Source organism: Pyrus communis, chromosome 10 (assembly GCF_041283825.1).
Source record: "Pyrus communis isolate YQ-2024b chromosome 10, ASM4128382v1, whole genome shotgun sequence".
NCBI lineage: Eukaryota > Viridiplantae > Streptophyta > Magnoliopsida > Rosales > Rosaceae > Pyrus > Pyrus communis.
In genome coordinates, this window is record NC_142574.1 from 29,360,189 (window position 1) to 29,429,861 (window position 69,673).

General features: G+C 36.9%; 9 protein-coding genes across 19 annotated transcripts in view; 4 read left to right on the forward strand and 5 right to left on the reverse strand.

Moving 5' to 3' along the window:
• Positions 1-387: 387 nt before the first annotated feature.
• On the reverse strand, positions 388-4,273 carry LOC137729573 (shaggy-related protein kinase eta). Of its 2 annotated transcripts, none has more exons than XM_068468548.2 (11): positions 3,794-4,273; positions 3,228-3,317; positions 2,983-3,042; positions 2,624-2,896; positions 2,416-2,547; positions 2,186-2,326; positions 2,029-2,079; positions 1,857-1,952; positions 1,548-1,631; positions 1,159-1,260; positions 388-1,004 (listed from the first exon to the last, which is right to left on the reverse strand). In XM_068468548.2, exons 1-11 carry the CDS (start codon positions 3,806-3,808, stop codon positions 909-911), a joined length of 1,140 nt encoding a protein of 379 aa, XP_068324649.1. In that variant the 5' UTR covers positions 3,809-4,273; the 3' UTR covers positions 388-908. The 2 variants fall into 2 exon arrangements, with proteins under 2 accessions (XP_068324649.1, XP_088533630.1); XM_088677504.1 differs by having other exon boundaries at positions 3,655-4,054.
• A 7,973-nt stretch (positions 4,274-12,246) lies between these two features.
• On the forward strand, positions 12,247-13,573 carry LOC137729575 (uncharacterized). Of its 2 annotated transcripts, XM_088677506.1 has the most exons (5): positions 12,247-12,509; positions 12,609-12,680; positions 12,780-12,851; positions 12,949-13,001; positions 13,102-13,236. In XM_088677506.1, the coding sequence occupies exons 1-5, from the start codon at positions 12,260-12,262 to the stop codon at positions 13,138-13,140; spliced, it is 486 nt and encodes a 161-aa protein (XP_088533632.1). In that variant the 5' UTR covers positions 12,247-12,259; the 3' UTR covers positions 13,141-13,236. The 2 variants fall into 2 exon arrangements, with proteins under 2 accessions (XP_088533632.1, XP_088533631.1); XM_088677505.1 differs by having other exon boundaries at positions 12,949-13,573.
• Positions 13,574-14,764: 1,191 nt separating this feature from the next.
• On the forward strand, positions 14,765-16,956 carry LOC137728526 (receptor kinase-like protein Xa21; the record flags this gene model as incomplete). The annotated part of the gene is made up of 3 exons (XM_088678126.1): positions 14,765-16,373; positions 16,465-16,697; positions 16,825-16,956. Coding segments are annotated over 3 exons (1,881 nt in total), but the record flags the coding sequence as incomplete, so codon positions are not given.
• Positions 16,957-19,632: 2,676 nt separating this feature from the next.
• On the forward strand, positions 19,633-22,708 carry LOC137729574 (O-fucosyltransferase 8). Of its 5 annotated transcripts, none has more exons than XM_068468550.2 (10): positions 19,633-20,272; positions 20,367-20,456; positions 20,551-20,650; positions 20,741-20,811; positions 20,917-21,005; positions 21,143-21,263; positions 21,338-21,481; positions 21,562-21,896; positions 21,999-22,239; positions 22,311-22,708. In XM_068468550.2, the coding sequence occupies exons 1-10, from the start codon at positions 19,883-19,885 to the stop codon at positions 22,614-22,616; spliced, it is 1,887 nt and encodes a 628-aa protein (XP_068324651.2). In that variant the 5' UTR covers positions 19,633-19,882; the 3' UTR covers positions 22,617-22,708. The 5 variants fall into 5 exon arrangements, with proteins under 5 accessions (XP_068324651.2, XP_088533633.1, XP_088533634.1 ...); XM_088677507.1 differs by having other exon boundaries at positions 19,673-20,272; positions 20,370-20,456; XM_088677508.1 differs by having other exon boundaries at positions 19,734-20,272; positions 20,367-20,442; positions 20,555-20,650.
• A 148-nt stretch (positions 22,709-22,856) lies between these two features.
• LOC137729567 (nucleobase-ascorbate transporter 2) lies at positions 22,857-26,857 on the reverse strand. Its single transcript, XM_068468542.2, has 13 exons — positions 26,385-26,857; positions 26,185-26,282; positions 25,767-25,943; positions 25,290-25,390; positions 25,125-25,200; positions 24,941-25,000; positions 24,585-24,769; positions 24,233-24,329; positions 24,013-24,158; positions 23,852-23,943; positions 23,682-23,759; positions 23,420-23,580; positions 22,857-23,269 (listed from the first exon to the last, which is right to left on the reverse strand). The coding sequence occupies exons 1-13, from the start codon at positions 26,473-26,475 to the stop codon at positions 23,057-23,059; spliced, it is 1,575 nt and encodes a 524-aa protein (XP_068324643.1). The 5' UTR covers positions 26,476-26,857; the 3' UTR covers positions 22,857-23,056.
• Positions 26,858-34,778: 7,921 nt separating this feature from the next.
• On the reverse strand, positions 34,779-38,684 carry LOC137729570 (uncharacterized). 4 transcript variants are annotated; one of them, XM_068468545.2, is made up of 7 exons: positions 38,046-38,684; positions 37,456-37,695; positions 36,399-36,600; positions 35,832-35,963; positions 35,509-35,609; positions 35,301-35,419; positions 34,779-35,089 (listed from the first exon to the last, which is right to left on the reverse strand). In XM_068468545.2, exons 1-7 carry the CDS (start codon positions 38,415-38,417, stop codon positions 35,023-35,025), a joined length of 1,233 nt encoding a protein of 410 aa, XP_068324646.2. In that variant the 5' UTR covers positions 38,418-38,684; the 3' UTR covers positions 34,779-35,022. The 4 variants fall into 4 exon arrangements, with proteins under 4 accessions (XP_068324646.2, XP_088534629.1, XP_088534628.1 ...); XM_088678503.1 differs by having other exon boundaries at positions 35,301-35,415; positions 38,046-38,647; XM_088678502.1 differs by having other exon boundaries at positions 34,779-35,175; positions 35,301-35,415; positions 38,046-38,647.
• A 3,475-nt stretch (positions 38,685-42,159) lies between these two features.
• Positions 42,160-45,075, reverse strand: LOC137729572 (calmodulin-binding receptor kinase CaMRLK-like). Its single transcript, XM_068468547.2, has 2 exons — positions 43,537-45,075; positions 42,160-43,075 (listed from the first exon to the last, which is right to left on the reverse strand). Exons 1-2 carry the CDS (start codon positions 44,960-44,962, stop codon positions 42,420-42,422), a joined length of 2,082 nt encoding a protein of 693 aa, XP_068324648.2. The 5' UTR covers positions 44,963-45,075; the 3' UTR covers positions 42,160-42,419.
• A 17,677-nt stretch (positions 45,076-62,752) lies between these two features.
• LOC137729568 (CBL-interacting serine/threonine-protein kinase 12) lies at positions 62,753-66,646 on the forward strand. Its single transcript, XM_068468543.2, has 2 exons — positions 62,753-64,482; positions 66,107-66,646. Exon 1 carries the CDS (start codon positions 62,972-62,974, stop codon positions 64,460-64,462), a length of 1,491 nt encoding a protein of 496 aa, XP_068324644.2. The 5' UTR covers positions 62,753-62,971; the 3' UTR covers positions 64,463-64,482; positions 66,107-66,646.
• Positions 66,647-68,652: 2,006 nt separating this feature from the next.
• LOC137729569 (CBL-interacting protein kinase 5-like) overlaps positions 68,653-69,673 on the reverse strand; it is a 2,240-nt gene continuing 1,219 nt past the window's right edge. For both annotated transcript variants that reach the window (XM_068468544.2, XM_088677541.1), the window contains exon 2: positions 68,653-69,673. This exon is cut by the window's right edge and continues 769 nt beyond it. In XM_068468544.2, coding sequence (XP_068324645.2) covers positions 68,996-69,673 — 678 coding nt within the window. In that variant the 3' untranslated portion in view covers positions 68,653-68,995.

The window sequence follows — 69,673 nt, forward strand, 5'->3', positions numbered from 1 at the left end:
AGAGAACAGAATGTCATTGTAACGGTAAACCGGAACCAATTGAAGTTGAAGACTCAAACTCCACGAGCCGAACTGATGGAAAATGTGATCCCTCGAGTTTGAATCTTAGGAAGTAATACATGAAGCAAGGCCGCCAAAATGACGAAATCAAAACCTAATCTACGAATCCACGTGAGAAAAGTTACGAATCCACAAAGTTAAAGCACTTGACGACGCATTATAAGTTTCTTTCATGCAAGTCTCCCTAGCGCTTTCTTGATCCTCCCTGTAACAATATGTTGTGTCCCAACCATGGAGGGTGAATACACAACTCGTTAAATGATGGAAATGCAACATAACAAGGGGCATAAACCACGAAAGCGAGGGGTGGGGGAGGAGACGAAGCAGTACATTAACGAGACAATGCATTACACTAGAAAGTTTGAACAAACAGTAGCCAAGTAACAATATTTGTTCGGAATTTCAAGTCAGCGAGCCACCACAAACCACCGCAGGACTAAATACGAAACAACATTTAAGTAGAGGAAACCCATCCAGCAGCAACCAACAACATTCTCTATTATGAGAGCCCTTCTTCCTAGCTATATAAATACACGTTTCCAGGTTTTCGGGTTTCCTAGCTTTTCCTCGTCTAGCAGCAGCTTCCTTACCAGTCCGACTCCGGCTATCTTTTACTATGAAACATGTACATGAACAAAAAGGAATTTCGGGAAAAGGGAGGAAATCATAGAGGAGAGACCACATTACATGAAGCCATCCATCCCGCCGTAGTTTGTACTCTTCTTGGTAGAGCAACAAAATGACAATCGTCAGGCTTCAATCTGTCGTGATTTACCCACAAAGAAAGTAAAACCTTTGTGTCACACATCAACTAGAAGATAGCAACTTGGATTTTAACTTCTCCACACTTATGTGCCAGCCGGATGCGAGAAGTTCAGACCCATCTGGCGTTTCACATGATCAGGTATCAACCTATTGATAAGTTCTGGGGTGGTGCCGGACAACTGCAAGGAGGAATTAAGTATTTGTATTTAGGTAAATGATTATAAAGACCTTGAAATACAATTCATGCTTTTTTTTTCCTTTTTTTTTCTTTTTTTCTAGCTACCGACAGGCATGTTAGGGCTCCATAACCAGATTAAGAAGAAAACAACATACCTCCTGCTTGAAATTAAAGAGAGGTGGAAATGGGCGACCGTTTGGAAGACGAGCATTGGGCTCACGAAGGTCATCAAAGAAAGAATGTGCACATGCTTCTAGCTGCAAATACAAAAAGGGACGTGCAACAATAATGAAAAAGAGAACCTCATATATTGAAACAGAATTCCAAAGGTAAAATTGTTGAGCCAGGAAACTCATTTTTCACCAGTGAACAAAACTTAACTCATGAGCACCGAGAATCACACTCTCTCACAAATAGATAGAGAAAACAAATGCTTCACACCCTAATCTTAACTCACGAGTATTGATAAGCGACTATCAAACAAAATTGGATCCTCAAACAATAAATAATGACATCAGTATTAAATTAATTGCATTGAACTTACAGCTGTGCAGCGAAGACTTGGTGAGTATTGCAGCAGTCTTGAAGCCAGATCTATTGCTTCTGGAGGCATCCGTTTGTGGAAAACCTAAATTAAGGAGCCCGGGTTAATACGACCTACCACTACCACGTTAAAGAAACAGAGGAACTGAACTTTATAAATCCTACCAAGTGTCTTTTATTTATCAATATTATTTCGACAAAAGAGAAAATATGCTTACATTGCAAACACCTACAGAAAATGCCTAGCGTACCCAATAGATTATACATTAATGTGATCAGTGCAATATTGCAAGGAAGCAAATCCAAATACCTTGTGCCAAGGGTGAGCTTTTATCTGTGGAAACCGAAAATCAGTATAATTTGGATTCATGCAACGAATTTCTTCACGTGTTGGCGTGCCAAGAACCTGCAAGATATATTGTAAGATGCTGACTCATGATTACAAGAACTCCATAATTTAAGAATTGACTATCACTACTCACCTTGATGATCTCCACAAGCTGGTCAACTGCATTTTCTCCCGGGAACAATGTCTTCAAAAAACAGTTGACTATATATGAGTACATCTATAGTAGGAACTAAATCAATTGTGGAAACAGAATCAACTAACATCTTAGAACGTTATAAAGAACTGCTAACCTGGCCCAAAAGAAGCTCTGCTAGGACACAACCTGCTGACCAGATATCGATTGAAGTTGTATAATCCGTGGCACCAAATATAAGTTCAGGAGCCCGATAGAAACGTGAACATATGTATGATATGTTTCCTTCTCCTTTCACCTACACAAGAAAATTTACGATAAGTGAATGAAACCCTACATCGAGAGCCTGAAATACAAAAAAATATTTAAAGCCTGAAGGTAACATACCAGCACTTTTGCACTTCCAAAATCACAAAGCTTAACTTGGTGAGTAAGAGGATCAACCAGAAGATTTGGAGGCTTCAAATCCCTATGGCAAACTCCAGGAACGCTGTGTATGTAAGCCAGCCCTCTAAAAATCTGGAATGCATCGCCAAATTAGTGCCACAGAACATAAAACACGAAGCCAACATCCGGAAGGTTCATCATGTATTACCTGGTACATGTAAAGCTTGACATAGATCAGTGGCATTCTCTGGTTTGCATTGCTGTAATGCTTCAAAACGCGGTACATAGTCTCCGGGACATATTCCATAACCAGATTGAGAAAGAGTTCATTTTTACTGGTAGTGGAAAAGAAACAGTGCTTCAAAGAAACCACATTTGGATGGTCCATCACACGCATCAATTGAAGTTCCCGATTCTTGTATCTTCTGTCCTGCAAAACCTTCTTTATAGCCACAGTCTCGCCACTTTCCAAGCATTTCGCCTGATCGAAAAGAATTATCAGCTTCAATCACAACAAATGAACTGGTACCAGGTCACAAAACCTACAAAGATGATATCTTGACATACCTGGAAGACAATTCCAAATGAACCGGTTCCCACAACGCGCTCCGCCATGTAACTAATGGTCTGCAAAAAAAGCATAACACCCAAACAAATCAACTTCCGAAGAGAGGATAACCAACCCGATCAGCGATAAAAACATCTAGATATCAAAAATTGGATTGACAATCATATTTTAACCATTCAAATCAATCAAGAAGCAAATTTAAACAACGACACGCAGGTAATAGAGCAAATTCCAAGGATGGTACCTGTTTTGGTTCTCCATTTTTGCCTCCAATGGTTGTGGATATGATGTGACCGGTCGGATCGCTACCGTCTACAACGGGAGCAGAAATTTCCTGCACAACACGTAAAGTTACGACTTTGAAGTAAACAAATTTACCACAAAATATATGGAATTCACCATTAGAGCCACCAGAAACACGCAAAACACAACCGCGGATCACCAAAAAAAACCCAAAAGCTTCATGAAACGAAATCCTTAAAAGATCACCGAAAACATAAACAAATATTTTGTTATTTTTTCACAGATCGGTAGCAAGTGATGCAAGTGCGATGCAGATTGAAAACTTCCAAATTTAACCCAAATTACATAAAACCTTCCGACTTTAATCGAACCCAATTGATTCACATCACTGTGATCTGAACTAATACTGGAAGTACCCCAATAAAAACCTTGAATTTGAAGAACCCAAGCTCAAGCCAAAATCCAGATCAGAGAAAAAGAAACAGAACTGCTCAGCTGAGAAAGTTTCTACCTTCCGCAACCAAACATCAAAAAATTAGGGAAAGTAATGAGGGACTGAGAGAGTACCTTATCCTCAGCCATGCTCAGATGGGAAGGAAGAGGAGAGAGAAAGAGCGAAAGAGAGAAAGAGGAAGAGGGGAGAGAGAGAGAGAATCAGACTGTAAATTTTGTGGGGAGGAAGGAGAAGACCATGGCGGTGGCGGTAGTAGTGGTGGCGGTGGTGGATGAGAGAGAAGAGGAAGAGGAAGCGAGAGAGAGAGAGAGGGGGATGAAGAGGAAGAAGAAGAAGAAGAAGAAGAAGAGAGAAGAATTAGAGGTGTCCGGTACAAACAACTCCCATGTGACTCCAGCTCTTCCTTTTCAGTTTTTGCTTCTCTCTCTCCTCTCTTTCTCTCTCTACCCAATGGAGTGGGCCCCCTGGTCTATTCCTTGCCTCCAATTACGACTTTGCCCCGCCTTTTCCTTTCTCTCGTCCGCCGACGTCGTCAATTGCCCGATTTCTCACAACCTTTGTGTTTCTTTCACTTTTTCTAATTTCCTCCCCCTACAATTATGCAATTTCCTTTTCGATTATTTAATTTCATCTTTTTGCGGGTTTTTTTTTCAACGGTTAGACTAGTGATCTGTCTTTGTATCTATATCGTGAGAAATAGTAGTGTTTTTGTAACAACGTCACGTAATGTTGTTATTATATATTCATAGGTAAATGTAAAGAGAAATGTTACAGAGATTCTTTTAAAAATACGTTTCTTTGTAAATTATTTGTCACTTTAAGTTTTTTACACAATATTTTATGATGTTAGTACTGAAATTGACCGTAAACTGTGAGGTATCAGAAAATCCATAGAAAGTTTCAATTTGAAAGTCTCATTAGCATTTCTCTAACGTAAATTAGGGTGTACACTTTAGCTAGTTTACTGACCAACCCATTCAAAATTGATTGGATTGAGTTTGGTTATAAACTTTAGAGATTTACATTTGAAAAAATCTAATTGCTTGTCCACTAGGTGGGTTGAGTTGGATTTGAAGTATTATTAATCAGATTGAAATCGCCCAATCTGAATATCAACAATCTTAGACATACATGTATATTACCTATAATGTAATAGTTGTTAAGCACACTTGTCTATTTATACTTGATTTCAGTAATTAAATTTAAATATGACATATATTTTAAATTAGTTGTCACTTACATTACATGCACTTAACAAATAAGAAACATAGTAAATAATCACAATCTGTGAAATCGTCCAACTCAACCCGCCTTAGAATAGTTTGGATGGCTTAGTTTGCCCAATTTCTTAAGTGAAGGTGAGTTTAAATAAGGGGTGTGACTACTATCCATATACCCTTTTTACTTCTCACACATCTTTATCAATTTATATCATTTAATTTTCTTCAATTCATTCAATCCGATGATCAAAAATTGAAAGGGGTGCACACCCCTTAAATAATGTCAATCCAAACATATTGAGTTATTAAACGAGTTAAAGTCCAACCCGACTAACACACTCAATATTCACGTCCAATATAAATATACCGTTGTATAAGAATTTTAATGGATCGGAAAATCACCCTTTGTCCTGTCTTTTGTTTCTCTTTTGCCTAGGTTTTTTTCCCAGCCACAGAGAATCATCATCAAGATATTAATTGAATTGCCTACAATTTCCCCAACACACCATTAGCAACGAAAATTGAAAAGACATGGCATGGGGCTTTCACTTATCACAGTCAGATTTAGATATCCCCGATTGTACGTACCGAATGTTATTCCCATCTCACGTCATGTGACTAAATAATTAGTTATGATGAGTTTTTCAATTAGTTTTGAGGAGTTTTTTGTTTTCCTGTTGGACGTCGGAGAACACTTCAATACTTCGGTTATATTCACCAACATATACAATTGCTAGACATGATAGGATACGTTCACTCGTCGCTGCCAAACTTAGATAGCTCAACTGTACGTATTGTTGTCTTTCTCGTCACGTGATTAGACAATTGGTTATAATCTTCTATTAAAAATTAATTTGGTTATATTATGTACTTATGTATACAACAACTACATTGAGTTTTCTCCTGCAATTAGAGATATGTGAACGTGGTTTCCTTACCTATATAATTGTTCTAAAAATCTCTGCCTAGCGTTGCCTAGGTGCTAGGCAGTTGGTCACCGTCCTGATTAATGCCTAGACGTTTGAAAATTAAGAAATGACACCTAAACTTACTGAGGCACCTGCCTAACCCGCCCAGACCCACCCAGACACCCGCCTAGGCTGTGACTCATTTAGACAGAAAATAGATAACTTTCATTTTGCATTCTATTTTTTCAATAAATTGTAAAAGACTTGTTGAATACTTAAAGGAACACACATTATATACTTGTCCTCCAGGTTTTCATTATGTTCCAATAGCTCATAATATATATGTCATTCCATTTTGTATTTTATGATGAAATCATTTATATTTTAAGTATCAATAGATATTTATTTACATAAAATATAATAGATTTAATTAAATCTGTTTAATCCGCCTAGGCGTCTAGACGTTAGGCCCCAACCAGTAACCCAACTAGCATCTAGCGTTTTTTAGAACCGATATTTTTGTTTAATCGAAACAAAGAAACGGTATTATCTCTTCCTCTAATATCTTGCCATAATATTCTAGATTGGGTGAAGTTTAGTAAGTTTTATAGGTCTACTCTTGGAGTGTACTCCAAGCCTTTCTGAAACCCTAGTCGATCCTCCTGTCTCCTCCTGTCTCCCCCTGTCTCTAGTCTTTCTCATGGCCACCGATTCTTCCTCCTCTATTTCTTCTTCCTCTTCCTCTTCATCCGTCACCCCCACCCACTTCTCTAACCCTAGCACTGCAAGCTTCCTCAAACTCGATGAAGAAAGCTCAATGGCTTCGACAGATGAAGCCGTTTCTCATTGGCCAAAGTCTATACAAATTTGTTGATGGGTTTCACTCTGCTCCTCCTGCCACCATTCTCATCGTGCCGCCGACCGATCCCAAGTCTTCCAACAGCCACGATCAAAACATCCAATCATGTGATGACGGCTTGAATCCAACATGATATTTTACTTTAAACTAATTAAATTGCGGAAAGAGCGAAAGATCCAAACTTCGGTTTAGAAGAACAAACACATTTTGTTTTAGCTAATTTAGCTACACCCATGTATGCATGATAATCAAACACTTTAAATGTTTGCTTCATCCATGAAATTATAAAGTAGCTAAGTTTATGTTTGATCAGACAATAAAAATTGCAGGATTGCTCACTCCTAGTACTGCAAGCCTTGTGGTCCAATGGCCACAAAGGAGTAGGGTTTATGAAGTTGAGTTGAATTGCATTTATGCCCTTGATCAACTCTGTTACATGGATTAGGCAGTTGATGGTTTAATGAATGAGGATTTCCCAGATCCTCTTTGTGAGAATCTCGGGAATTCTCAAATCGTGTCCGTTCATCATATATCGTGCGATCAGCTTTCGTCATGTTTTGTTCATGTTTAATTTTAAATAAAATTATTTAAAATAATTTCTGATCGCACAATGTACGATGAACATATGAGAATCACAAGGAGGATCCGGAGAGATCCTCATTCTGGTTTAATTAGTTTTACTAATATAAAACTTCAACCAAATATAAAATTAAGGAACGAATAATTAAACGAGAAGAGTGAGTCAGAAAGTGGAAACCTCAATAATACATGTCTTAATATTTTGAAGGTTAGATTGTCTTTTTCGCAGTCTTCAAAGACTTTGTAAACCTCCATATTTTATTATTCTTTGACCCATCGATCAACCTACTCTATCTCTATCCCAATTCAACACCACTAAAGCATTACACAATCATACAAATATTTACTTCTTGATTAGCCGAAAGAAAAAGCTCTAAAGTTAATATAAAATATCACTTCATATTAATTAATTGCTCATGGAACCATTAGATTTATTTTATTTTATTTTGTCAATAAAAATATAGAAAGAGATTGGTTACTCTCACCATCAACGTCAGATATAAGCACAATCTGGAGCCGAAAGGACTTATGCGTTACACCTAACTGCAGTTGTCACCTATGAATTTATATAAGAATTTACAGATCGCATATTAATGAGGATTGCTGGAAAAGATATTCAAACCTAACTTACTACCGCCACTTATATAGTCGGTGAATTTTTACTCACTGCCATTATACTTTGAAATAGCGATGAGCATTAGCACTATTTGATTGTCATTAAATACATGCAATTGAATCCATCTATTACATAAATCTCAAAGTTTAAACTCATATAATAACTATCATGATTTTAGAGCATGCATTATTAGAGCCAGATGCACAAGGGGATGTAGGTGGTACCAGGACCACATGAGATTCAGAAAATATACATGTGAAAGTTTTCTGGATCCTTAGAATGTTTTGAATGGGTTCCTTTGTACCTACTAAATGTTTGATGTAATACATGCTAGGCATATATCGACAGGTTGCGTGGACAACACTCGACAAATTCTTCAATATCACTCATCAAGTCTTCGACGAAATACCCCAATGAATAAACTAAAACCATTTGTGCACACTTCGCATTTTATTTCTATCTAAAAAAACTTAAACTTTTAAGATCATCCAAAATTCATCCAGTAGCCTAGTCATTAGCCACAGTGTGAAAAGGGTGTGCCTAATCATTTTGTCTGAAGACTGCCCTTGGTCTAATGTCTTTCTATTAAAAGCACTGTTTGTTTTGACCACTATTACATGTGATAATTATTTTCTACTGCTCAATGCATAATTTCTTTTTGGAAAGCTATTAATTTTTTATGTTGATTTCATCATAAATTACTGAAATTATCATGAGAATTACCTAAAGCCTACAAACTTTGCATATACACGTCGGATTAATTAGTTGGAGTAATTTAGCACTCAAACATGTTCTTTGTTCTTACATATTAACGGATACCTCATTCCTACTTTACAAAATTTCTCTAATTTTTTCCGACTCATTTATTGTAAATGAAAATTTGCTATAGATGGTTATGCATCATTAAGACGTGCTCATAATCAGGCTTAAGTTTTAGAAATTCTTTCCATTCTTTTATTCAAAAATTTTATTTTGATACGTATTTTTTTAAGATTTGATGTGAATCGTATTGGTAAAATTTTATTTTCCAACTTTTCTTTGGTTCAATTGTACTGATGAGAAATTACTGAAATTTATCTATGCTTGTTTTGTTATGTGTACAGGCATGGCGAATCAAGGGTTGAACTAGCCACACCAGAACAAGAATTGTACAAGGAAAGTGTGAACAAACTCTCCCAAGCTTCTAATGTGTTATGCTGCAAAAGTCTAATGACCCCAAAAGGCTGCCTTTAGGGCTTCATCCTTTAGGCATTTAGAAAACGTCTATAAACTAGTAATGTTATTTATACTATATTTTTATACCATCTTAGGTGATATTTGATATGAACAGCCACATCATTTGAAAAATTTGCAAAACTTAAGGAAATGAAGAAGAAAGACTTATCGTATACTACAATTATAATTTAATTAACTATTGTTTTAATTATTAATTTATTAAATAATAAATTAATTTTAAAAATATAATTAATTCAAATAATGTGATTGTCCGATGATGAGGTTACTCGTTTCATCAAAATGGACGGCTGACTGATCACCGGGCTTGGTATCTATTACTATTACTAGGACAAAAGTTACTACTATAAATTTGTAGCTTCGGTGGTCAGTGGAGGACAATTAATTGGATTTTGGTCAAACTTGAATAAGATATAACTCGTTTGGATGTGATTTTAAAATAAAAGTGTTTTTGATGAAAATATTTTTAGAAACAATCCTTAGTAAAAATGTTAATAAATTCTGAAAAAATACTTAAGGTGCTTCTTGTAAAAAGCACTTAAAGTGCTTTTGAAACCTAAAAACATTTTTTCTAAAAGCACTTTCAATTATTTTAAAAACACATTTAAACGAGTTCATAGATGCGATGGTCGAAGCCTGGTTCGTCGTCGTCGTCTGAATTCTGCAGCCTCCGCTGCTGCTAATGCTATTGCTACTGGGGAACCCACTGCAGTGCCCGTAAGGTGGACTCATCTCACGGTCTAGACAGCACCGCGTCTTGCGATAGGGAGATGGCTGGACGTTGGGCTTTGGTAATACTCAAAGAAATGGAGAAACACTTATCCCCTTAAGGGTGACAGCATTTTTTGGGCTCTATGTAAAAATGATGGGTTGGAAGGCTTGTCGAGGATAAAACATTGATTGGGCCAACGTGGGCTTTTGTGTCTGAGGTTGTTAACTTGTAGGAAGAAGTGTTAATTTGGTGTAGGGATTACAGTATTTTCTTGAGGCTTGTTTTGCCCAGGCAAAGGGCAAAAATTCTCTCCCCCTTGATGAGAAAATGGCCTCCACTGGTGTAAGCTTGCTAGGCAAGTGGTGGGCCAATTTAAGAACGACAACAGCTCGAGAAGGTTAGTCTGAGTAGCTCTTAAGAGTTCTAAGGGCAACACCATTGTCACGCGAGCAAAACCTTAGGGCTACCGCCCTCATGTCGGATTTGGTCATTTCGCTACTCCAATCCAATGGTTGTGACTACCATTAAAATTATAATAAAAAATCTAAATTAAAAAAATGAAAGCTAAAATCTTGAAAATATTTATTTATTTTTCCTATAAATACCTAATCATCGTGTTCACTCTCCGCGCTAAAACTCTATACAATTTATTTCTTTCAAATCTTTATTTGCTTAAAAAAATGAATTGTGAATAGTAAATTCCCTTGGAAATGGATAAGAAGAGGTATAAAAAATTGTTAATTAATATGAACAGTAATTGCCCAAGCCTTCTTATCCGCTTTGCCAAGACAATATGGGTGGACTTGCTCTAATAGTGCGAGGGTGGAATAACTTTGAAGAACTTTTGTCGGAAAATTGAAATACTAAGCAATATTCGACACCAAATTTTTATCAAGGTCATTAGCTAAGTAGCCAAATTGATTTCAAAGCATTGGTATTGAACTACATGCCTAATGGGAGCCTTGAGAAATACTTGTGTTCTCAAAACTTTTCATTAAAAAGAAAAATTTACTTGAAGTTTCCCTGGAAATTAAACTATTACACTTCAGAACTTTTGTTTTTACGCTGGCTTCTCCTCCAAGTTCAACTTTCCTATATATATTCAACAGTTCTAACTTCATTCCGATTGATGACCTCAATATTGAAGTTTATTATTCACGCATCGAGCTTCTAGAAATTTGTACTCAGTCTATGAATACATAGAATATTGGCTCGTCTGAAAGTGTATTTAAAAGGATTCAAAGCGCTTTTAAAATGACCTCAATACTCTCTTTTTATTTGTGCATGATAGATTGCTTATATCCATTATGAAATTAGCTCTATAACTGTTCTGCATAATCACCAGAGGTCGAGGATTAACATGCAGGATGTTGTCGTCACACTCAACAAAACAAAGGTTAGGTTTTTAAAGTTTACGGCAATGTCTTATAGTCTTCTTAGCATTACCTTTAAATTAATATTTCTTAAGTCGTTGTTTACTTTTTAAACGATTTCTTCCAACAGATTAAATTAATATTCCTTAAGTCGTTGTTTACTTTTTTTAAACGATTTCTTCCAACAAATTAAAATAATATTCCTTAAGTTGTGGTTTACTTATTTTAAACTATTTCTTCCAATTTCTTCATACCATGCTCAAATCATAAGAACAAGCAGTAACAATTAATTATTACTATTATCAATTCGAATAGTCCGACTTGCCTAATTCTTTATCATCATGTACTTTCGATTTTTCTTTTAAACAACACAATTTGCGAAAGCCTCTTTCAACTTTTTACAATTATCGATTTCCTTGTGATCTATCCTCCAAAAAAACATAATTTATTACTCAATAATGTTAGGGTTTTGGGTTAATAGGGAAGGATAGGGTTTTGGTTCTTAGGGAAAGGTAGGGGTTTGGTTCTCCAGAGCTTCTTTTGTGCTTCTCCGGTCAAAGACAACTATATGTTGTCACCCCTATAAAGGTCCGGTATCTCTTCAGAATGGTGTTTACACCACCTAACCTTTTTTGTTACTGCTTGCATCTGGGCATTTAGTTGCCCATTGTATGCTTGGTATCGGCTGAGGACCAGAAACATGGCGATCGATATTGATGTGGTTTCATTGGATATGCAGATTTGGCACTTTTTCCCCGACATTGTGACTATGATGGGTTTGAGTTGTGCTCCATGTGGTGGTTTTTCTTGGATTTTTGTCCACTGGTCGTCTTCACCGATTCGGCTGCGTACAAGGTTGGTGAAGCTTTGTTTAGGGTTATTAGGTTTTTTGGTGTGGTCACTTTCGGGCCTCTACAATTGGGCTTAGTTTTTGGACTCCTATGTAATTTTTGCTTTAGGCATGGATAGGAAACTTTACTCATGCATTATGTGCATATGTGGCGTCTTGTCTGTACCGACCTTTCTTTTAGGGCTGTTTTTATTTCTTGCTTTCACCTACGGAATCTTTGTAATTTGTTATGCTGGAATTTAGAAACAACAGTTTTGGTGGTACGTTGCCCTCGGAATTGTCTCATCTTCGCAAGTTGAAGTTGATTAGCTTCAGATTCAACAACTTTGCAGGAACCATTCCATCATGGTTCGGGTCCTTATCTGAACTTCAAACCTTCGATTTGTATGGTAATCAATTTTCAGGTTCCATACCCAATAATGATATATTCAACTTATCTGCACTGCAAGTACTTGATCTAAGAAACAACCAGCTATCCGGTACGTACATACTTACCAATTACCAAACTGGTGATCATTACTTAACTTTTAGTTATCTATCTGGTCTTTTAATTTTATACAATTCCAAAATTTTTATAGGTAGCATACCAAAAGAAATCGAGAAGTTAACAATGCTGAAAGAGATATTACTTGGACAAAACAATTTCAAAGGTATGATTCAATCCGCTGAACTTGTTGCACTGAATATTTATCTTAATTACTCTATTGGTTCCTAACTACGGGGATGCACATATTTTATTTAATTAACAGGTATCATACCAAGAGAAATCGGGAACCTAACTATGCTCAAGATGGTATACCTTGACTATAACATGTTCGAAGGTAGGACAAACTCGGGTTTATCCTTCCTCTACGTTAACAAAATCCCTTTCAGAGTGGCCAGATGATGATTTTAACACGTATTTTGTTGATTTTTCAGAAATCCCAAACTTGATTGGCAGTAAAGATCAGGTGGAGAAGTTGTATGTGCAGGTTAATGCCCTAAAAGGGCCTCTTCCGTTGTCTGTCTTCAATATGTCGTCTTTGAAAATTTTGGCTCTAACAGCTAACAACATGACTGGTAGTATTCCAGACAATTTATGTCAACATTTTCCAAGTATTCAGATCTTGAGTTTGATAAGCAACAAATTTGATGGTCCACTTCCATCCAAATTATGGCAATGCAAGGAGCTTCTTGAGTTCTTATTAGACTATAACAACTTCGGTGGAAACATACCGAAAAGTATCGGGGACTCGACCCAGTTAATAGAGATCAGTATAAGAGGCAACAACTTGACAGGTACCTGCCAACTCATTCCAACTCTACTTATATATTACCTTGTATTTGAGAAGAGGTTCATAACTCTTTTCAATTTATTTTAGTTCTAGTTTGGCTTCAGGCTTAGCCTCAGTTGTTGCCAATGACAGAAGTAGAGAGCGAGCCTTGTTTTTTTACTCACTTTTATCAGAACTCAACCCCCTTTTTATTGACTCGAGAATTGCTATTGGCACTTCAAATATCTCATTTTGCATTCAAAACTTTTTATAATTAGAAAAAAAAAAAATACACTTGTAAGAAGTGTAAAATGAAAATTTTAAAGTGCTAATAACATTTCTTATATATTATGTTGTTCCTGTCATGATTATTTCTTAATTTAAATGTGGGTTGACAGGTAAATGAATCGTTCAAAATATTAACATGCTATAATTAACGGATAAAACTAAGTACTTAATTTTGAAGTCTCACCAATCTTTTGTTAAAAATAGAAATTGCTGACATAACTTGAGGAGATTATTGTAAAGCTTTCTATATATTGAAGTCAACATGTTCAATAAGGATCCGTTCTATAATCGTTCGCTTTTTGTTTTTTATTTTTTGTGCTTGAGATAAGAGAAAAATATGAGGGAGATGACAAATGAAGGTTGGTGGGAGAGTAGAAATATAATAAAAGAATAAATGAAAAGAAAATCTTGAATAGTCTTGTGCACCTCTCATACCATCCACTCTTCTTTATATCTCATTTCTCACATGTATATATATTTTTCTATACTCTGACATATATAAAAATAAAACAAAAAAAATATGAAATGATTATCAAATGGGCTATAGTCTAAAGAACAAATTGATATCTTAGTTAGAAAATTAAAAGATATTCTCACAGCAACTAAATAATACAAACGAAATGTTTTGCTTAGCTTACTGGCCGTATCCTTCCATCTTTGCAGCCCATTTCCTCAAAAGTTTTCAATCCTCTTTTAATTTTTATTTTCTCTTTAACAATTCAGTGAAACTATTGAATAATATGAAGCATTTAAGAATGCTAAGGCCATTAAACTAACTTGGGTGGTAACGTTAATTATGGCAGGTACGATACCAGATGAGACTGGTGATTTTTAAAATTTACAGATTTTAACACTCGATTTTAATAATCTTAATGGTCCCATTCCACGCAAAATCTTCAATATGTCCATGTTGAGACAAATTTCACTAGTTGATAATCAACTCTCAGGAAGTCTTCCAACAGACATAGGCATTGGAGTTCCAAACCTAGAATTCATGTTTGTTGCAATGAATAATCTCAGTGGACTAATCCCCAACTTTATCTCCAATGGCTCTAAGCTCACGAGGCTAGACATGTCTTCAAACTCATTTTCTGGGTTTATTCCTAACAATTTATGTGCCTTAACAAACCTTGAGTACCTTAACTTACACACAAACAATTTAACGATTGATACTTCAAGCCCTGAAGTAAACATCCTTTCTTGTATGGGTTTGGGAACTCTACTTGTCTAACAATCCATTAAATGCCACTCTTCCAGCTTCCCTTGGAAATTTGTCTACGTCGCTTGAATATCTTCATTTAGTCTTTTGCAATTTGAGGGGTAGCATTCCCAATGATATTGGAAACTTCAGTAGCTTGATATCCTTAGGGATTGTATCCAATCTATTGAGTGGGTCAATTCCAACTTCTGTGGGAAGACTAAGGAATCTCCAGGGTCTCTATTTGTATGATAACAAGTTGCAAGGATACATCCCAGATGAACTTTGTCTACTGGACAACCTAGTTGAATTGAATATCAGGGGTAATCAACTCTCTGGTTCCGTACCTTCCTGCCTAGGTAATTTAACTGCAAAACTTAGAAAGATATCATTAGAGTCCAATTTGTTAACTTCCACAATACCATCTACCTTATGGAAGGTTACATATATATTGATCCTAGACTTGTCATCCAATTTACTCGTTGGTCCTCTCTCAGAAGATGTTGGAAAACTGAAAGTTGTGATAGAAGTGAATTTATCAAATAACCATTTATATGGTGCTATACCAAGCAGTATGAGTGGACTCCAGGATTTGGTTAGTCTGTCCTTGGAAAATAATAATTTAGAAGGTCATATCCCCAGTTCATTTGGAAACTTGCTAAGCCTGGAACTCTTGGATCTATCCAAAAACAATCTTTCCGGAGTAGTTCCAAAGTCTCTTGAAGCACTCATTCATCTCAAGTATCTGAATTTGTCTTTCAACACCCTCCAAGGTGAAATTCCTACAAGTGGACCTTTTCAAAACCTCTCAGCTCAATCATTTGTCCCGAATGGTGCACTCTGTGGTGAATCCCGACTACGTGTTCCACCCTGCAAAAATAGTACAGCGTCTCAACCACATTCAAGGAAAGCTAGAATATCCACCCTGAAATATATAATTCCAGGGATCACATCAGCAATACTCCTATTGGCCTTTATATCGATGTTGATACTACGGAGGAAAAGGGGGAATGCTATAGTTGCAACAAATACTGCGTTGGTACCTCTACTTCTCTGCAGAAGAGTTTCATACCTAGAACTTCTAAGGGCGACAAATGGATTTAGTGCAAACAACTTACTTGGTACAGGGGGTTTTAGCACAGTATATAGAGGGGCACTTTCAGATGGGATAGATGTTGCTGTAAAGGTCTTCAATTTACAAGTAGAAGGGGGTTTCAAGAGTTTTGACAAGGAATGTGAAATGCTAAGCAATACACATCATCGAAATCTTCTCAAAATCATTGGTTGTTGCTCCCAAATTGATTTCAAAGCCGTGGTACTGGAATACATGCCTAACGGGAGCTTAGAGAAGTGGTTGTTCTCTTCAACATGTTCTTTGAATGTCCTTGAGAGGTTGAATATAATGATACATGTTGCATCGGCATTGGAATACCTTCACCATGGCTATCAATTACCTATTGTTCATTGTGATTTGAAGCCAAGCAACATACTCCTAGATGATGACATGGTTGCACATATTGCTGATTTTGGAATCGCAAAACTTTTGGGAGGAGATTCTGTGACTCAGACGTTGACCCTAGCCACAATTGGGTATATGGCTCCAGGTGATCTTGCTAACTGCATAATTTATCTTTCAATTTTATATTTGTTGCATGCATGTGTATGATGAAGTTTAACTTGTAATTTTGCTTCCAGAGTACGGAATGGAAGGAATTGTTTCGACAAGAGGGGAAGATGGAATAGTAGAAGTTCTGGATGCCACTTTACTTGGTATAGAGGATGATGATGATAAATTTGTGGTCAAGAGAGATTGTTTGTCATCCCTTATGAGATTGGCCTTAGCGTGTTCTGCGGAGTCACCGCAAGAGAGGATAAACATGCAAGATGTTGTTATCACCCTCAATAAAATCAAGACAAAGCTTTTGAAGGTTGTTGCATGAGGTAGTCTGCAGTGTTGCATACTGTTGGAGGTGTCTATTCTTATGTATTAAGATTCACTTGTTTTACATTACTATCATCATTAAATTACTGAGTGTTACTTATGTTGTTGTGTAGGAGGACAGGGAAGCCAAACTTTTCAACAGATTGAAGTAAAATGCAGTTGTGTCTATGTATGATCTATCTTTCTTTTTTTTTTATTGAGGCTGCTAGTATGGTTTTGATGGACTCATGCGTCTCATGTTCGAAACTCGCTGTCTCTAAATTATTATAATAGTTTCGAACATTCTTCTATTCCCTTAATAATAATAAATTTAAAAAAAAATGTGTGCAAAATGAGTTTACTTCTTAATTATACTTTACTTTTTCTTAAATTTTATCTTTTTTTTTTATTAAGGCTACTAGTATAGTTTTGATGGATCCATGCGTTTCAGGTTCGAGAGTCGTCATCTCTAAATTGGTATAATAGTTTCGAACATTCGTCTCTTTCCTAAATAATAATAAATTTTAAAAAAAAAGTATGCAAAAAGAATTTACTTCTTAATTATACTTTATTTTTTCCTAAATTTTTTTGTAACAGTGGTTCATTATTCACCCTTTTTTTTTTATCTTTGGACAGTCACACAATTTTTTTAATTTTTTTTAATTTTAGTGACCATTGTATCCCATTGTTAAAGTTACTAAACCACCCAACTAAATTTTAGGGATAATTCAAATGGTTAGGTTTCGGATTAGGGTGCTGCAGCCTCCACCTAACTCTCTCTCTCTCTCTCTCTCTCTAGTGGGTGCACAACCACCCATACCCTGTATCCACTCTCTCTTCTCACTTTTTTAAATCCTCACCGAAATAATGGTGACTGATCCTCCTCCCACCTTCAAATTAGTGGATATGCGAACAACCATTTTCTAGCCACCTTGAGTGGTGCTGCAGCTTACAATAAAAGAAGAAAAGCCATTGTTTCTCTAATCTCTCTGTGCAACGGGTCTCCATAGCTTTCGCCATATCAATTTTGACAGTACAGATGAGAGTGATGGGCTCTGGATTGGATGGGGACTAAGATTTGTTGTTTTTGGAGAAGAATGAGGAATGGTGGGGAAGAAGAAGAAGAAGAAGAAGAAGAAGGGGTTTGCAGGGGGGTGAGTTGGATTCACGATTGAGATGGTTGTGCCAATTATTTTTCTCTATTTTTGAGCAGAGATAGTTTAGGAATATTATAAATATAGGTGTCCAGAGAACCATGCAAATTTAATTGTGGATGTTAAAAAAAGGTAATATTAGGGAGACTAAAATTTTAAACCAAATGATGTGTCACCAATAGAAAATAGGCCTAATCGGATAAATAGTCCCTGTGGTCATAAGGTATTCGGAAGGTAGCCCTGTGGTAAAAAAATTCGGATTTAAAACCTTGTGATCTAAGTCTGTTAGGATTTATACCCAAAATTGAAACTTCCGTCGTTCCTCCGTTAGTATCATGCGCGTGAGTGTCACATGTGAGGATAAGATGGTCATTTCATCCCCGTTTCATTATAAACAAATAATTTTTGGGCCCCTCATCCCATTCTCTCTCTTTCAAACTCTCCATTTTCTCCCAACGTGCCCCAGAAAACAGGCACCGACCAGTAGGAAAATTTTCTACTCCGTTCACCCTAAAATCTCTACCAAAACACAAGAAATTTATCTCAAAACGAAGATCACAAATCAAAGAGTAGAAATATACCCTTTTTACACCAAGTCGTGGCCAGATAATGGCCTGAGAATGGCCTGAGGTTGTCAGCCCGAAACTGGGCTTTTGGTTTCTCGCAAAATTGAGGCAGATTCAGGTCTCCCATGCTCAAATTCGAACCTCAGGATGAAGGGGAAGTGATCCACGGTCCAAGTCTCGTCCAATCTGACCAGGAATTGACGGATATTCATCTGAAAATTGCAAGGTGGTTTAGGGTTTAGTCCATCTATGTTGTTGTACAGAGAAGATGAGGGGTTAGAGAAACTGGGGAGTTGAGCGTTGAGGGAGTAAAGAAGAGAGAGTGACACAATTATGGTGGTGATCTGTTGATGGCCGTTCTCTAGGGCTCTGCGTCTCTGTGAACACAGAGAAGAAAAGATGGTGAGCGTTGGGAGAGAAGGGAGAGTTTGAGGGAAAATGACCATCTTATCCTCACATGTGATACTCACGTGCATAATACTAACAAAGGAATGACGGAAGTTTCAATTTTGGGTATAAATCCCAACAGACTTAGACCACAAGGGTTTAAATTCAAATTTTTTTACCACAAGAGCTACCTTACGAATACCTTATGACCACGGGGACTATTTATCCAATTAGGCCTAGAAAATAAGCATGTTAATCAACACTAAAGTTATAACCCAATCATCTACAACCACATCATTTGGTTTGCAAATTTTGGTTTAAAATTTTTCTACCTAGTATAAACGTGTTCATTCTTATTGGATACATCATTTAATTTACAAATTTGTCTATAAGTTTAGTCCCCTTAGCATTACCCAAAAAAAATAAAGTGTGCAAAGGACCACTCTAATCATAATCAGTAGCTTAATTTTGTATAAGTAACTGATTTTTGGACTGTATACGGTATTCATCCAATCATAAATAAGCCCAAATCAGCAAATTACAATCTAGTAGAGGATCATATTCCCAACTGTTTTATGAGTTTTGTTGGTTGAGAGGCCCCTGCCAATATACTACATAATATTTGTAATTTATATGTACGCAAAATATGTGTATAACTACAAAATTCTTGGTCTTCAAGTTTGGTTTGTTAAATATGGTGTTGCTGAGTTCTCATTTTTCGCTTGCATTTCACTCTTGCTTATGTGTTCCCTTTCAACTACTTCTTAGCTTCACTTGGAATTCATACCTTCAATGGTGCTCCGACCATATATTTTTCTCACCCTTTGATGTCAATATGTGCCACCAAACCTGTATTTTCGTTACATGGTCTAATTGGTTGGTGGATCGATTTTGGAGAACAAAAATATCATAGATTTAGAGGGTGCAAATGCAAGTTTATACAGTTGTTTCCTGTGTGGGTTGCTACAAGTGTTTTTCCCTCTTGGTTTTATTTGCCAAAACTTCTTGTCCGTTTCGGAAACTAGAGATGGTGAAGAAAATTATGTACTTCATATGTTGAAGCATTGCTGAAAGATCAGAGTCTAATGGGAAAACAAGGGTCTCCAAGAAGTCCACGCCCCGAGCCGCAGGTTGACGATGACTTATCGTCAGGGACGAAAGACTATGATCCTTCTAATATTGGGAGGAGAATGCCAGGAGGAGATAACCATTTGAATTCCAAAATGTTGTTCCTTCATGGTCTGAAAAATGACCATCTTCATGTTGTGAGAAGTGATTCTGTAAAATATAGTACTTGTAAAGGGAGCTTCGTGGGGAAAAAGCATTTGTGGCTTCGAAAAGATGTGCGATCAATCGTCATTGTGTTTGCGTTGATGGGTTTCCTTCTCCTGCTTGATTCTTTTATAGTGTCCATTTTCGATTCAATGGTTCTTCAGAATAGTTCAACTTATGTAAGTAATCCACCGGGGTTTAAGGTAAAGATCTTACATAATTCTTGCCATAATTTTCTAAGTCTTCCCTTATTATTGTTCATAACGTCTGTAATATATACTCAATTCTTTTCCAAAGGAGGACAGGGTCCCCTACGTTATGAAAGAAAAATCACCAGCACACATGTATGACCGGCTTCTAAAGTTGGCGAAAGGTGCCATTGCTGAGGTTTTCTTCATAACTTGCGATGTTTGACTCGGATAAGCTTGTTAGATTTTCTTACTGAACCTTTCTTTGTACTCACGTAAATCTTTTGCTTTAGAAAGAGTTAAAGCCAGAGTCGTCGACTTTATGGGAAGAACCATATAAGCAGGCTGCTGCATGGAAGCCTTGTGCAGACAGGAAAGTTTTGACTAGCCTAGGTATTTTTTTATTTTATTTATTGCAAGTTCGTTTTCTATGATAAAAACCCTTTTCCTGTTAGTCATTTAGTTTGTGATCTTCCCTCTCAGGGAAATACAAGAAAAGTAATGGCTACATAATAGTCAGTGCAAATGGCGGTCTCAATCAACAACGAGTTGCTGTAAGTCTTCTATGCGTGTATAAAATTAATAAGGTGGTTGTTCATTCATCAGATGAGTGCTTCTGTCGAACTTATCGGTACGAATTCTTCTTATGATGATTACAGATTTGCAATGCTGTTGCTGTGGCATCTCTTCTTAATGCTACACTTGTTCTTCCAAGATTTCTTTACAGCAATGTATGGAACGATCCGAGGTTTGAGATAATTATCTGATCATCTTTAAATATGATTAAAAACTTATATTTGATGGTGCAATTTAAAATGGTTATTGATGCGTAGATTTGTTGATTTGTTTGGAGTACTGAGTTCGGTTTGTTCCTTGTCACTGCAGTCAATTCGGCGATATTTACCAAGAAAATTATTTTATAGATGTACTGAAGGATGAAGTTAACATTATCAAAGATCTTCCTCCTCATTTGAAAACACTAGACCTTGAAGCAATTGGTAGCCTTGTACGTCGTTCTCCTATATGATTACATTCATTTCCAAAACGATCTGGTAACCAATTTCCTTTTTCACCTTGCAGATTACTGATGCAGATCTTGTGAAGGAGGCAAAACCAGTTGATTATATCAGAACTGTACTTCCTCTTCTGTTGAGAAATCAAGTTGTTCACTTCCTCGGATATGGAAATCGACTAGGCTTTGATCCGTTGCCTTCTGAACTTCAGGTTATACTTGACTACTTGTAAATAGATGTAAATAGACATTATCGTTGGCTAACGATAACATATTTTCCAATCTGTTGCAGAGATTAAGATGCAAATGTAACTTTCATGCTTTGAAATTTTTGCCCGAAATCCAACAAGTCGGTTCTCTGTTGGTTAGAAGGATAAGAAAATATGATGCTGCCTTGAGTGTGTTGGACAAACAATTGCTTGGAAATTTCATGCAAAAAGCTCCCTCAAGAGTGCATGGTTCTGCAGGAGGCCCATCTAAATATCTCGCTCTACACTTGAGATTTGAGATTGACATGGTGGCCTACTCCCTGTGTGAATTCGGAGGTGGAGAAAGTGAGAGAAAGGAACTCCAAGCCTACAGGGAAATCCATTTTCCGCTGCTCATTAAGCGCTTGAAGAACTCAAAGTATTTCTCTTCAATTGCCTTTTTGATCAACTTTTCTAATTTGTTTGATGGACAATTTTTTGTTTAACCAATGTTTTTTCTGTGTGCGGCCCAAACTTGCAGGGCAGTTTCCCCAAGACAGTTGAGAAAGTTGGGGAGGTGCCCATTGACACCAGAAGAAGCAGGACTAGTTCTTGCTGGTTTAGGTTTCAAGCATGGAACCTACATTTATCTAGCTGGTTCTCAAATATACGGTGGAAGCTCCCAGATGAATTCCTTCACCAGTCTCTACCCTAACTTGGTCACCAAGGAAACTCTCCTCACGCCGAGCGAACTTGCACCTTTTCAAAATTTCTCTTCTAAGGTAAATGAGTTACTTTCACTAGTAAATTGTAATAAACCCTTCATATTATAACAATGTGATTTCGGGTGCAGTTAGCAGCATTAGACTTCATTGCCTGTGCAACCGCCGATGTGTTTGCTATGACTGACTCTGGGAGCCAACTATCCTCCCTAGTGTCTGGATTTCGGACCTACTACGGTGCTGGCCGTGCTCCTACTTTGCGGCCAAACAAGAAGAGGCTAGCAGCAATTTTGTCTGAGAATAGTATAGGGTGGAACAGCTTTGAAGACAGAGTAAAAAAGATGATTGACGAAGGTCAAAGGGTGCATGTGAGGAGGTCCGGTCGAAGTATCTATCGGCAGCCAAGATGCCCGGAGTGCATGTGCAAATCTCGCTAACTGCGCTCGATCTGACAACCCCTTTCGATGTTTATCAGTCAGTGATAACTGTATTTTTTGGTGTCATATATAACATTTTATATTTTATCTTCTTCCCGGCGATGGTATATAAAGTGTGGCAGCTGGATGCATTAGTTCTAAGGGTTCTCCTTCAAATAACATGCTTCTGCAAACATTAACCATATGTTTTCATAGCTGCAAGTTAAACTAACGACTTTCAAAAATTACACCGAGAAAGGATGAACAAAACTGGACTAATTAAACTTATTGGATTAAACCCGTATAATCCGAGTCAAAGTATAATACGAAAACATAGGGCAGCAGAAGCACTGTCATCATTTCCCTGCATTTAAGAGAACATGTATGTTCTAATCCCTATCTGGAAATGATCTTTTTCCTCTAAACATCTTTTTGGGCCATGGACTGATCACTGTGCTACTTTAAGATGGAGGGAAGAATCGGTTAAGGTTGAAAGGGAGAGTGTAAAACTCCTCGTTGCGGCTGTCCCCTTTGAATTGCCGAAATTTGACCCACCACGGCATTCCTCTGTCTCTTGCACTGTCCTTGTACTCAAGTGTGTTATCCAGGAAAACGGCGACAATCAATGCCACAGTTGGAGATGAGGAGAAGATGGTATTCAGAAAATCATTGAACTGCACATCAAAGAAATAGAATGTTAGCCACCCTTAAATATGGCTCAAAACTGAATAACGATTTTGAATTATTCTTCTCTTTTTGACATGGTATATCATAAATTTTCATCGTATAAGAAAGACTCTTGAGGTTAAAGAAGGGTAACTCACCCATCCGGCATTGGTATGAGCAGGACCATGGAAAGCCTTCAAAGTGTAACCCCTGAAGTACTCGGGAACAGACAAACCCAAGAAGAAAGCTACACCAACAATAAAGAGGTTCCTCGTCGAGTTCATGTTGGTGAATTGCAAAAAGGATAACCCCACCGAAGCTGAGAGCACATAATAGATTGGCAATTAGATGCAGATACGGTCGAGTTGAGTTGGTCAATAAAATTTATAAATTAATGTGAAAGTAAAATTGGATCCTTACCAACAAGACCAAACAATACACAATAGGCAGCAGCAAATATGGTGAAGGGTATTGATGCGAACAGAGCTCCAAATTTACCTGCAAGACTATGATTTGAGTTAAAAAGTGGAAGACGGATTGGAAGTGTGGGATTAGGCAACAAAAAAATCGTATGTTTTTCCAGAACTAACCTAACATGGAGAAGAATATCATAAAACCGGCTGAGATTTGAATGACCCTACGGCTTCCAACACGAGTGCTCCCAAGAAGCCCCACATTTTCTCTGTATTGTTTCCGAAAAAATTAGTCCAGTTCCACGAAGTATTCAAGAGCAAGACTCGTAAATACTTACATAGAGACTGTTGAGCCTGACAACGTCCCAAAGAGTCCATTTAGTAGGATTCCTATTCCCTGCCAGCCAATTCCACGGCTGAGAACATGAGCTGGAGGTATTGTGGCACTTGCTAGACGCGATGCAGCCTTGTATGCTCCAGTTGACTGTCAAAGTAAGCATTAGTTTACGTTCACTTATATCATCTATTCTTGGGTGGTATAGTCCGTATGGGTTATACCTCGATCAATGAAACAAAAACGGCAGCCATCATTCCAAAAGCATGACCAGCATCAAAGGTTGGGGCACCCCATTGAAGAGGATAAGGTATTTTTATCCTGTTTAGAAGGAGTTGTAAATATTCGCAAATTGAATGTGCCTTAATGACAATGCCACATTTCAATGCACAAGAAATTTGAACAATGAAGGTAAAACAAAGACGCTTTTAAAAGTTGAGCCACGCTGGTGCCGTTATTTTTAGTTTTTCAAGTGCACTTTACAGAAACATTTGGGTGGGGTGAATATATCTCAACCATTTCTTTTCAAGTTAATGCAGACTGTGCAACCAATTAAAAGCTAGTTTTGGTACCAACCATGGAGCAGAAGAAATGAGGTGGGCCCTATCAGTTCGGCAATTGACTTGGGTTATGTCTGGGCGGTGTCTGTATGCACCACTGGCGGTCAAGAGGTGTGCATATGCCCATATCACTGTGACTGATATAAGAAGAGCAAATCGTTCCAATACTGGTAGCTGTCTTGCATGGAAGTTCTTTAGGTACTGTTTACACCAACAGGACAAACACAACACAGATAAGAAGATCGTATTAGTTTCAACCAGCATACTATAAAATTTTACACAAAGATACTTTCCTAACATCTGCCCTTCCTTTCTCCGTAAACGCTAAACATACTATATCATATGTTAGTACATAAGGAACATAAGTAATACCTGAGAGAAAGCTACAAAAAGAATAAGCATAGGAATGCCAATTTCCACACACTTTCCAACCTGAAAGGCATTGAGTGAAGTCAGGGAACTGAAATAAGTGAGACGGGAAGAGAATTGCTTTCATCTTTCAAAACTCGAGAAAATTAATAATTGAGAAGTATGGCAATGATAGTTTTTACTATACCAGGGGGAAGCCTCTATCAAACAGACCAAAACCCACCAAGGAAATAACTGGAACCATTCCAAGCGGGCTGAAGAACCTATATGGAGAAATGTAGATTTCCTCATTAAATATGAAATAAAGAAGATTATCGAAACTTGCTTGTTGATTCGGTGATAAAATTTGTACCTGGAACAGATGGCCCAAATTTGACTATATCCCAGAATAATTTGTATGCTTGAAGCTACTATCAGAGCCCCTTGGACTGCTCTCATGGTGTCAAGGAATCTCTAGAGATGCTTGAAATGCCATTAGTTTTTTTCCAAAGGTTTCATAAACCACCAGATTAGTAGTAAGGTAGATTGTTAAAGTGGTTTGAGAAATTTTCTTCTACAATATCATGAAGGAATTCAAACTAAGTAATGGGCATCTAAATGAAATTTGGGCAAGGATTTACATAGTAACTATAAGAAATTCATAAGTAAATCATCTATGCAGAAGCTCGCTCGCAGTCACGATGATTCAAATCTAAATCATTTTATTCCGCATTCGTGCAGGGGAAAGAATAGACTCAGCTTGGTTTCTATCAAGTGTCAACAAAAGAACACATTTCAAGTTGCAAAAAACCAAATTAAATGCATAAAATGAGATAAAAATTGAACTTACCGCATGATTGTCCTCAATCTTCATCAAGCGGGAATCATGAATTATGGATATTATCGGGACCATGAATGCGTAAGACCCTCCAATCACGGTTGGCAATCGGGTTCCAAACAATGTCTGTAGAAGTGTGTTGATTCCTTGAATAAAAAGGAGAGTCTGCACTACTCTCACTTTGTCACCCTGGTCAATTAAGTCAAATAAGGAGCACATTCATCACCCATATCAGTCCATATAAAGTACACGAACATTGAAAAAAATTCGATCTTGACCATTTTTGCTATGTGAAATTGACAATTAATTATTTCTTAAGAAATTAGCAAGATTTAAAAATACACAAAATCTAGTTGAATTTAATCTCCAATTAAAACAAAGGCCACAAAGATATAAGAGCTGAATGAAAGTGGTGTACAAATCAACTCACATCATCACCACCCATGAAAGGAACAAGGAATGTGGGGATCATCACAGCAGTTCCCAAGGCCAAAATGTAGTGCTGAAAACCCAAAGCAATTGCTTCCGCTGTTTTCAAGACAAAAAATGAGAACCAAAGTTGGGAAAATTTTAAAACCCCAACAAAAAAGTCGAGACTTGGGTTTGAGAAAAGATGGAAAATTAACATACCCCAAGAGGGATTTGAGTCAATGCAGTACTCTAAGCCTTGGAGTTGGTCCATTGCTGGATGGCTTATCTCTTCTGGTTTTGGAGCTTCCATGGCTTCTGCCCAGTTCAAGACCCTTAATTTGCCTCTAAACCCAAAAGGGTTTTCACCAAATGAATCAAAGAACACTGATTTGAGAGAGAAATCCTCTCTGGGTTTTGTTCAATGAATGCAGAAATGGATTTCACTTGTACCAGTTTAGAGAGAGAGAGAGAGAGAGAGAGAGAGAGATTAGAGTCAATCACAATGAAAAAAGCACAGAGCTAGTGGATGATGGAGGCAAAGGAGGACTGAGGGCAAAAGGCTAGAGAGAGAGAGAGGAGAGAGAGAGTTCAGTTCACTGCTGAGGTGTGAGATTTGGAAAGCAGTGAAGAGGAAAAATTGTGCACTTGGCGCCCACTAGTGAGTTTGCCTTGGCCTTTTGAGTTCATATTTCTCCTCTCTGCGTTTGGTAGGTCTTTAACAAGTTTTCGTTAAAGTTTTCATATTCCGAGATTACCCTTTAGGGAACTTCCAAAACTGGATGTTACCGTTGCCTGCCACACTGTTCCAAGTTCCCACTACAATTTACAACCTAATTTATTAATTGCTCTGAATCCTAAATTACCAAAAAAGAGTCTGTCGGAATTTATGAATCGTGTCTTTTTATTGTACATTATATGGTCAAAAATTATTTTAAATATTTTTATTTAAAAATAAATATAAACAGTACTTAACAAAAATTGACCACTTAATATACGATGAACGGATACGATTTCACGAATCTCTTGGATTCTCACTAAAAGAATCAAGAGAGAATCCTATTGGACCTAAAAAGGTAAAGAATTAAATTATTTTAATAAATGAAATTTCTTAATCCTATCCTTGCAAATCTAATTTTTATCCTTAAAATGAGAAAAAGTGTAGATAAGCTTAGGAGTTCTGAACTCAATCTCAGGGAATGGTGTCATAATTTAACCTACAAGTGCGAAACTGATAACTTTTTCTTTTGAGTGCATACTATGGACTGTAGAAGTCACAGTATGATTTTTTGAGTTCGGTCAATCGTTTATATATAATGTTTAACTCAATTGTTAAGAGTTGTCAATTCGTACATGAGTACATGTACAAGTACTCTTAGTGTTTCTCTAGTTAATTCCTTATCAATGTTGTCAATTTTATTTGTTAGGTAAGTTATAATATATTTTCCTCACTCATTTTGTGTAGATATATGGTGTATAATGTGTGATGCTTAATAGTAAGCGTAAGATACATGACTCATCGGATTATCACGCATATAGTTGTAGAAAATTTTCTATATGTATAGGATTGCATGTTCTTAGAATATTTAACCAAACATGTAACCAAAAAATATTTTATTGTATCTACATTTCTCATTATTTATGTTATAAGTACGTGATGACACATACATGAACAACAATTATATTTAAGTCTCGTGTAGTGAAGGCCTTGGAAATATTTAAAGAAGTAAAGTTTTCAATAGATTGTAGAATCTAATTAAATAAGAAATCGTTTTTGATATATATTATTATTCCAAACAATAGGGGAAATAAGTGCTACACATATCTAAGTAATAATAAAAGTTCATATGAATATTCTTGTTAACTGTAAACAAATCCCTTAAAAGCATTTTTGTTTTGTTTAATCCTTTTGGGGTGCTTTTAGAAATAGTCGGTTACAAATGATTGTACGTGAAGATGCAGTTGGCAGCAAATGACGCTTTACTTTAGTAGCGAAAAATAATTATGTTTATACACTTTGGTATGGATTTAATCTCCACCAACTCATCTCTTCTTAACAAATAATTATGTTTATATAACGCTATCCTTTATTGAAAGAAAAAAAAAAAAAAAAAGATGCAGTTGGCTAGTTTTTTGTGTTAAAAGAAAAATAAGTAATCTGACTAGACCTCAACGTGCGAAGAGCAGTACTCCGTTCGAATCTCCAACGTCTATATTTCACCACACAAAGTAACAAGAAAGACAAGCAGCTTGGAAATAGGAGCCCCATTTGATTAATCTGTCATCTCTCTCTCTCTCTCGATCTCGTGTTGATAATACAGTGTGTGCATGATGCACGTACGACATATCCTGTACGAATTGCTCGAGTTTTCCCTTTTATCCTGCTGTAGCGCACAGCAAAGTTTCATTGTTTATGCCAATCTCTCCCCACCTCCACAGACCAAAACCCTACCAACCATTAATGAACTTTCAGAAGGAAAAGGAAAGGACCCTATAAAATACATGAAAATATAAGACATACTTTCACGGTTTCACCTCCTCATGTGTGAAGTTGAGCAAAATTAGTCTTATATCATGAAAAAATTTGAGATGTCACCAAAAAAGATTTGATAAACAAGAGAAAAGTTCAACTCTTTATAAGATTTCTGACGTGTGACATTCTTCACTTCTCACAGTGTTATAAGAATATTCACTTGAATCCCACAACATATAAATTAATGACAATTATCTACATATGTGAACGATTGTCATAAGCAATAGCATGCATCTCTAAAAATTAGCATGGACTGTATAACAAAACATTGAGTTTTCTCATAAGTTCTACACTTTATGGTATGGACGTCATGGATAACTGCAAGCACAAGCACCGTTTTACCTTTTCTGGTCAATAATATAAGGATGCGTTTGTTGCACCGGACTATCTCAGACTGAACTAGCTTTAGGGACTAAGCTGGACTGGCTGACACTAAACTAAGTTGGACTGATTTAGTGAAGCGTTTGGTGCATTGTCTGATTAAGAAGAAAAATAATTAATAAATTTTAATATTATATTTGTTTAATTCATAAAAATTATATTATATTATTAATTTATCTTTTTCTTTTTGGAAATCTCTTCCTAAACTTCTACCATTTTTTATTTCTTCCTTCCCACTCTCTCACTCCCCTCTCCCTCATTTTCTTCCCTTTTTTTTCTCCGGCCCATCATTTTCTTCTTTCTTCCCACTCTCTCACTCCCATCTCCTTCATTTTCTTCCTTTTTTTTCTCCGGCCGACCATCTCTCTCCTCTCTCTCTTTTTCTCCCCCATTTCTCCCAATTTTCTTCCTCAAAGGAGGATCTGTGCATTTTGTTCCTCAAAGCAGAGAGAGCACTGTAAATTCGAAATCACATATCAAATTTCTACTATAATTTATGTTTTACAACTCCAAATTTGATTTCGTTTTTTCCTACAAATTTCTGGAGAAGAGCATTGCAACCCAAGGTAATATATATTTGGGTTTATCACAAATTTTGATATTTTCTGGGTTTATCATAGATTTTGATTTCGTTTTTCCTACAAATTTCTGGATAAGAACAACCTTTAATTGGGGTTAGATTCGTGGGACAGAGACGGAACCGAAATCTCGTACCCGATTTTTGATGCTCCTCTCGTTGCAAAGCCATGGCGACTCCATTGTTCTCTCTTTTTATCTCTCTGATTGACGTTTCTAACTTTTCTGGGAGAGGAAATACGGCGAAGCTCAATTGGGATTTCTGGGAAGGGAAGAACGACGAAGCAGGGAGGGGTGAAGCGAAGCACAGATGGGGGGAAGCGGGGAGGATGAAGCGAAGCACAGATGGGGCGAAGTAGGGACTAGCAGTCTGCTCTTTTTGGGGGGTCTCGCTAAGACCCTCTAGCGAGCGTTTTTGTCGAAGCGAGTGAGACTTAATCTCATTAAATCTAGTCCCTATTAGGAACAAACATAAGAGTGGACTAACAAACATAAGACTGGACTAACCCTTAGTCCAGTCTAGTCCAATACTCTTTAACGAGGGCAAACAACGTCCCATAAAAACCTTATGGTTTAGGGTGAAGATTGTAGAACATATTTTCTTGGGAAACTAGCAACAATTAAAAAATATATTTTGAAATTTTGTTGTGGAAATGATCAGTCGTCATTATATCGTATCGTGGATATAAAATCAACATATGGCAGCTACTAGCGAATTTTTACAAAGAAAAACTAACAAAAAGTTCAAAAAAAACTTTTATTTTAATGAAAAATAACAAATAAAAGTGTAATAAATAGTACCAGAAAAAGGTAAAAAATTGGTTTTTCATTAAAAATGAACAGTAACGCAAGTGTTTCGTTAAAACTCTCTTTTTACAATTTTTACAATCCAAATGTCAAAATAATTGCTCTAATTTCTTTGTGCAGATTGTAATTTGCATACACGTGCCTAGTAATCCAACAGTAAAACGAGGAGTTTTTCATTATAACCGGAATATGAATGGTACACAACATGTTTTATATAAATGATAAAAAATTATATTTTTTAAATTATTAATTTTTTGGCATACATATCTTATAATTTACGCAACGTAATGTATTACTCTGTGTTAAAACCATTTGTTCCAAAAGCAAAACGGAGAGCAAAAGCTTTATGTTTAATCATCACTTCCGAGGAATTATCTAAAGGATATATAATTATATTACCTTCGTCATGGATGTACTAACTCTTATATATATTCATAGGAAACATGAATCCAGAGACTATGACATAAATCATGTAAATAAATATATATAAAAAGTGAAAACTAGAATCTACCCCAAACCCATCCCACTATACATACATACATATATATATATATATATATATATAAAAAGTGAAAACTAGAATCTACCCCAAACCCATCCCACTATACATACATACATATATATATATATATATATATATATATAAAAAGTGAAAACTAGAATCTACCCCAAACCCATCCCACTATACATACATATATATATATATATATAAAAAGTGAAAACTAGAATCTACCCCAAACCCATCCCACTATACATACATACATATATATATATATATATATATAAAGTGAAAACTAGAATCTACCCCAAACCCATCCCACTATACATACATATATATATATATATATATATATATATAAAAAGTGAAAACTAGAATCTACCCCAAACCCATCCCACTATACATACATATATATATATATATATATATATATATATAAAAAGTGAAAACTAGAATCTACCCCAAACCCATCCCACTATACATACATACATATATATATATATATATAAAAAGTGAAAACTAGAATCTACCCCAAACCCATCCCACTATACATACATACATATATATATATATATATATATATAAAAAGTGAAAACTAGAATCTACCCCAAACCCATCTCACTATACATACATACATACATACATACATATATATATATATATAAAAAGTGAAAACTAGAATCTACCCAAACCCATCCCACTATACATATATATAAAAAGTGAAAACTAGAATCTACCCCAACCCATCCCACTATATATATATATATATATACATATAAAGTGAAAACTAGAATCTACCCCAAACCCATCCCACTACATATATATATATATATATATATATATGTATAGGAAACATGAATCCAGAGACTATGACATAAATCATGTAAATATATATAAAAAGTGAAAACTAGAATCTACCCCAAGCCCATCCCACTACCATTGCTGCAGGATAAAGGATTTGGATCATTTCTTGAGCTAATAGAGAGGATCCTCCTGATCCATCATCGTAGGTCATTAAATTTTTATCTAACGGCTACAAACAAGAAGGTCCTTTAAAGTTATAATAATTGTAGCCGTTGAATAAAAAACCAACGATCTACGATGATAGATCAGGAGGATCCTCTCCATTAGCTCACGAGAGTAACCAAATCCCAAGATAAAGTCCAGGCGGTGGCCGAAAAGAAAAACAGAATTTCCATTAAGATATTCTTCCTCTCCATGCGATTGGCCTCATAGCTGGGCGCCTGGACATATATATCCATTCAAGTTGCATATCACCAGAAAGCTAACTTTAATCTACTTTCTTTTTGGGGATCAGAAGGTTCAAACCATTAACTTAGTCTTAATGCATGCACTGCACTTCATGTTAGATGTTACATTTAATTATAAAGATAGATACTCTTCACTCTGCAATTAAACATGCATGCTTCTGCATAACGTCCATGCATATGATTCCAATGTATTAAGTACGTACATGCGTATTTCACTTTAATGCGCGAGGACAAACTGTAACATTATCGGTTTGATTTAACGTCCATGCATATGCTTCCAATGTGTTAAGTACGTACATAAGTGTTTCACTTTAGTGCTGTGCACGAGGACAAACGCGTTGACGAATATAGGATTCTACTATTGAGTGATCCCAATATAAAACTCTTATGAAAATAATATTGAAATTTTAAACAGTAAACTATCAACATTTCATTCATAATTTTGTACGAACAACATTATAAGCTACAAAGACAAACTATCTACGACGAGGTTTCATACACTGAAAACATGTCATGATAGTTTCGTTGTTAATACAATAAAAAACAATGCAGAACCTACAACCTTCGGTCCGCTACTAAACTATTCTCCACCATATGCACAAACTTGGATGGTCCTCGGAAATCTCACACAGCCACTTATTCAGACTTTCGGATGGCATTAAGTCCCTTAATACATCCGCCACTGCATGCACAGTCCTTTTTTGAACACTTTTATGCATGAATAGTTTAGATTCGTAGTTTGGTGGTATAATTGGTACGTGTTATATGTTACTAATTGTTTAAAAGCATGCAGAGGAACCCTACATAATGATAATTTACCTCAAAAAAAGAATATTTATCCTGGTCAAAGCAAACAAAAGCATCCTTTGCACAAGGAGAGTTGAGGCCGTGTAATCATGGATGATTATGTGGGATGTAGAACAAATTAAAAACGAGTGGAAGAATGGATGATTTTGTCGAAGGCACGTACAGGTTACTTTTGACGATGACCAACTTTTTTAGTGGTGGAGGAAACTAACGAATGGAACTACAACTTACATACAAGGAAAAGAAAACGACTGTAGAATAATGAGAGTAAGATGCCAGTTACAAGAAATTAAATGATGTCAATTATTAGAAACCACAAAATGATGGGCTTAAGCGTAAGGTGAGAAACTTTGTTTGCAACCAATGCATAATTTTAATATTTTTTTTTTGAATAAATGATTGTCACATGTTTAAAAAGTATATCACTCATTCAACAAATACTTACCAAATGATGGTTTTTTTTTTATTACAGGAGAGTTTATATCGAGTGTGAAAGAGATGAGGTGAGGTAGGGTCGTCAATGGTCATCCCTGACTTCTTTACTTTACATTCTCTTGCAGATCAGGGACTCCTTTCGGCTGGAACATGGAATGTACATGTAATGGAGACATTAACCTTATTATATATATATATATATATAGATAAAAAGGTTATTTATGCATCCAAGAAAAGACAATCCAAATGGATCGCTTTACTAATAGCCAGTCTTTCCTTGATCTTTATAAAATGACCTATTATCGGTTACTTTATTTGGGAGGAGGATTTTTTGCGGATTCATTTTACGGGGATTCTAAGAATTTTCACATCCTAGTCGTTTATTGTATATTATGTGGTTAGTTTTCGTCAGGTATTATTTGTGTTTAATTTCAAATAAAAAAAATCAAATGATTTTTTATCGTACTAGGCATGATAAATGACTAAAATGTGATAAGCCCTAGAATCCTCACAATTTGGATCTGGATAGGATCCAAATCCCTTTATTTGTTCACTTCTTGATCTGTCAACTGATAACTCTACTAAAGAACTCTTCAAATCTATTTCATAAGAATTCAGAGACAATGTATAAGAATACAGACTTGCAACTCAAGTAATCAAGATCATTTACCTTGCATGCAACCAAAAATCCAAATTCTTATAAACAAATATTGAGAACTAAATAACTTAATTTGTTAGAAAAGTGATTAAGAGTGTATGTTAACCAAACAGTCCTGAATTGATTATTATTTTATAAAAAAATTTCGGTTAATAGTCTAGTTATAAGAGTGGGGTCAAAAAGGGTAGGGTAGGGACATATCAAAGGGAGTGAAAGCTGGACAACAATAACTTTTTGTACGCTAATATTATAGGATGCTAGGAGGACACAAGGTCCAAGGGACATCCTTAATCAGTGGTAACAACTACAATTTTATTACATTGTCAAATTTTTAGTTTAATTATGGTTTAAAGTATCGGTATCCGGAAAATTATTGATATGCAAATTCGTGAAAATATTAATTGATATCAATTGTTTTTAATGGAAATGATAAAAATTCAAAATAAAACTTTAAATAATGTCAAACACTGATTTAAACGAAATCTAATAATTTCTCCGATATGCCTCCCTTTTCATATCTTTCATGATTTTTCTAATATTTCTTAAGAGAAATATCAACCACATCCAAGAAATCCAAATACTAAAATTTAACTAACATGAATGTGGGAGGCTTGGCCCAAACTAAAGTACTTGTTGGGTTCCAATTCCATTGAAGGAAAACTAGAGCTTCAATTCCGACGAATTGTAACAGCTATCAAGTGAATTTTCATTCTGAAACATGTACATGTGTATAATTTGATAGCGATAAATTACAAACCCGTTGCAGTTCATCTAAAGGTGAAAAAATGGTATCGGCTGGGGGCATTTTATCCACTTGAGAATTTGAAATCTGTGAATATGATGCCTGCAACTCGCTCCGTCACTTGGTCTCTGCTAGGAAGATAAGAAAGGGCTCAAGATCTTCTGTCTAACTTCCTTTCACTAGATCGTTTCTCCTCCACCTCTCGCCGTCTCTGCTGCCTGCCAAATTGGAGCAACGTGGTCATCTTGTGAGAAGTCAGGAAAGGATTGCCAGCATGAGAACACAAGTTCAAGTTCACAATCAACTGATTTATAAATGAGGGAAGAAAAAACTGTCATGACATGGTCTGTCTGCTTCAGTTGACAGTAGACACCAAGAACAGTAAAGGAATTCAGCAAAATAAGACAGAAAGATGTTAACAATACTTACGCAAAAGCCATGTATCCAGCACCAGCACTAGCAGAAGATAGGAGTGATGCATGAGTCCCCACAGTAGACATAGAATCCTGCAATCCCGAGGGAAGAGGATTTTTTCGATCACCATCTACCTGAATGAAGAACATAATTCGAAACAGTTGGTCAATTGATATCTCTCCCAATTTGTAGGGAAATAACATGCACATCCTTAGATTGAAACCTTATCCCATTTTGACTTCTTATTCTGTCTACCCTCCCGAGGGATGGCATCAGCTGCAGGAGGTAAGGAGTTCAACCCAGTAGCAGCCATGGTTGAAACACCTGCAGAATGACTGTATAAGAGAACTTACGAGAATAAAACAAAAGAGAAAGCTCTTAAAAGGCTCAGATCACCCATTAAATTAACTACTAAGGCGATCGGCAAAGGCCTTGGGTTAGGTAATAAAGTTGTTTGGAATTAGCAATGCCTAATCACTCTTTACTACCAACAACAACAACAACAAAGCCTTATCCCACTAAGTTGAAAATTAAATTTGTTCAAACCTGTAAAAGGTACGTTAATTTTAGGTGCAGCACCAACTATTCCAGGCTGTGTTCCTCCTGAAACATATTCAACCTTTTGACTCTTCTTCCTTTCTTGCTCTTTCCTTTCCATTTCGCGCCTCATATCAGCCTCTGCTTACCAAAACATACAAAACATAAGCAGAACGCATTCCAGATTTCACACAACATCTCCGATTGGCTGAAGGAAAGCACAATAAGACTAACAGAGTTGCAAAACTTAATTCAGTATGGAAAAACAAGATATTATCCTCTTCATTATAGTCTATGATTTTGGTAATTATAATGGCAGAAGATTATCCGTTTATTTATAGAACACAGAAGTTTTTTACTATAATTTGTTGAATACCACTCTCCACATACAAAACAGTCTATCAGAGTAAATTTCAAAAAATAAATAAATAAATTTATCACTAACCATAATAACTAAGTTGACAGAGGGTGTACATGAAAAGCTAGTATTATGTAATAAGTTCTAAGTTAAACAGAGCACTGAATCATGACAGGAAACACACAGAAAGAGAGAGAACTGAAAGAATTGTGAGTAACCTATTTCATCACAGTAGTCACTTTTGTCATATCCATGAGGGTCAAATACATCTTTACTGAAGCAAGACCCTATCTGATCAATATCTTGATACCTCACTGCATGCACTAGAAAGTTTGGATTCCGATAGTCCTTCTTATTACGCACTTCTGCATTGAAGCTTTTCCCGGCTCTCTTGTATTCAAGAAACTTATTTATCTTCCTCTGCAGTAAGAAGAAACTCAAAAGTTCAATATATACACAACATGAAATGACTTATCAAGGGAAGAAAAGCCACAGGCATCTATAAGAACCCATGACCCATATTCTGTACGGCATAGTTATTATGTTTCTACAAATTCTTGAAGGACTCATAATGATTCATCACTCACACATTCTGAAAAATTTCATCAAGAATTTTGATTGTGAGTGTTTCTTCTGAAAAAGTTACCTGTTAGCTATAATTAACAATGCTGATCAAATCAAGAAATAGATGATTTGAAACTCTGTTCTAGAATATACTCATTTTACATCCCTACACGTTTCTCTTACCCAGCCTTTTCTTAGACCATCCAAAATCCCTTTCCATATATCAACCCATATGGGTTCCATGTCTCCAGATTCAAACAGAAAAGATGCATGTGCTAAAGTGTCAACAAAGAGAATCATCTGTCATGCTATAGGTTTCGAATAGTATTCATAGCAGCAGTTTAGCAACAGATCAAAAAGCTTGACAGATTTCAAATAGAGGTTCACAAATAAAAGGTTACATGTCAAATGTTTGTTTCTATTTAGCTTCAATTGGGGGTGGGGGGAACGCCTCATCTTTACAAAGTGAAACAACGAATATCAGATGCATGCCATGGGCAAAGCCTCAAAAGAGTTCCGATATTCAAATACAAAGGTCTCATAACAGTTTAACACTAAGCTAAACAGATATGACTTAAGAAATATAAGATCAGGCTTTATCAATTGATACTGAAAATGACAAGAATCTATTTCCAAGCTGAACAGTTCTATGCTTTATATAACCCGTATAGGAACCTAAATTTTGAAAATCAGAATCTAAAAGGAACTTACTTGCAGCTCCTCCGAACACTTCGCTTTTAATGGTGGCGGGATAAACTTATCTAATGGATCAATATCCTTCTGCTCTTCTGCAACAGCTTCTGCGGCATCTCTACCCTCTGATTCAAGTACAGTTTCGTTCATTGTGTCAGAGTTTGACGGTTCAGATAATTGAGGAGTGCGAACTGTTCCTGGAGGTGTCTTATCATGGAAATCACCAGGAACACGACGACTTCCTTCTATTTCACCCTCCTGCAATCAAGCATCACCCAACAAACATACTAATAAGGTCAGCTAGATAACAAAGTTTCCTCACCCCGTAATTAATTTATGAACCTAAACGGAACATCGTTCAAATATCCAATATCAAAGATTAAATTCTACATTTGGCAAGGAAATATCAAGCATGACAATAATCAAACTCAAAGTATCACCCTTTGCAATCAAAATCATGAACAGTGTACTCTCAATCGAACTGGAACAAGAATCCGACTCTAACACCAAAAAATCAATCAAATTAAGAACACCCAAATCATTTTTCATTCAGTTTCTTCAAGTTTCACAGAAAGCAAAAACTTCCACCAAAAAAAGAAAGATAATACCTCAGTCTCAGGAGACATAGCAACTTCATCACGTCCATAGTCCACAATCGTAAACGCCCCTCTTCTTCTTCTCCTATTCAAACCATCCGAAGGCGCCTCATTATCCCCGGCATTCGGCGGTGCGCCATCGTCGTTCCCAGACTCACCAGCCACTGTTCCATCCACATCCCCCATTGCAGCATCTCCCGAGCCTCTTCTCAGCTCACCGTAATCGTCGTATTCTCTCCGTTCTTGTCGCTCTTCATCCCCTTCAAGTTCTTCTTCTATGTCGTTTTGTTGCTCAACGTCCTCCATATCTTCGTCCTCTTCCTCGTCGTTGTAGTTGGACAGCAGGAGAGCTATGGCGTCGGATTGCTTCTTCCTCGATGCCATGGGGTTTGGTGGTGGAGAGAAATTGGGGATTTAGGGTTTCTGAATTCGCGCTAATTGATTAACTAACTATTTGAAATTGGTTTAGCAATTGATTTGGGGGTTTTGATTCTTGAGGAATTATTGAAGTGCGAGGACGATCGATCGGAGGTGGCTGCGGATCGGAGGAAGGAAACGAAAACCCAAATTGCAATGGAGAATATCGGGTCGAGACCTGAGAGATTGGAAAGGGCGGGTTGGATTTTTGTTGATTGAATTTTACTTGGGCCTAAAGGATACTATTGGGCCTTTTCTCATTATCAAGGCCGACGAGAAGTAGGGCTGGGAAAAATTGTTTAATGACACTCGATCTCTACTCTGATGTAAATTCAAATCTCAACGAAGGAAGTCGTGGATTGAGAAAGAGAGAAGATACGACATGTCCATCGTAGCACGATATTGTCCATTTTGGGTCCCGACTATGCCCTCACGGTTTTGTTTCTGGGAAGTCACATGAGAACTTCCCAGTGGATCATCCATCCTGGGATTGCTCTCGCGTGAACTCACTTAACTTCGGAGTTCTGATGGAACCTGAAGCCAGTGAGCTCCCAAAAAGCCTCGTGCTATGTAGAAATGAGAATATACATATAAGGCTTACAGGATCCTCATCCCTGCACGGTGTGGGATGTTACACGACACACCTTGATCCTGATATCTATGTGGACACCTAGGCATGATGATTGACACTCAAAGGGTGACGAAGCCAAGTACTTTTGTATAATGTACGAATAAATTAAAGTTTGAAAATAAATCTAACCAAGAGTGTGCAGTATGGGATGAACTCTTATTACAATGCGTGGAGTGTCAGTGAATAAATAAAGTATAGCGAAAGTAAGGAATATATCCATCAAGTCGAGAATTTTAATAATTCTAGTAAATCATATTTTAATACTCATGGACGTGCGAAAGTAAGGAATATATCCATCAAGTCGAGAATTTTAATAATTCTAGTAAATCATATTTTAATACTCATGGACGTCAAGAAAACTAGTGGTTGTGCAAATTAGTTAAGTCAAACTTATGTATAAATGATACTAAAATTGGAGTGATAAATATATTTTTTTATCTGTAAATGTCGTCCATAATATTTAAACTCAGGACCATCTCTTATCAAAGAATAAACCAAATACCACAAGACAATGTGGTCATTAGTAGAAAACAGGTTTCGGCTCACAAATTGTGTATAATTTGAGTGGAGCAAGCATGAGGAGGAGAAGAGTTCACATCCAGAGGTAAGAATAGGACTCAAAACTTCACAAACACCCTTCAAATTTGTCTCATAAAAAAAAATCCATGCGAGATTGTGATGTCTAAATGCAGTAGACTTGGTCTGGGTTGCATGTCAGATTGTTGTGGCCTTATCGTTGAGGCAACGATGATGTGATGTGCGACAACGAAATTAACGGCTTTCAAGCTTTTGGCTCCTTGGACTCTACCAAGTATATAGGAAGTGTTTTGTCGACCGAGGGTCATCAAACTGAGTGCCACTTGATCAATTAAAATTTAAAAGAAATAGACATATAAAGGATATGAAGAGTCTAAGCAAAGAGATCAACTTTTATTAAAGTATCATGTTACAGTAGCGTTTTATATTAATGATACAAGGATATTTGAAGAAAATCTAAAACATGTCATTGTGTTCTTAACACAAAACGCCGATATAACAATATACTTATGTCATATAAGTTCTCATTGACTAGACACCAAAAGGGCACGGAATTCTTGATGAGCTTTCTATTTCTCTCCATCGTTGTCTTGCTTTTGAAAATACTGTTTCTCTTTTGCTTTTGTGTCTTTGGTTCTAACTTCTACAGATAGCTATGGCAACGCGTTGCACGCACCCACAAAGATTTTCCAGTCTTCCAAGTTGCAACCGACTTTAGGGATGACAGTCAGACTGCTGGAGTTTTAAATCATTAGTGATAAGTACTGGACCAGCAGCTCAGCTTTTTACTTTGTACTTTTTACTTTTTACTTTTTACCAACATGGCTGTGACTGAGAGAGATCCACTCCGGTAATGGAGTTTTAAGGACATGACTTCAAACTAATAAAGCTGGACGATGACGTCTTGTTATCCTATGCACTATTTCTGGCTCAGAAAACGCGTTCCACTTTTGTTTTAACGATGACATGCAATATTAATAAAAAAAATTAATAAAAAGAGTTTAAAATTTTGAGTTTTAACGATAATAAAAATATAAAGGGTAAAGTAAATAGTATCCTAATTGATTTTTTAGTATAAAAATATGATTTTTCGTTAAAGTAAACAGTACCGGAAGCTTTTCGTTAAAGTTCCCATATTAATAAGCTACTAATGCACTCATATTAGAATTTCAACTAATTATGTTACCGACAATCCCCGCTGTTAACTGTTGATAAGTTACTAGATTAACTTTCATCAACACATGATAGGTTGTTAGCTATTGATGAGTTACGAGACTCACTTCCCAGAACGCATATAATAACTCACAGTTTCCCCCACCCCCTCCTCTCTCTCGTGCAGAACGTGTTGGTAGTGGTTTATAAGATACTAGACTAACTTTCATCGACTCATGATAGGGTTGTTAGCTGTTGATGAGTCACGAGACTTACTTTCATCAACGTATGATAATATCTCAAGCATGGAGAATTTCAACTAGGGTTTCCATATGGGAATGGGATAAGGAACACACACAGTTGATTCTGCAGACAAAAATAGCCAAAAACAGTGACGACAAGAACAACATCGTCATGTCAAAATCATTGAATAATACCAAACATGTACAAATTAAACATACAGCCAATTGGCATTGGCCAAACATCCCCCCGCCCACTAGAAAATTCTCCCACAATACCAAACACGTAATTGTCATTTTTCATGCATAGGAAGAGGTGTCTGATCTCTCCATCCAACTATAAAGTATATCTAATTAATCTCCTTTAATTTCTCTTTATTTCTTTTGAAAAATTAAAATAATAAATCACCAAAAAGATGAACGAATAAAGCAGGGTCACAGTAGAAACAAAAAGAAAGGGGAAAATGAAAATATGAAGAAGCTTAAAATATTAAAGATAAAGGTGGTGATGATGAGAATCCTTTCACAAGAGACAAGCAATAAGTGGGATTCTCTGCTCACCTAAACTTCAACATCCCTTCCCACCATCATCCCATTTTCCGAAGTAATTTTTATTTTAATTTTTTTCCTAAGATTTTTGCGTTTAGATCACTAATCTGTAAAAGAAATACTATACATTTCTTAAATTTAAGACAACAAAACGTGGTCTCGTTGGAGAGATTTTTCAGCATGCTGAAAACACGGTCCGTTATACTAAGGGTAATAATATTGGTGTACCAAGTTTGTTTTCAACACACTGTAAAATTTCTGGTCCCCCTTATTCACCTTTTGATTTTGGAGCACGCAAAAATTGTACCTTGTTTTCGTCATTTATAAGAGGAAAGTATTTCTGACGCTCTTTTTGCTCCTGCACTTTATATTTATGTGCAGGCTTGATTGTATAAATCATCGAATTCAAATAAATAGTGATCTGCAGAATGAAAAATAAAATGTGCGGAAGTCATTTTTTCTTATAAACGTTTGTAGAAAAAGTACAATTGGAATAATGCAAAGTGACAAAGAAAATGATATCCGCACATTTGTTTTTTTTTTTCACACCTTTATTTGTTTTCGTCTATTAAATTCTTCAATCGACTACAAAGACTAAAAATAAACAAGAAAACATTTCAATTTCACTTCTAATTTTCCAATTGCACGCAATTTCATGGGGCGCAAAAAAAGAAATTTTTCGTTGTGACAGGAACACAAATAGTACATCACGTGTTTTAATAGAAATGGTGGGAAATCTTTTTTATTTTTTAAGCTATTAACTTTTTAGCATACATATCCCATCATTAGTATAATGACACGTGATATATCAACCTGTGTACTGATCACACTAAAAAGTTTCTCGCGTGAAACGAAGTGATGTCAGCCGAAGCCCTCAGTAGTGGTACTGGGATGAATGTCTTTGAGCAAACCCAGAACTTGTTGCATGCTGGGCCTTTTCCCAGGCAACTCCGCCGTACACAAGTACCCAACTCGCAAGCTCTCCACCATCTCCCTCTCCAACTCCCCACTCTCTCTCAACTTCTCGTCCAGTGCGTCCACCGCACGCCCCTCCCTCACCATCCTCCTCACCCACACCACCGTCTCCGCCGTCCCCATCCTCCCCGTCAACAGCTCCATCAACACGACCCCAAAACAATACACATCCGTCTCCGCCCCGCTGCCACCACCTCCGCCGCCAATTCCCCGCCTACTCCCAATACTTTTCAACCCGAAATCGGCTATTCTCGGCTCAAAATCCCCGCCCAACAATATGTTCGAAGTTACAAGGTGGCCGTGGACAACGGGCCTCGACCCTGCCTGGTGGAGGTACGCCAACCCACGCGCAATTCCAACCGCAATGCGGTGGCGCGTGAGCCATCCTTTCTTTTCGGGCGAGTGGGCTCCATAACCAAAACTTTGCTCCCACATGTCACCAGTCCAGTCCTCCACGTTGGGCTCCCCGGTGGGCAGCTCGTGCAACCATCTGTGCAAGTCCCCGTTCGCCATGAACTCGTACAATATCAACTTCTCTCTCCCTGTCGAGAAAATAAATACGTTTCGATGACATGTTTAGTTAGTTTTGAATATGATTTAGTGAAATGTGTACTTTCTTATGATCTAATAACCGAATTAGGAAAATGAGGAAGAAAAAGAATGAGATGAACTAGCCCCTAAACCATCTAAACTAGCTCTCAAATATTAAGTTACAATAACGTTTCCAATGTTACCTTCAAATATTTAGTGTTTGATGTACGGCCTCAATGGATGAACTAAAATTTTGTATGCACGCATCTCGCTCTGCTTCTATATGTATCTCGTATTTTATGGTTTTTCTATTAGATTTTGCGTGACGATGGTGCCAAACAGTGTCGTACGTACGGACTGTTGTTATTTATGACATTGCAATTAAAACCCGTGTGTTGCACTTATGTAGTTAGGTGATATTATCAACGACCGACCGGCCGGTGAGAGAGAGAGAGAGTGAAGTGCACCGTACCTGCAATGCAGTAACCGGAGAGAGGCAGCAGGTTGGGATGTTTCAATCTCGAAAGATTTTCAAACACTTCCACCGCATCATCGTACTCAACGTCCCTGGCGTTCTCCAACACCTTGATTGCCACGTGGAGGTCGCCGGGCAGCACGGCGGTGTAGACCGGCCCACACCTCCCCTCTGCAAGCTGGGAGTCCTTACCGAAGTGCGACGTGGCAGCAATCAAGTCCTTAAACGTCAAGTTCATCAGCGGCTTCTCGAACATCACGACCGGAGCCGACGTCGGCTCCTTGATGTCGGCGACCCACGACGTCCCCGACTCGGTCTCGAAAGAGAACGGCCCCGACTTCTCGATCTTGAACGGGACTAACTGAACCGGTTTGGAAATCGCCCATTTGTGCTTTTTGGCAAAGTGCTTTTTCCTACATATGCAAGCTACGCAAGTGCTTATGGACAAGAGGATTACAAATGCGGATGAGCAGGATATGCTCAGAACAAGAATTTTATGGGATTTTTGCGATTTGGGTTTTTTGTGGGGGGAATTTTGGGTCATGGGTTTTTGTTTTTCGAGGGTGTTGTGAGGTGGGTTTGCATTGGAAGTGTGAAAGCTTTGGGCTTTGGTTTTGGTACTGCCGAAAGAAGTGAGGTTTTTTCCGGCGTGGATAAAAGCGCTTTTCCCAAACTTCAGGTAATTTCCCAGTGCAACCCGGCCGGTAAAGTTATTGAGCGAAATGTTCAAGAATTTGAGGCCGGTGAGCGGAGGAAAATCCGAAGGGAAAGAACCGTTGATTTTGTTGTCCGAAACGTCTAAATACTCCAATCCTCTCAAAACAGAGATGGGTTTTAAATTCCCAGCAATTCTGCAGCTCGAGATGTCGAGGTGCTGCAAATTAGTGAGGTTGGAAAAAGCAGATGGTTGCAGAGTGCCCAAATCGTTGTGGGAAAGGTCGAGAAATGTAAGATTTGGGAAGCCAGAGAGCTGGGCCGAGTTCGTGAACCGGTTAGATGAGAGATTGAGCTCCTGGACCGAAGAGGCTGAACTGTCTCCTGACGCGGGTTCGAGTCCAAAGCTGCCTCCGAGACGGTTCTTAGAGAGATTAACCCGGACCAGGTTCGGAAGAGTCCAAAACCATCCAGGGACGGAGCCCTTGAGATTGTTGGATGAGAGATCGAGGGATTGAAGATTTGACAAGCTTCTGAGGTACTTCCATGAGATTATTCCGGTTAGGTTTCTGGAGGGGAAGTTGATTTGAGTGATGGGTGGGTTGGAGCAGTTGGGTCGGTTTGAATTTTGGAGCCAGGAGAGTTTGAAACCGGAGACTGACTTGAAAGCCTTGGAGACTTGGGCTTGGTCTGTGCTGTTGCAGGTGGATTCTGCTTCTGCTGCTGCAATCAGCACCAGAAGAAGTGAAAATCTCAACAGGGTTCCCATGTTTCCTGCAACTGGGTTTTAATTTTCAAATTCCATGAGAGATGGAGAGAGTGAGAGAGAGATGGAGAGGCAGTGAGAGAATATAATGAATAAATGAAATGGTGTGTTGGAGGAAAATGGGGGGCCGGTCAATGTTAAGAGGAGTGAGTGAAGTGGGGTGATTGACCAAAAACTAAAAAGTGAAGTAGGGTGAGGGTAGGTTTGGAAATGTCATTTGGTAGGAAAACTTTTTCAATGTACTGAAAACACAATTTTACACTAAATATAGAAAAAATAAATCATAACTAATTATATTATTACATTTGGTATTCCGTATTATGTGTCGGGCACACTGAAAGGATCTTACATTACACTGGTTTCATTTGCGTGGTTTAGTTCCAAAGTTACACAGGTTTACATGCGAATCAAAGCTCTTGCTTTTTTTTTTTTTCATGATTTAATGCTAATATTTCAGTCACTTCTTTTTTGGTTGGATTGGTTTTGCCTCAGGCGGTCAGCCCCCAGCAAAATATTAGGTTAGAAAAGTGGCGGGTATAATATATTTTTAGAGCTTTGAGGAATTTTTGTAACTTTATAAAAGAATCTCTCTCGATAAGAGGTTATTTCTTTCAAACTATATTTGATGCTATATATATTTATTTATGAGTAATTTGATTATGCTATAAAAAAGTTGTGTTAAACTTTTCATAAGTTGATTTTTAGACGTCCTATCTTAAACTTTTTTTATGAACTTTTCAATCTAAAAATGTTAAAATTGTGACAAAGTTAGATTTCATTTCTTATGTACCGTTTATTAGATTAAATTCTCTTATCTCAATCTCATCCATTGAAAAATACAAACCCTCTCTAAAATAATTTGATTTTCACGTACAACACAACAATTTACCTAGCACCAATTGGTAAATTAGTATCATACAATTTTGAAAAAAATTATATGAAAATTTCATCCACCAATGCCCATGAACATTAAATCACTTTGAAATTTTAATTCCTACGGAATTTAAAACAATCATTAATTAGCCAAATTGCAAGAAAAATATGTAAGAAAAAAAAAAGTATAAGTGTATTGGCAAGTAGAGTGAGGGTGATATAAATTTGCTCACATGAGTTATAACTTTTTTTGTGGGACCCACTGTTTTTTGAGGGTATATGTAGCTTAATTTTATGCTACCCAATAAAGGAATTTGATAACCCCAGTGATGGATCTAGATCCATTTTTCAGTTCACTGGGAGTGAAATTTCTCATTGAGGCTTGAAATGTATTAGCCCCTATTAAGAATGCTCTTAGCAAGGAAGGGGGAGGGAGGGGAGGGGACCCTTTGGTCAAAAGAAAAAGACTTGGCCACCCAGATTTCTCAGAAAATAAAATAAAGTACGAATACTTATACATAATTTGAGAGTATAACAAACGCTAAAGGGCTTCTATTGTGTCAAATATATTATTTACTATGTAATGACAAGAATACTTTCAGGTGTTCGTACTGTAATTAGACGCTTGTTATGAATCTATATGTTCACAAAAATATATCATACCTTATATTCCAAGAATGAACGAACCACTCTATATAACTTAGACCAAGATTAGTGTCGTTTAGTGTCGGTTTTGTATATATATATAGTTTCAGGTGGGGAACAGAGGATTGGTGGGAGCTTTCTAATTCCAGGTTTACAAGTTACAGTAAGAGGGACAGAGGGTCCATTATTTCGTTGAGAAGGGTACAAGTTCAACAAATGTGGTAAAATCCCAAGCTGTGGAAGTTGGAACATAAATGTCACGCATCTCCCAATATTTGGCTTCTTGAAGGTTTAGGTTTAGAGAGCTTCTTGTCAAAGCTGGGCTATTCTGCTGATATATTGTGGTTTTGTCATGTTTTAGTAAAACATGACAAGAATTACATGCAAATTTGTATTGTATAACCAAGCAAAGAGTTAGTGAGGCCCGGAATGTAATATCGTATGTAGTGTAAAATTGAATTTGAAGCTTTTTATTAAGATTGGAACAAGCAACGAACGAGTGATCACTAGCTCCGCTTAATTAAGCACTCGACGTGTAGTGAGTTCAAAACATGCCCACCATTGTAGACCTTCGAATACTAGCTAGGTAGTTGATTATTGGTTAGGAAAATGGCTCATTGATTATTGGTGGGGAAAATGATTTTCACAGTCGTTGCTGAATAAATTTAAAAATAAAAGAGAACCAAATGACAAAAATAATGAGCAATGGGGAAAGGAGAAAATTAACGAGAGTAAAAATCGTCATCCAACAAGAAGCTTCAAAGGTTAAAGTGACCACACAGGTACGTGCGAACAAGCATCAAAGGCTATGATAAGCTCATATATGCCATGCGAATTACCCTAATATCCTTCCTGACTATATATAATGCATGGTTTGTCAAACAAGGTTGTCAATCCACAAGAAATAACACCACATTGCATTCGTTTTGATAACCACTTGCTTTGCCAAGAAAAACATGACTATATTAATAGTGCCACCTTGACCCTGATGATGTGAGATGTGAAACTAGGAATGAGATCATCTCCAGATCTCTGTCTTCGGAGTAAACAGACCTAAAAATTCAGATTATTCAACTTAAATTATGCGGCTCTCATTAGTTCATTCTTCTAGCTCACCAAACACACAAACTCACGCCCTGATCTCTCTCAAATGACCTGGATTTTTAAGTCCATCTACTCCGTAGGTGGAGATCTGGTGATGATCTTATTCCTATATAGAATCATTTCGTAGACAGAAGACATTTTGCATGCAAATGTTGTGTGGATAGTGAACTCACATTGACTTCATGATCATATATGAATCCACTCACAATTCACAATTATGCCATTCATAGACCTCGAACAAAAACCCTAGTCAAACCCACCTCTGACCGCCGTCAACGAGTCCTCTGTAGTAATTCCAAACTACCGCAAATGTGAACTTATTCCACTGGCTCTTCAATCCACACCAGCTAATACATGTCCCCATTTGAAACCCAAAATTTAATAACTTAATCAAAGGAATAAATAAAAATATGTTTCAAAGTAGGGTTGCAGGTGGGATCTTTGGAATAATTAGAAATTAAGAGGTGGAGTGCAATTAATCAAACTTATATATTTATTCCAGTCTGCAAAATTCCGCATCAAACAAAAGTACGGGTTCCACCATAAATTAATTAGTAATATGGAAAATAACACAACTACTTATAAGCACATGTAAGGTCATTCATTTCTCCAATGTAAAATTGGTACTCTCAATACGCTCTTTTACGTTTGACAAATTTTCAGACATAATAAGTAGACAACATAAACCAATTAGTGACAGTGGATTTGGAAGGGACCAAAGCAAACTTGATCCACTGACTAATTCTATTGGCACGTGATCTTTGGTTCACTGATCTGCTGGGAATTTCTTCTTTTGGTGAATAAAATAGATTACATTTGAATCATTTCGAGGGTAAAGTTTATTATATGCATATAAGGCATCACCTAATCCACACAAAATTCCAAACCAAACTTCCATCGGATGACAGCTAACCCAACATTTGGAATTATCAAAAACCAACCAAGATCCGAAGAAATTTTTTAGTGTGCCAGGAATATGATCATGTATACCAAATGTCATAATACTATTGGTTGAAAATTTGAAAAAAAAAATTCTAAATCAATTATATTATGACATTTGGTATACCCAGCCGTGTTACAGGCATGCTGAAAAATTTCTCTTATATCTAAGAATATTTTAAAAATAATTAAGGTAAACCGATACTCCTACATCAAACTATATACACATTTTTACTTTATTCATAATTCTAATCAAGTTGGACAATATGGTATGACCCGTGGCTCATACAAAGACATGAACATGCATGAACACTAGTAGTAGAGAGGGAGTGATTCAAATATGTGAATTCGAGTACATGGATAAACGCTTTAGTTATATTTGAACTACACCTTTGCAAATCATTGATCATTATATTGTCTAAGACAATAAGCCCACTACAATTTTGATCTCTTTTCATTTTCATTGGAAAGAACTAGTTTTGACCTACACATCCTCACTAGCGGAGTGATTCAAATATGTGAATTCGAGTACATAGATAAACGCTTTAGTTATATTTGAACTACAACTTTGCAAATCATTGATCATTCTATTGTCTAAGACAATAAGCCCACTACAATTTTGATCTCTTTTCATTTTCATTGGAAAGAACTGAACTAGTTTTGACCTATACATCGTCACTAGCTTTCATGAACCGACACTCTCGGTCTGTCCATATTGAGTTTAGTTTATTGTCTGTTGGAAACTGAGACGGGGATGAAAACTTCAGATCTTTGATAGATATAGAAAAAATTCGATTAAGTTATAATTTTGATTGTCGTGGGTTATAAATACCTTCCATTTATTTCTATTTTTTATTTTTATTTTTATTTGAGTATATGGTTCAATGCATTTGATGAATAACTTGTTTAGAAATGCTATTATAACAACTGAAAGTGTTTTTTATGAAAATATTATTGGAACCAATTCTTAATAAAAAAAACACAAATAAATCTTGAAAAAACAACTCCAAACGAACCCAAAAATGAGTGAGATATTTTGGATGACTAGTGAATACTAACTAGTTTTAGAGAAATTTTTTTTTTCATGAATCGCTATTGAATTTTTTTAAGCACAATCTTCAATTAATTACGAAAACTGTCCGACAAAAAAATAATTTTGAACAAGTACATTTTTTCTAGTGAAACTGTTTTCTGATAGGGAAAATCTATAACGAATTTGAATATAAGGAAATTCGATGAGGAATTGCACGGGTACGAGGGTTGACGCAATTTTATGTGGAAAGTGGGCCTTCTTCATGAATTATGAGCTTTGCCGCCCGACCCGCCCATCCAAGATACTTCTTCCTCAAATACGATTTCCTCGTCCACTGCGACTGAACCCTAATCGCAGACACAAACCGACCGTGACAACATATATAAGGTAAATATCAGTTTATTACCCTCAATTTATTGGTTTTCAAACATGAAGTTTTTTTCGTCTCAGAGTCATACCTAAAGTATTAATTTTGGGACAGTCTCATACATCCGTTAGTCTGGCTATTAAGTCTCCTATTAACTAATAACGTGATGCCCATGTGGACAATGATTGGACATTATGTGTCATTAAATGGTCCACGTGGAAATTAAAAATTCAAAAAAAATTTCTCGCCCAAATTTAAAATAATTAATTAAATAAAAGTATTTGTAAAAAAAAAAAATAAAAATAAAAATAAAAAAAAACCCCTGAACACCCTTCTTCTTTCCCACCCTCCACCCCTTCCACGACTCCACCCTTCTATCCCTTCCACCCCTCACCCATCGATACCCACCCCTACCACCAAGCACACATCCAGATGGGTCAAATACCCCAAAGCAAGCAGTTTTTGGATTTTGTTTTTTCACATTGAATTCACCAAACCCTTTTTCTGGCTTTCCCAAAATTTTATAACATTATAGTCTATAATTTGTGCAATAATTCCTCAAGATTCGCAATTCAAGGCACAAGCTTTTCTCTACTGGCTCTTTTTCTCTTACTCTGCCTGTGTGGAGAGGAACATAAGCAAAGACATGGAGGTGGGGCAGATGCAGAGACAGTGGGTTGACTACACAAAATCCTTGTTCCTGGAGGTAAAAGCAACAGAAAAAATATGAAATTTAAGCATAAATCACATATGGGGTTGTTTTGATTTTGTTGTTTTTGCTTGTTTTGTTCCTGATGTTTTTGTTTTTTGGGATTTTTTTTATTGGTTGGGTGAAAGAATGAGTTTCTGGATGGTTAGTTTTTGCAGCTCCAACAACTGTAGGATGAGAGCAACCTAGATTTTGTTGTTGAAGTGGTGTCTCTTTTCTTTGAAGATTCTGAGAAGCTTCTCAATGATCTCACCAGAGCTCTGTAAGAATCCAGGATCTTTCTTTTCACTATCTTTTTGTCTCTGGGATTGGATTGGATTGGCTTGATTGATTTGTGTGGTGCTCATTGTGACATCCCACATTGCCCAGGGGAGTGATCCTTATATGTATATTCTCATCCCTACCTAGCACGAGACCTTTTGGGAGCTCACTGGCTTCGGAGTTCATCGGAACTTCGAAGTTAAGCGAGTAGTGCGCAAGAGCAATCCCATGATGGGTGACCCACTAGGAAGTTGCTCGTGAGTTCCCAAAAACAAAACCATGAGGGAATGGTAAGCCCAAAGCGGACAATATCGTGCTACGGTGGTGGAGCGGGCCCGGGAAGTGATCCGTCCCGAGCCGGGATGTGACACTCATGGTTTAATACAGATACTTTTAAGGAGTGCATGATTTCCCTTTTTTTGTTTGCACAAAGAACATCCAACTATAGACTTCAAAATGGTTGTTGCCCATGTTCACCAGTTCAAGGGTAGTAGCTCCAAGTACACTTAAATGTTGCTTCTTTTTAGGGTTTTGCGGGAAGGGAAGGGGCTGGGTTTTTGGGGAAGGAGAAAAGGCTTGGTGGTAGGGGTGGGTATTAGGGAATGGGAAGGGTGTCAGTGGGTAAGGGGTGGAGGGGATGGAGGGGTGGAGTCGTGAAGGGGATGGAGGGGTGTTGAGTGGGGAAGACGAAAGGGGTGCTAGGTTTTTTTTTTTTTTTTAATTAATTATTTTAATATTTTAACTTTGGGTGAGAAATTTTTTTTTGAATTTTTAATTTCCACGTGGACTTCTTAATGACATGTGGCGCCCAATCATTGTTCACAAGGGCACCACATCATCAGTTAACGAGAGACTTAACAGCCAGACTAACAGATGTATGAGACTGTCCCAAAATTAACACTTTAGGCATGACTCTGAGACGAAAAAAATTTCATGTACTAAATGTTGAAAACCACAAAACTTGAGGGTATTAAACTGAGATTTACCGAAATATACACACACAACACATATATAACCCCTAATCAGAATCCATCCGCGATTCCGCTGTATAAACCTTCCACCTTTACTTGTGGCATCAAAGAGAGGAAATATGGCAGAGGAGCTGGCGCTGGATTTGGAAGAGCTCGGCCACCTTCAGAGCATCGTGAAACGCCACCATATATATCATCAACCACCTCAACCGTCTTTCCCAACACCTTCTCTCTTCGGAAAAGGAGCCATCATCGCTGCCACCGCCACCACAATCTTCTCAATTAACCATAGGTCACCAGGGCAAAGAGTTGAAGTCCACCGTCAGGCCTCAAAATGTGGCGAGGAGAGAAGGTGCCAAGCAAGAGAAGACGAATGATAAATCAAACCCTAATAAGCACCGCAATGAATTCTCTACTTCGATGACGATCGTTCAGTACGTACAGGAGTCTGGAGCCCGCCTCAACAAGGGGGAGCATAGAGAGGACATCACAGTATCCTTCTATGGTATTCAAGATTAAACATGGTAAAAAAGGACGGACACACAACTGACCTAACCCAATATGTGACTTCGATTGATAATTTCAATATGTTTTTGTTGAATTAAGTAATACTTTAGTTTTCCCCCTCAATTAGGGCAAATACTGAACAAAATGCCGTCCTCCGATTCCAAGCATTTCTTCTATGATTTACAGGGTTGTAGCTCTAAAGTCCAAATTGTGGCTGATCCTAGGTATGATCTCTTAAAATTTGTTTGCTTCTCTTTCTGTGAAAACCAGTACCATACAATGTTGAATATTTGCATCTTGCCTTCGTTTTTGGTCTGTTAGAGGTTAAATAATTTGTATTAATATGTGATTGAGTTATAAATCTTTTCCTTTATTTCATGCAGAAATTTAGAGATGGATGAATATGAATTTTCTAAATTTTATTCCTGTACAAGGCCTGGCGATTTTATAATTTATTGGCATGACTGGATTTCCAGGTTTGTGCTGTTACTCTAATGTCGATTTGTTCCTTTACATGTTTATTTATAGCAAATTGTTTCCAAAAATTATGAATTAATCTTGTATTTAAATGTTGAGTTAAGAATAATGAAATCACAAAGTTCTTGTGTTTTTTTTTACCTCCCTTTAAAGTCAATTGAGGCTTGTACACTAGTGCAATCGTGCAATACATGGTTTGAAAATATGAACTTTTGATTGTTTGGACTTATAAAGTTTTGTAGTTTTGTTTCTGTTTCTTTCTTCTTTTTTTACGAAAAACTAATAGAGGAGACCTCAGCATTTTCCTAAGATAGTTTTATCGCCTTAGGAAATAGTCATCCGGTTTCTCCAAGCCAGAAGCATGCAGGTTTGTGCCTAAATCTCTCACCCTCTTTGTCCCTTGGCCCAGCTTGTGTTTGCGTTATTCATGTCTGAGATGTCACATTTCAAATACTCGATCAGCTCCTTATCACATGAAAGAAGTATCACAATTTTGACATTCGCTTGCATAAAATTTTCTTTTATTCTTTTAGCAAGCTGTTTTTTCACGTGTCAAACTGTTATTTGATGTCAAACAGGAAACTGCTTTCACATAAGGAGGCAAACAACTTTTTTTCTAGTTGATCAGTTTGTGACCGTCTGTTCTTATTGTTTGACAGGAAAAAACTTTTCTCAGTCAGCAGACCAAAAGACGAGCCATCTTGTTTTGGAACATTTTTCCTGACAAATTCTTCTTCTTCTCCTATTGGTTGCGGAACTTTTTATTCAGTCATTTGAAGATTTGAGCTCTAACTTTTGCTCATTTAAAATTGTTCAGCAACTGCAAGTGCTTAATATATTAAGTCGATGCAGCAATCAATTTCACGCTTGTTAGGGTTTGTGGGTATATAAAGATATACAGATAGATGAATACTTCTTAGAATCTATGTTGCATAGACATGGATACCGCGACATGATAAATCTCAAATATAAGAACACAGACACGGGTAAGACACGATGATTAAAATTATATAAATTTATAACAAAAAATTACAGATATTAAAAACAATATTTGGAATTGAGAACATAACAAAGTATTTGTATTCATCAAATTCATAAATAATAATTAAACACACAAACATTTAGGTTTTAGAAGTCATCTCCAACCGAAGGGTCCAGAGGGCCAAAGGGCCGAAAATAGCCCGAAAACCGAGGGCTAGGCCAGAAGGCTTTGGAATCTGAGAGGGCCCCATGGAATCAGAGAGGGCTAGAGGGCTGGCTGCTTGGGGTTGGCCAAAAAATTCAGTTTTCTTGTCGGTTATAACCGACAGGAATGCTTAAGAAAAAAATTCAAATGCAACGGCTAGCTAACGTCAGCTAGCCATTGCATTTGAATTTTTTTTTTTTTTAGTTTTATTATTATTTTTTATTTACAAAATTTTTCCTATAACTTCTATTTTTAATTTTTTTTTAAATTCTATTTTTTTTCCTATAACTTTTATTTTACAAAATTTGTTTCATTTTTTTTTTAAATTCCATTTTTTTCCTATAACTTCTATTTCACATGGTTGCTTTATTTTATTTTAAATTCTATTTTTATCCTATAACTTCTATTTCACAAAATTTGTTTGATATTTTTTTTAAATTATATTTTTTTTTCCTATAACTTCCTAAGCCATTATACAACATTAAATTAAATTAAGTAACATGAAACAACGTTAAACAATATGAAATAACATTAAATAACATTAACCAACATACAAATTATACAACATAAAAAAAAAAACATTTAACAACATGAAACTTAAACAACATTTTAAAAAACATTTAACAACATAAAACTTAAACGCCTACTCCATGCTTCTTTTAGCCCAACGATGTGCAACCAGATCATGTTGTAGGTACTTGTTTGTGGCACAAGAACGTATCATTCTATAGCGCCTCATGTACTCATTTATAGAGACACTACCGGTTCTTGGATTGAAAGGCAAATTAGGCCCATCATATATTTTTGCACGATCCCTTCTTAACCTATTTGGATCTTCTTAGTCGTCATCGGACTCTCCATCAATATACTCATATCGCTCATCCTCCACTATCATATTGTGTAATATGATGCAAGACATCATGATGGAGTCCAGATTTTCTCGACTCCACCCTCTTGCTGGTTTGCTAATAATCTTCCACCGTGCTTGTATAATACCGAAAGCTCTCTCAACATCTTTCCGGTATGCCTCTTAGTGTAAGGTAAACAACTTTTTTGCGTCATTCCTAGGGTTTGGAATTGCTTGGACAAGTGTCGCCCACTTTGGGTAGATGCCATCTGCCAAGTAATACCCTATATTGTATTGACGGTTGTTGATGTAGTAGTGAAGTTGAGGTGCTTTACCTTCCATCAAGTTATTGAAGAGGGGTGAACACCCAAGAACTGTAATGTCATTTTGGGATCTAGGGACTCCAAAAAAAACATGCCAAATCCATGTGTCATATGAGGCAACCGCCTCTAACACAACAGTTGGTTTTCTCGACCTTCCGCTAAAGCCTCATTGCCATCCGGTGGGACAATTCTTCCAATCCCAATGCATGCAGTCTAATGACCCTATCATGCCCGGAAACCCACAGGTCTTCAGCTTTAAGAATGAGCCGATTCAGATCTTCTTGATTTGGCTGGCAGAGGTACTCGTCTTTGTGAACCTAAACAATTGTGTCACATAATTGTTGAAGAGTATCAAGGCATGTAAACTCAGACATACCATGGGTTTCATCCATCGAATCAGCTGGGGCTCCATAAGCCATCATTCGAAGTGCAACAGTAACATTCTGATGAGGTGAGAAACCAGGGCGGCCTGCTCTGTCCAGCTTCTGTCGAAAGTATGGATTGACTTGCTAGACATCACGAAGTAAACGCTCGAAGACATGACGCCTCATCCTGAATCGACGTCTGAAATCCTCTTCTATGTACACCGAGTTGGGGTTGAAGTAGTTGTTCATCAGATTGGCATTGACATTGCTCTGTTTCGTGGTTTGTAAGAGCGACCAGCAATAGAGCCACCCTATTGAGGTTGTTCCTCAGTTGGCTGACACACCATGGCCGCAGCCATGGCTGCTGCTATGTTTTGTTTGTTGCGCCTTACTTGAACTTCTTCATCATACTCCTCATCTTCTTGTCTCATTTGCGCCCATTTTGCTTCCAATTTGGAATTGGATGAGGACCGCTAGTTGGAATTCATTGCAAACTTGAATTGAAAAAAATTGAATTGAAATAGATTGAATTCAAAGTTGTGTGAATTATAGCCCAATAGCCACCCTATTTATAGCAAAAGAAAAATTCAAATCCAACGGCTAGCTGACGTCAACATGATGTCAGCTACCAACGGCTAGCTGACGTCACTTAGCCGTTGGATTTGAATTTAAGTTGTAGTTTTTAAATAATAAATTATGTTTGGCCCTATGACCCTTTGGCCCTCGATTAGAGACAGTTTTTTGTGGCAGGGCTAAAACGAGCCCTCTGGCCCTCGATTGGAGACGGAGGCAAATATGGCCCTGTACTATTCATTAAAATATTAATATCTTGGAGAATCTTGGAAGGCCAGAGGGCTAAAACGAGCCGTCTGGCCAGCCCTCGATTGGAGATAGCCTTAAAGGCTATATGAAAGCAGGTCAACTGAAAGATGCCAAATCCATCGTGTCCAAGATGAAAAAGCGGTATTTCACCCGACGAGTACACTTCCAATCTGCTTATCATTGATGCCTATGTGAATGCAGGTAAGTAGGAAAGTGAAAAAATTGTGTTGAAAGAGATATGGAAGCTAGCTATGTGCAGCCTAATTCCCATGTATTCAGCTGGATTTTAGCCAGCTACCGTGGCAAAGGGGGAGTGGCAAGAGTCATTCCAAGTTTTGAGGAGATGCAGAGTAGTGGAGTAAAATAAGACCCAATAGGCAACCTTTTAGGTTTTAAAATTTTTTACATTTACAAAAATGCCCCAAAATATCTTTTCTATTTACCAAAAAAAAGAAAAAGAAAAGAAAACTTGTCGTGTCTGTCCAAATTGTTGATGTTCAAATTGTGTTCGAGGCGTGTCCAAGATTCCGCACTTTGGAGTTTTGGAGTGTCTATGCAACATAGCTTGGAATATACGTATAAGATGATGATTGGAGTAATATTGATAATATGTATTTTGGTATATTTTATCCTTTATTAATACAATATTTATTTTCTACTTTAAACTAATCTAAACAGTAAAAATAAAAATTGAACTCGAACACATAAAATGAGCGCATTTATTCTAGCTAATGTAGCTACACTCAACTTTTTCAGCTTAAGGAAACTTGTTCCTATACAAGTAAATTGTTACCATTCAAGAAAAGCTAGAGCTTGAAACGTGGCCCTGTTGATGTCAAAGTATCACTTTGGGCCTTCACATTTAAGAGTACTTGATCTGCTAGATGTTGTAAAAGATGGGCTCATCAGAGGGCCCTCATAGTTGGTTTTTATTTAAGCAAAAAATAACCAAAGTTTTATTATGTTACAATAACTCTTTTTTCTGGTAACATAATACAAATTTTAATTTCTTACGGGTAATGTTTTAATATTGATAATTTGATATAAGCGGAAATATCGATGGATAAATCGATATCGATGGATAAATCGATATCGATAAGTTGCTTTTGACGAAAATTAGAGAAATTTGCAATGAGGTGGATATAGCAACTTATTCAAATTTAGCTGAAATTTAAAGAATTTTTTTCTAAAAAAATTCAAAAGTTCAAAATCTGCAATGGGTTACGGCAAAATTTATGCAGTGAATTGGTAAATTTCATCGATATTAATTGATTTTCATATATTTCGTCGATATATGGTGAAGTTAGCATTTCAACCGTCTTTCCATATTGATCCTTGATTTTTCAAATATTTAGACACAAATATAGATAATTTTGTAGATATTTTAAACATTACTTACGGATACGAAGTGTCAAGTTTGGCGTTGTATTCGTTTATTATATTAAAAATATATATGTATATTCAACCAACAAGAAACATAATTTGTATTTCTTTTAGTTTACGGTAGCCATAGAAAAAGAAGAAATGCATGGTATACATTAGGTTGTCATGGAAGAATTATACAAGTTAGATATGTTGTTATTTAATTTTCAAATATTTATTTATTTCCCTAAGAGTTTGATAACCATAATTATTCAAATTATTAATCTTTTTGTCATGCATTGGTGGTAGGCACCAATTTCATTTAGCCAGTCGAATATGCATCATGGACAACAAACACCCTCCCCACCTCCACGCCCTCCCCTCACGTGGACTGCAATCATAAAATTATGGAGGCCCAAAACTTCTGTCTCGAGCACATGCAATAAAGATGTAGACGATCAAGTGAAATTCAAGGCGCGCAATAATTTAATCTATGTACAACATCGTTGTGGTAAAGATCGTAATGTTAGAGGAAACATTAGCACATGATATAGAAGGAGAGATCATAAGCGTTTATACCGTAAAATCGATTTCTGAGGGAATAGAAACGACTTATATGGTAGACTCGTTATTATAAAATACGACCGTAATCAAAATGCATGTCCTTATTGTAAAATAGTCAAAAAGACGGCAATGCTCAGGATTCTGCAACAGTTGCGTGCCGTAGATGTGTAAAATCAGCGCCGACCATTAAGTTGACATTCTCATAATCAAGTTGTCAACTTAGCCTAGTTCAAAATTCATGGATTGAGCCTTGTGTGTCGCGCCGTGTTAGATAAGTCCCTTTGTATAATTTCCCAGAATACGGGCGGCAAATGTTATCGTGCAATATAGCATAGAAAAGCACGATGTTACACGCGATGACGATGTGATAGTAATTGGGAAATTAATTTTTCTAATTTTTTTTTGAGAAATGCTAAAGAGGGTGTCTCAAAAAGTGGTACTCTTCATAAATTCTTTGACATCTCATGTTTTAACACAATATTTTATAATGTTAGCACATGAAATGAAGTTAATTATTGATATAGCAGAGAATCTTCCCATTTTTTGTGAAAATCTCCTTACCTTTTCTCAGTTTTTTAACCTTTTAGTAATAAATAGAAGGGTACAAAATTACTTTTTCAAATAATAACGAAAATTATTTCGTAATGAACTTGTAGTTGAAGTTATTTAAACTTTAAAGCTTACACTTAGACATCAATGTTGCTTGTATCAAAGAAAGATAACTTGTCAACGACATTAAGTGGAGAGAAGCTTATTGGGTGGAAACAAGGTCATGTTTACATAGATACATATATACTCGTGTCATGTTTATGTCCAACAAAAAATGGACGATGCACAAAATAATATTGCAAGAATAACTCACATTATTCTTTAGAATGAAAATAGTTAACATTCAAAAAGTAAATGAGAAAAAAACTAACATTTAATTATTATATATAGAGCAGTGTTAATTATGAATTGCATTTGTGTCATGATTAGAATGACGTTGTGTCATCGTATTGTGCCATATATTATCACATGGAACAACATCAGTGTAGGTATTTATAGTAGTATTACAAACCAATCACGCATTGTCATGCGTTTTGAATTTCTCACTTTGTAAATTTGTAACAGCTAATTAACAAACACGTTCGCTTCAAACTTCAGAATTTTCAAGTACCCTAAACACTAATCTAACTCGATTGAGCTTTGTGATTTAGGAATACATGGAAAGTTACAATGTTTGGCATTTTACACACTTAACAATGTGAATAAATTTAAAGATATGTTATAATGACATTTTAGTTGCGTGAAAGCTTCTTATGCTTTTTGAGATAAGTAGGGTTTGAAGAAACGGTTTCATGGATTACGTAGGATATATAGATTGCCTAGGTGTGGTGTAGTCAGATCATTGTGTAAGACAGACGTGTCGGCCACAAGGTGGCTTGATATTACTTGGTTGGAAATAAGCTAGCCAGGTCTCAAGTCTCCCTCGTCCTATGAGGCAGGAAAAGGCCCATCCACTCTCCAGATTGCCACCTCCAAAAGACTACACAACTTGCATATATCTTTCATGACTTTTCAACGCAGAAAGAGCCGTTAGAGTTTGTATGTATTTTTGAAAGTAATGTTAAGAAGATTAAATTTGTAAAAATAATGTAAGGGAAATTAAATTGTAGTTAAAATTTTATAAATTAAATGATATGAAAGTTGATGATACTTAAACGTTGATAAAAGTGTTTATTTCTATTAGTGACACATCCTTTAGTTTACAAATTTAGTTCTCTAGTATTACCATCTTAGATTAATTTACATTTACCTTATTAAAAAAAGAGGTTAATTTACGTTCGGCTGTCCACCAGGAAGTTGCAATTCTCATGTGTTTTTTGAGGTAGGATTTTCTTCCTGTAAATATTTTTTTTCTTTAATCCCCTCTTCCATATTTTTCTCTTTCTCTTTCTCTTTCAATAAATCCGTTAATACAAAATGTTGACATTGTTTAATTGTGATCATTCAAATAAACAGGATAAGGAAGAAAAGAATTTGAAGATGAGAGAATCATACTCTGCTTTTAGGTCAAACATGTTTGCAATGTTTGCATGTGCTGCTTTGATCTTTGAAAAAGAAATTAAGAGTAATGCGACCAACTTTTTATACAAATTTACAAATTATATGATATGTTACAAATAACAAATAAATATATTAATTAACACTTAAGTTATAATTCAATCACCAATAATCACGTTATACAATTTACAAAATATAATTTAAATAGTTTTTCTAGCATTACTCAAAAATTAACCTCTTGTTTACTAAATTGATTTCCTTTGGCGCGAAAGTTTATAGTCGTAACAATAATCGTTATCAATATTCATGATAGAAGTATGACTTTTAACCCTTCGCGTGCAGTAAAGATATTGACTAGTAAAGACTTATTTGCTAATATTGCAATGTGACAGCTTGACAATAAGCTGATGGATATTTAAAAGAGGCCTGCTTCTCATCCAACAACTTTTTTTTTTTTTTAAATTATAACTAATTAGACTAATATTTTGTTCAAGTATTTTTCACCAACTAATTGATACAATAGTGTCCAATTATTTTGTTAACTAATATATTTGTCGCATGCGGGCACATTCGACATAAAAGTTGTCGCAAAATATTTTTGTTTAAACCAATTGGTCACCATTAGCATAATATGGTTGATTGGTGACCAATAAACTAAACAATGTCCTTAACCAAAACAATTAACAAATATGGCAACTAACTTTATATTATATGTCTTTTTCTTTTTGGAATTTAGGTAAGTTGCTAGCAAAAACTTGGCCACTTTTTGTGACAAAAAACTTAACCTTTTTGACAAAATAAAAAAAATGAACTTTAACAAAAAGCACTCGTATTGTTCATTTTAACGAAAAATTATATTTTTAGACTAAAAAGTCAATCTTGATACTATTCACTTTACCCTTTGTTTTGTCCTTATCGTTAAAACTCAAAATTTTCAAGTCATTTTCATTAGTTTTCCTAATAAAAAAGACACCGATGAACACAATATCGGAACATATTTTCTCTGAACTTTTCGTAAGCGTCTTATTCTTATACGTGGCAAATGAATAAATTTAAAGCCCAATAATAAACAATTAAATACAAAATAACTTTTACAAAGATGCATTAGTTGATTTTTTTTCTGTGAACTTGTAAGGAGCTGCTAATTTTTCTCTTGAATTTTAGTTTTAGCTGATTATCTCCCTGAATTTTTACAATTACCTAATTTTTCTCTTGAGTTTTAATTTTAGTTGATTACTCTCTAAACTTTTATAATTGGCCAATTTCTCATTAACTTTAATTTTTGTGACATCCCACATCACCTAGGGGAGTGATCCTTATATGTATATTCTCATCTCTACCTAGCACGAGACCTTTTGGGAGCTCACTGGGTTCGGGTTCCGTAGGAACTCCGAAGTTAAGCGAGAAGGTGGCTTGAGCAATCACATGATGGGTGACCCACTGGGAAGTTGCTCGTGAGTTCCTAAAAACAAAACCGTGAGAGAATGGTAAGCTCAAAGCGGACAATATCGTGCTACGGTGGTGGAGCGGGCCCTGGAAGTGATCTGACCTGGGCCCGGATGTGACAATTTGGTATCAGAACCTAACCCTGGTCGTGGTGTGCCGACGAGGACGTCGGGCCCCTAAAGGGGGTGGATTGTGACATCTTACATCGCCCAAGGGAGTGATCCTTATATGTATATTCTCATCTCTACCTAGCACGAGGCATTTTGGGAGCTTACTGGCTTCGGGTTCCATAGGAACTCCTAAGTTAAGCGAGAAGGGGGCTTGAGCAATCCCATGATGGGTGACCCACTGGGAAGTTGCTCGTGAGTTCCCAAAAACAAAACCGTGAGGGGTTGGTAAGCCCAAAGCGGACAATATCGTGCTACGGTGGTGGAGCGGGCCTGGGAAGTGATCCGTTCCGTGCCGGGATGTGACAATTTTCCCCTTAAACGCTAAACTTAAAATTCAAACAAAAAGTAAACGAAGTGAACTAGCAGAAGAGAAAAAGAAGAGAAAGAAATATGTTCTCCACAATAGAAATAAAATTAACTTTTTGCAGTTATAAATTGTTCAAGAAAGAAATTTGCCAATTGTAAAAGTTCAGGGATAATCGAATAAATTAAAATTCAACACACGTAATCAGCTAAAATTAAATTTAAAGATTTAAACAAAAAAAAGTTATTGGGTAAAATTAACGGATACTTGCAAGTTCAAAGAAAAAAAATTAATAAATGACTCCTCTATAAAATAATATATGTGCGTGTGTGTGTATATATATATATATATATATAACATGCCTATTTAAATTAAAATTTAAACTTTACCAAAAAAAGAAAAAAAGAAAAAAAAAAAAGGAAAGCAGGATGGCAGTGGAGGGTATATACTCCTGCCCTACGAGAAGATCCATGTCTCCAACTCCATATAAAATATCTTTTTACACCCACCGCTCAAAAATACGAAATTCCACCAAACCAAAAAATCACATCCCAACCCAACAATTCCCAAACTCAACAAAAAGCTTAAGAGCTTCAATCATTCGAATCACAAATAAACAAAACAAAAGTACGAAAGACCCCTACTTGGAGAAATCGCGAGAGAAAGGACCGGCCGTCCATTCCCCCAAGGAATGGCAGACTTCAACCCCAAAGCCACCGACAACGGCGGCGCTTCCACCCGCACAGCCCCAACCACGGCCACAACTCCCGTCCGCACAACCAGCAAAACCAAAAACTGCCCTGCTCTGCTTCTGGGTCGCTTCGAAATCGGCAAACTCCTCGGCCATGGCACCTTCGCCAAAGTATACCACGCCAAGAACATCAAAACCAACGAGAGCGTCGCCATCAAAGTCATCGACAAGGAGAAGATTCTGAAAGGTGGTTTGATCGCCCATATAAAGCGCGAGATCTCGATCCTGCGCCGCGTCCGCCACCCGAACATCGTCCAGCTCTTCGAGGTCATGGCCACGAAAGCGAAGATCTACTTCGTCATGGAGTACGTCCGCGGCGGCGAGCTCTTTAACAAGGTCGCCAAGGGCCGGCTGAAGGAGGAAGTTGCGAGAAAATATTTCCAGCAGCTAATCTCCGCCGTCGGATTCTGCCACGCCCGCGGCGTCTACCACCGCGATTTGAAGCCGGAGAACCTATTGCTCGACGAGAACGGAGATCTCAAGGTTTCGGATTTTGGGTTGAGTGCGGTTTCGGATGAAATTCGACAAGATGGTCTCTTTCACACGTTTTGCGGCACGCCGGCTTACGTGGCGCCGGAGGTTTTGGGCCGGAAAGGGTACGACGCCGCGAAGGTGGATATTTGGTCTTGTGGTGTTGTTTTGTTCGTGCTCATGGCTGGATATTTACCCTTCCATGACCAAAATGTTATGGCGATGTACAAGAAGATATACAAAGGCGAATTTCGATGCCCCAGATGGTTCAGTGCCGAGCTTGTTCGGCTTTTAACCCGCCTTCTCGACTCAAATCCGGGTTCGAGGATTACAATCCCGGAGGTTATGGAGAATCGCTGGTTTAAAAAGGGTTTTAAGCACATCAAGTTCTACATTGATCACGATGATCGGCTTTGCAATGTTCTTGATGATGATGAGGAGGACAGGTTTAGTGATGTGAGCTCTGTCTCGGATTGTATGTCGGAATCTGAGGCGGAGTTTGAGACCAGAAGAAAGATTACATCTTTACCCAGACCGGCCAGCTTGAATGCGTTTGATATAATCTCGTTTTCTCCGGGGTTTGATTTGTCGGGGTTGTTTGAGGAGCGGGGAGAGGAGGCCAGGTTTGTGTCGGGCGCCCCTGTTTCGACCATCATATCGAAATTGGAGGAGATTGCGAAAGTTGTGAGCTTTTCCGTGAGGAAGAAGGATTGCAGAGTGAGCTTGGAGGGGTCTAGGGAAGGTGTGAAGGGGCCATTGACAATTGCAGCGGAGGTATTCGAGCTTACGTCTTCGTTGGTGGTGTTGGAGGTTAAGAAGAAAGCAGGGGACAAAGCTGAGTACGAGCAGTTTTGTAATACAGAATTAAGACCCGGGTTGCAGAACTTGATGGTTGAGGAGAGTGCTGCTGCTGCTGCTGCCGTTGCTTCCCCTCCGCATCTGCCTTCGGATACCGAGTAGGGAAGAAGAACGGGAAATCGGTACGATTTAATCCCTTGTTTTCTGATTTTCTGAGGCTAATGTGAAGGTTCCTCTTTCATTGATTTTTTTTCAGTTTCTTTTGGTGGTTGTTTTTGTTTTTGTTTTGGGAAATAGATGGAGCTTTTAGATACTTGATACGTAATGCATGCTCTGTTCTCGTGTCGAGAAAGCTATAGATTAGACTACAGAGAATGGAATACAAAATTTCGACTTATATCTGTGATTTGTTGGTGGTGGCTGAATGTGTGAGCGTATATGCTTTACATTACTTATGCTATAAAAATTCGTAACACTTAAATTATAACTCTTTCGTTGTTATAACATAAATGCGGTCGATTTTGATGACATTGATGTATTACTATTTTTGTGCAAAAATTCTACGATGCATTGATGTATTACACACAGTGTGATGGGATCTTTCAAGTCGTCAGATATGATGGTTTCATCATCTAAACAGTTAAATTCGCATATCTATACATATAGGAAAACTCATTTTGCAAATGATTTTGCACTCGTTGATGTTTTCTGCAATCTTGAGTTAACGAATGACTTTTAAGTGGTAGTTTTGAGTTCACTTGAGTCTCTTCGGTCAAGACGAGAAAGACTTACCTACACTGGATACGCCATTGTGGTGGATGTTATATTCACACCTTCCATACATAGGTATCTGGATTCGACCTAGTTAAGTCGCGTTTCATTAGATAGCCCAGTTCCTTTCCTCTCTTCCATATGGCGGCACTTTTAGGTCAATTTTTTTTTTCCTTTTTTCTGCAAGGAAACAGAGAGGTCAGTTTTTATCACCTAAGTTGGGTGAAATGATGGGGATAGAAAGCATGTTGCTTAAATACTGGTAGTTTGTCTGGTTCTCTGGATATGAAGCCATGGACCACTTTGCTGCATTTTCATGGACCATCAAAGGGTGGTTATTTGTTTGATAGGAAAAAAGGCAGATGAAGTTCATGATCAATGTAATGGATTTTATACTCGGGAGGAAGATGAGGAGGTAATCTGTCTTATCACAATTTGTACCATTTGCATATAATCAGTGACGTCAAAAAAATCTTTACATGGCAAATAAGAAGTGGATGTTATTTTAGGAGTAGAATTCTCTTTCCTTTTTTTTTCTTTACCCTTCCATCCTCTTCTATTGGAACCGTGATGGTTAAGTCACGTCAACATCTTATATTATTTTTTTAAACAAAATAGAGAATATGAGAATAATGGATGGAAGGGGATGAAAAGAGATGGATGCCCTGCCTTTTTCTACTAATTTTCTAAATTTTGATACTTATATCTCATCTTTTTGCGATGGCAACCACCATGGATGCTGATGGACAACTTCCTGTCAGTATCGTAGTTCTACAGAGTTCTGGGGCCTTGTATTTCACGGTACTGAATGAAGGTCCCATTTCTGTCACAAAGTCGTATTAGAAAATTATATCACAAATAGTACACAAGAAATTTCCAAATCTGTTGTTTGTCGTTTACAAAATGTGTAAAATTATATCACAAATAGTACACAAGAAATTTCCAAATCTGTTGTTTGTCGTTTACAAAATGTGTATAGGGATAATAATCTTGTTTACATGGACGAAATTTAACCTTGTTAAAAAAATGGAACAGGGTCCGGCTGATTTTTTGAGTTTTACCAAAACTCGTGGAGAGTGACAAGATGACTAGCTCAAATCTTGTGTTTTATGGTGGCAGAGCTCTCAACCAAAAGCCTTATTGGTCATTGAACACCAATCCGCCACGACTCTGGTTTTTATACTCACCTTTTCATCACAATACAAAGAAAAGAATGTCAGAACGATAAAAGGGTACATTGGTCTGGTATATTTGGTTGTTTACAGAAGTGTGTGCTCCGTTCTGCTTGGAGTTTAAATCCCCTTGATAGTTTGAATTAGGTTAGGAACAAGTTTACCATTTTATAAACCAAGTTCTTCTATACTTGTTTCAGTAGTTATATTTACTAGGTTGAAGGAAGTTTCGGATGTTATATATATATAAATAATGAGTTCGATACCTAGGTGTTGTTTCTTTTTTTGGTTGGAGGAGATTTCAGAATACTTATATATTGTACAATTTTAATCAGAACTTGTATGGTTCGATGCCATGTGTCTTTTTTTAATTGGAGGAGGTTTCCTAATGATTATATATAAATATTTGTACATTTTTAATCAGAACCTGTGGTAAACCAAAACCTGGATATATTGACTTGTAAAATATTTTTGTAAATATTATGGATTGAAATAAACAACAAAATAGAGAAGTTGGAAATGTAGAATATAATGGCAAAAACATTAGTTAAATATTTGACTGGATCTATTGCGCATGCGAATCTACTCAGAATTGTAGTGACCGACCGCTACAGATTTCCACTTCCATGACGAAACAAGAACCAAAACTCCATATGCAAGACGTGTATAAAAAAACCAGAGAGAGTCATCGATGAAAGAAACAAGTCATTAATAGGATGATGATGAGAAGATAGTAATTTAGGTGGATTGTAGGAATTAAAAGTCGTCATCCATGACTTTATAATCTGTTGCTCTCTGAGGTTGGCTTTACAGATGTTCTTCTTCTATAGTCTAATCTCTGTGCCACCTCATGGGTGTCTCTCTCCAACAATAATTTAGGGTTAGGGTATGACTGGTAGTTGCCTTACTGCCTTGGTCGTAGATTCTTAGCTGTTTTCTTTCCATCTTCTTCCATGGATTCTGCAATTTATAATTCGATTTTCTTTTAGGGTTTGTTCAGATGGACTTTGGTTTTCGGTGGAAAAAGAGAGTATTAAAATCTCTCTAGTGAATCTATGTTTAACAAGTGATAATATTAGTGAGAAAACATTTAAGAGATTATTTCATAAGCATTTTGTTTGTTAGTTTTTAGTTTTCATTTTGTGTGTAGGCGTCGAGGGAAAGTATGTGAGAGAAATAAGAAGTGGAGCAGGATGCAGTGAGCTGGTTGGGTTCCATAAAATGGACTTTTTACGTGTTTAGATTTAAGAACCATATTTTTCAACGAAGGGATGTTTGTGATATATCAAACATCGTTTTCCAAGTTTTGTGTGTGGAAATATGGAGGGAAATACAGGAATAAGGGACATGTGGATAAGAAAACGTACGTGGTCGGATCGAACACCAACTTGATAATCAGCTAAGGACTTTCAGTCTTTCAGATACTGTGAAGATTTTGTTTTCTGATAGCAGTTACAGCTTTATATTCTTTACACAATTAAGGAAAAGAAGCACATATAATGGCATGGATTAATTGGACGTTGAATGGGTTAATCTTTTCTCTAATGCAGCCAAATCTTTTGCTAATCATTTTCCCACGTTAAAATGGCAGCCAGTCACAAACCATTTGGTGTCCATGTGAATCTGTGATGACAACAATGATGTAATTACGTGTGATTAGGGGAAAAGGGAAATTAGGCTAATTAAGCACTGTTTACAAGCCGTGAACGGTAGATTTTTATGTTGGATAAAATAATGACTAAATTTGACAAGGTGTATTTCTAGAGGGAGAGGTCTCGATTTGCTAGTTAAACAGATGGTGATGGTTCTGTGTATCCTACCCTCATACCTAATTACAAATCAATATTTTTCAATAAAATTCAGTATAAATCACTGGTCCAGCATTTTAGTTAATTTGGTCATAAATTAGCTTATCAACTTGTTTGCTGTCTTTTTAGGAGAGATTCTTGAATACAGCATCCCTTTTACGGAGGAATTATTGTGTGCGACCAGCTGTATGTGAGATTCCTCATACGGGTTGTCCTGAGTGATAAAAAATTGCAGAAGATTCTGATTTTGTATTATGGCCGCACAAACATACATGATCCTTTGGTTAGATACAATACTTCTCTTCTCGTAGGGTTCTTTTCTTTTTGGTTAAAGACACGGAAAATTCTAGAGTATAACCGAGATATATCAAAATATTAATCTCTCTCACACACATGAATAAAATTCTAACATGATAGTACTTTAAACGTGGTTGCACATTTGCCTTCTGTACTTTCTGTGGGAGCTGTTTTGCTTAATTTTCAGGATGAGTTGTGGAAAAACAACAAAGATGGATGTCTATTATCCTCATTCCCTAAATCATGTCACTCCAAAAAGTTTAAATTGAAAGAAAAACAAGAACAGATATAATTAGTCCATAGCTTGCTCTTTAAATATACAATTGAATATCCAAAATTTTGCCCTCTTGTTGCTACAAGTTTAAACTAGTGATTCTATATGTCATCGATCAATCTGCTACATGATTGCACATTTTTCAGAACATGCATCCTGCACTGCGCTCAGTCTTCAGTTGTGCACCAAATGAGCAGACTAGTAATACCTCCGTCTCTCTCTTTACAAATTGATCTCGAATTCGAAACAAGTACAACATATAAAGCGGATTAAAGAAGAAAAAGACTGAAAAGCTTAAGAAATAAAGATGAAAACGCATTGAAGACACAAATTAAGCACAAGTTTTAGATAAAAATAAGCACTTCCTTCGTATCTAAGAAACGAGTTCAGGTGCTGCTACTGGCGGTGGTGGCTGTTGCTGCTCTGTTCCTTGCCAAGTCCATACTATATCCTTAAGAGAGGGCTTCAAGTCATGGTCACAGAACTCCATGTATTCCAATGTGTCCCCAGCCGTTTTCTTCATCTCCACGACATGAAATGAAGGCGTGACCTCGAAAATCTCAGCATCGATGCCTAGCTGCCCTTTCCTGCCTTCCTTGCTACCCTGCAGTTTAAGGGTTCCATCTTTTTTCATGCATTTGAACCTCTCCGTCTGTGCTATGGCTTCGAATTTTGAAACAATTGTTGCGGCTGGTTTTGTGCTCGTGAATCGCGCCTGTGGTCTGTGATTCATATCCTTCTCAAACAAACCGGATAGGTCAAAACCTGGTGAGAGAGATATGATGTCGAACGCATTGAAACATGTTGGCCTCATGGAGCTTGTTCCTGCTCCACTAGCATTTTTGTTGGAACCTTCTCCAGCTGAATGACTTGTTGATGCAAAAGCCTCATGCACGTCGCGGTTTGAGGTGCTGGGATCACACGGAAGGGCTAAAGGTGCTTCGATTTGTTTAAACCCCTTCTTGAACCAACTATTCTCCATGATCTTGTCAACACTTATTCTTGAGCTTGGATTTGGATCAAGAATCCTCGAAAGAAGCTTACATACCTC

Bases quoted from the DNA above. Each gene is read 5' to 3' on its own strand.
- LOC137729573 (XM_068468548.2), bottom strand. The intron at 1,632-1,856 runs GTATTTGGATTT...TCCTTAATTTAG, and splicing joins AAGCTCACCCTTGGCACAAG to GTTTTCCACAAACGGATGCC. The intron at 1,261-1,547 runs GTAAGTTCAATG...TTGTATTTGCAG, and splicing joins CAAGTCTTCGCTGCACAGCT to CTAGAAGCATGTGCACATTC.
- LOC137729575 (XM_088677505.1), top strand. From the start codon at position 12,260: ATGCTGGAATTTAGAAACAACAGTTTTGGTGGTACGTTGCCCTCGGAA. The intron at 12,681-12,779 runs GTATGATTCAAT...TTTAATTAACAG, and splicing joins TGGACAAAACAATTTCAAAG to GTATCATACCAAGAGAAATC. The intron at 12,852-12,948 runs GTAGGACAAACT...TTGATTTTTCAG, and splicing joins TGACTATAACATGTTCGAAG to AAATCCCAAACTTGATTGGC.
- LOC137729574 (XM_068468550.2), top strand. From the start codon at position 19,883: ATGGGAAAACAAGGGTCTCCAAGAAGTCCACGCCCCGAGCCGCAGGTT. The intron at 20,812-20,916 runs GTAAGTCTTCTA...TGATGATTACAG, and splicing joins TCAATCAACAACGAGTTGCT to ATTTGCAATGCTGTTGCTGT. The intron at 21,006-21,142 runs GTTTGAGATAAT...TTGTCACTGCAG, and splicing joins AATGTATGGAACGATCCGAG to TCAATTCGGCGATATTTACC.
- LOC137729567 (XM_068468542.2), bottom strand. From the start codon at position 26,475: ATGGAAGCTCCAAAACCAGAAGAGATAAGCCATCCAGCAATGGACCAA. The intron at 24,330-24,584 runs GTTGGTACCAAA...CCTTCTAAACAG, and splicing joins CTCATTTCTTCTGCTCCATG to GATAAAAATACCTTATCCTC. The intron at 23,270-23,419 runs GTGAGTTACCCT...TTTGATGTGCAG, and splicing joins CTCATACCAATGCCGGATGG to TTCAATGATTTTCTGAATAC.
- LOC137729570 (XM_088678502.1), bottom strand. From the start codon at position 38,417: ATGGCATCGAGGAAGAAGCAATCCGACGCCATAGCTCTCCTGCTGTCC. The intron at 35,610-35,831 runs GTTTGAACAAAT...GTCATTCTGCAG, and splicing joins AATTAACGTACCTTTTACAG to GTGTTTCAACCATGGCTGCT. The intron at 35,416-35,508 runs GTTTCAATCTAA...TCATTCAGGTAG, and splicing joins AGAAGTCAAAATGGGATAAG to ATGGTGATCGAAAAAATCCT.
- LOC137729572 (XM_068468547.2), bottom strand. From the start codon at position 44,962: ATGGGAACCCTGTTGAGATTTTCACTTCTTCTGGTGCTGATTGCAGCA. The intron at 43,076-43,536 runs GTACGGTGCACT...TTTTCTCGACAG, and splicing joins CTCCGGTTACTGCATTGCAG to GGAGAGAGAAGTTGATATTG.
- LOC137729568 (XM_068468543.2), top strand. From the start codon at position 62,972: ATGGCAGACTTCAACCCCAAAGCCACCGACAACGGCGGCGCTTCCACC.